The sequence below is a fragment of the Populus alba genome, chromosome 6 (genome assembly GCF_005239225.2).
Source record: "Populus alba chromosome 6, ASM523922v2, whole genome shotgun sequence".
Taxonomy (NCBI): domain Eukaryota; kingdom Viridiplantae; phylum Streptophyta; class Magnoliopsida; order Malpighiales; family Salicaceae; genus Populus; species Populus alba.
In genome coordinates this window covers 12,863,304-12,928,501 of record NC_133289.1, presented here as the reverse complement: position 1 = coordinate 12,928,501, position 65,198 = coordinate 12,863,304, and the positions used below count along the sequence as shown (strand labels likewise).

The 65,198-nt window shown below is 30.9% G+C and overlaps 3 protein-coding genes across 6 annotated transcripts; all 3 read left to right on the top strand.

Moving 5' to 3' along the window:
- The first annotated feature begins 5,012 nt into the window (after positions 1-5,012).
- On the top strand, positions 5,013-9,110 carry LOC118047970 (U-box domain-containing protein 34). Of its 3 annotated transcripts, XM_073410171.1 has the most exons (10): positions 5,013-5,265; positions 5,362-5,495; positions 5,564-5,679; positions 6,001-6,122; positions 6,281-6,411; positions 6,526-6,615; positions 6,966-7,216; positions 7,295-7,394; positions 7,847-8,596; positions 8,690-9,110. In XM_073410171.1, the coding sequence occupies exons 1-10, from the start codon at positions 5,109-5,111 to the stop codon at positions 8,882-8,884; spliced, it is 2,046 nt and encodes a 681-aa protein (XP_073266272.1). In that variant the 5' UTR covers positions 5,013-5,108; the 3' UTR covers positions 8,885-9,110. The 3 variants fall into 3 exon arrangements, with proteins under 3 accessions (XP_073266272.1, XP_034913339.1, XP_034913340.1); XM_035057448.2 differs by having other exon boundaries at positions 6,966-7,394; XM_035057449.2 differs by lacking the exon at positions 5,362-5,495 and having other exon boundaries at positions 5,130-5,265; positions 6,966-7,394.
- Positions 9,111-15,297: 6,187 nt separating this feature from the next.
- LOC118047971 (uncharacterized) lies at positions 15,298-26,358 on the top strand. Of its 2 annotated transcripts, none has more exons than XM_073410113.1 (13): positions 15,298-15,794; positions 16,473-16,647; positions 17,421-17,504; positions 18,687-18,928; positions 19,042-19,303; positions 19,865-19,944; positions 21,024-21,108; positions 22,117-22,248; positions 22,362-22,475; positions 23,252-23,296; positions 24,865-24,949; positions 25,605-25,658; positions 25,749-26,358. In XM_073410113.1, exons 1-13 carry the CDS (start codon positions 15,619-15,621, stop codon positions 25,877-25,879), a joined length of 1,665 nt encoding a protein of 554 aa, XP_073266214.1. In that variant the 5' UTR covers positions 15,298-15,618; the 3' UTR covers positions 25,880-26,358. The 2 variants fall into 2 exon arrangements, with proteins under 2 accessions (XP_073266214.1, XP_034913341.1); XM_035057450.2 differs by having other exon boundaries at positions 15,301-15,794; positions 19,063-19,303.
- A 7,869-nt stretch (positions 26,359-34,227) lies between these two features.
- On the top strand, positions 34,228-35,485 carry LOC118047972 (uncharacterized). Its single transcript, XM_035057451.2, has 4 exons — positions 34,228-34,375; positions 34,491-34,597; positions 35,082-35,160; positions 35,258-35,485. The coding sequence occupies exons 1-4, from the start codon at positions 34,373-34,375 to the stop codon at positions 35,303-35,305; spliced, it is 237 nt and encodes a 78-aa protein (XP_034913342.1). The 5' UTR covers positions 34,228-34,372; the 3' UTR covers positions 35,306-35,485.
- The last annotated feature ends 29,713 nt before the right edge of the window (positions 35,486-65,198 follow it).

The following is a 65,198-nucleotide window of genomic DNA, read 5'->3' as shown; positions in this document are numbered from 1 at the left end:
AAAACCAAATTTTGTCAAGGGATCATTGGACGCAAATATGAGAAGGGGACGAAAGTATTAATAAAAAGGAAAACATATACTCGTGCTGAAGATCAAATTAATAAAATAGAAATGAGAGAAATGGAAGTAAATTTATACCTGCAGATTCTTAGGAAAACTCGCCAGCTAGCAGGGAGTGGTGATGGGCTGTCTTTTGTGGAGACAGATGACTCTGGTTTTTCAGTCAAATGAAGGTGAGAGGAAGCTGATCCTTCTTCGTAGACTGTTAGTTGATGAAGCTGCTGTTGTTGCTTGTTGAAGATGCTGCTACCGGTGGACCGATTGAAGCCTTACTAGTACCGGTTGACTGAGTGAAACTTTATTGGTGTGGATGAAGATAATCTTCTACTTCTGCTCACGGTGGAATCAGCTGCTGGTTGCTGCTGATAAAGCATATCCTCTGCTGCTGTTCACGGTGTAGAGGAGATTGATGAGAGGTAGCTGGTTGTTTCTGGCGGTTGCTAAGGAGCTACTGATTTGCATCTACTCACAGTGGCTGATGATGGCTGGTGAGTGAGGGTTACACAGCTGCTGCAAAGTGATGGGAGAGAAGAGTGGATTTTTTTTTTGCTTTGCCTTTTTTTTTCCACCCTCGCTTCACGGCTGCCATAGGGCTGGTATTTATTAGAAGGTGAGGGACCTTTTGAACCACCCTCCCCACGTCCAAACAAAGTAGCAACATCTGAGGTTTAACCATGGTTAAATTTAAGGTTTGTAAAACTAGCTAAGATACATATAAATTAATATTTATATTAATAAATAAAAAAAATAACAAAGAGCTGACATGACAGTTTTTATAGGTTATTTTACAGCGGGTTTAAGAGAGTGTTTGAGAGTGTGGTAGCTGTGGCTTTTCAAATAACTTTTCGTGCCGAAAAGTATGCCAATAATGTTTTTTTATTTTTTAAAAATCATTTTTGATATCAGCACATCAAAACGATTCAGAAAGTACAAACCGAACTCAATTTTAACAAAAAAAAAAAAATTTGAAATTGGGCAAAAAACCGTTTGGACTGCAGTACCAAACGGCCCCTAAGGTTGTCAAAGGACAAATTCCCCCTCTCAGATTGAGGTACAATGGCAGGCTACAAAAGGGGCGTGTTTAATGTCGTGTTCATGGGCCTGAGGGGCTGCATAGCATGTTTTTGTTTTGTTTAACAAGAGCGGTCTGTGAAAGGATGCCGTTTTTGCTTCTTTTGGGTGGAGGTTGAAGACAGTGAAGAATGGTTTTAAAATGACATCATTTCTTTTCTTTTCTTTTTTCATTAATAAAACGACGTGTCAGTTATTTTCTGTGCAAGGCCCTACATTCCAATTTTAAAATCTTGAAGTAATAAACGATTTGAAATCTTGTTTTGTTCTTTGTTATTTGTAGAAGTGTTTTTGTTTCTAATGAATTGGTCTTGCTTGTGATTATTTATTGTTGGACTTAAGAGTATAAAGTGTTAATTCTTTGAATTTCTGCTTCGGTCAATGAAGAGAACTTTCAAGTAATCCAAAACCTAATGTTATTGTTTGTTCAATTTGCTCTAGTAAACCATGTTATTTGTAATTTTTGTTTTCTTGTTACCATCTTCTCCCCCTCTCCATCTATTCATTGGACCCAGTTATTTTCTTTGTTTACTTGTTAGTTATTGGTTTTTTTAACTTTTAAAAAGCAAAAAAACCAACTCAAACTAAATCAAACTGGTTTGATTTGAATTGATTTTTAATTTAGTTTGAGTTAATTTTTTTAGAAATTATAACTTTTAGTTTAGTTGGATTTTTTAGCTTAAATCAAATGCATTTCTACTCATGTACTTTTTTTCCTATGTTGATAAAGTACTATTTTTTAAACCAATTGTAATATTACTTGAGGTGTTGGCATGTCTTCTATGCCTACTCTATAGTTTGGTAGCAAATGTCAATGGAAAGCATAACACATACCTTATATTTATTGACTTAAATATTATAAAGTCCTTTATTCTTTAATATTCTTTGTTTTTCAAGCAAAACTCTAACCACCTGGCATCCATTAACCAATGACATAGTTGTATAAAGTTTAATTTATATCTTAAGTATTTTTCAATGACTTCATCAAATGTTATTAATGTTTTGATTAACCTTTTCAACCATTATAATAGACTTTTAGTATTTTAAAGCTTTTTTAAGGAAAATAAATAATATTAAAAAAAAACCTTTAATACCATATAAAGAAAAGTAGTGATTATTATCTATCTTCTTACACATATAATATAACAAATAGTATTTGTACCCTTATATACAAATAATGAAGTAACAATTGATGAAGCTTCAAAAACTTCATAGAAGATTAGGCTTCTCACGACTGACGATGAATTGATGAAAAGAAGTCTAAATCAGAAAGTTAAAAAATACATACACATCAAGATATTTGATCTCGTAACATGAGTTATAAAGCTGGTTATGTTTAATAACTTTGTTTTTATATATAAAAAAAATTGATGTATAATTTTAGTTATATACTAGATAATTGTATCGTGCTATGTTACGAGTCAAATCAATTTTTTTAATATTAAAAAATTCCAAGCGTTGCTAATATTTCTCTAATAAAAATTATTTTAATTATGAAATCAAAATATGATGTATATTGGCCGATATCTTTTTAAATATTGATATGGTAACATATTAGATGATATTGTTTTTTAAATATTGATACGACATAATATTGAATTGACTATAGTTTTCTTATCAAATCTATGATTGAGGTCATGAGACTATGATAAACCTATAGAAAACAAATAAAAATAAATTATGAAGACTAATTCCTAAACAATCAAATGTTAAAGGATGAAATTGAAAAAAAAAATGATCAAAAAACCATCCAAGTAAACTCAGGTTAAGATGCCAAACTTGCGATTTGGATAATGAGATCGAGATAACCCTATAGAAAGAAAATAAAATAAATAAATTAAGAAGACTAATTTTCAACTAACCTAATGTTAAATGAAAAAATAAAAAAATAAATCAATTAAAAAAAATCAAAAAAGAAAAATAACTCAAGTCAACTCTATCTAACCTATTAAGCTTGCAACTAGGGTTATAAGACCGAGATAAATTTATATAAAAAAAAAATTATAAATATTAATTTCCAACAAATCTAATATTGAAGGTTGAAATTAAAAAAAAATAAAAAATTAAAATTCATGAGACCAAGATAACTTCACAAAAAAAATTGAAAAAAATTATAAAGCTTAATTCCTAAATTACTAATCTTGAGTGCTAAATTTTTTTTTAAAAAAACTAAATAAAAAAGAAAAAGATTATGTTATTTGAGGGTGAAATTGAGAAAAAAATAAATTAAAAAAGGATCTAATTATAAAAAGATCAATTTGCAAAACTTGAGACTTGAATCATGAGATCTAATTAACCCCATAAAAAGAAAATGAAAAAAAAAAATAAATCCAAATTAAAAAAAAAAAATCAGTTATAAAAGAATATAAAAAATGAGTAGAGTCAACATGCAAATTCTGCAACTCGAGTCATGTAATTAAGATAACTTTATAGAAAGCAAATAAAAAAAAATTATAAAATTTAATTTTCAACCAAACTCAATATGAAATGATGAAATAAAAAAATCAATTAAAAATAACAAAAAAAAAAAAACTAGAGTCAATTCAGGTTAACCAAATAAACATGTGATCTAAATTTATAGAAAGCAAATCAAGAAAGATTACAAAGCCCCACTTTTAACAAATATAATGTTGAAAGTTAAAATTGAGGAAAAAACAATTTAATCTATAAAACTGATATATAACCCAACAAAAAAAAAAATTAGAAGGCGTAATTTTCAAAACAATCTAATATTGAAGAATAAAACTATAAAATAAATAGTTTATTGCAAAAACTATAAGAATAAATAAAAAAACTTGATACTTTTAATGTTAATATATTAAAATTTATAAGAATAAATTTGATGAAAAACTATATAAAAATATATAATAAAATAGATATTTTATTTGCATTGAATATTTTGGAAAAATTATATATGTTAGGTTTATATATAATTATTCAGAAAGAAATTGTCAGTATTACCATAAGAAATGCTAATATTTATTTGAAAATAATATCATAATCTATAATTATTTAAATATCATTTTATAAATTTATATAAAAAAATTATTTGTAAAATAAAATGAAATAAAATAAAAAATTAAAGGAACATTAAAAGAAAGTCCAACAATCGTTGAATATTTTTTTTGTTTACAAGGTGAATAGACAACGTATTGTTCCCTAGGTGGACAATGTTTCATCCCTTTACAACTCTTTCTAGTTACTAGAAAATAAGAGTTTAAGTTTTTGAATTTAAGAACTTAATTTTTAATATTTTTGAACACAAAAACTTGAAAAAAATTAATAATGTGTACCTTTAAAAACCCATTTATAACCTAAAAACACATTATAATCAACTTAAAAGCTTATAATAAATCAAATAATTTTTTTTACAAGTTTTGATCTATGCATTTTTAATATAATTAAAGATAGAAACCATTTTCATAGAATTCTCTTCTTAAAAATAAACAAATAAACACCAAAATTATTATTTTTTTATATATAAAATATGAATAAATGAATAAAACTTGAGAGATCAAATGGAATTTCTATATGCTCTTATGGAAAAAAGGATTCTCTCTTTTTTTATATGGGAATTTTAATCTTTTATCTCTCAATTTCAGTTAAACCTATATATTATAAAATTTTTATTTATTAAACATCAAAACATTCAAATACACCTCAGGTAAAACATGAAAATATAAAAACAAACATACGATTTATATATGTTCAAAACAACGTTTTTAAATTTTTTTTTTTCAATTTCAATTTTTTTATATATAATTTTTTTATATTTTAATATTAAAAATAAATTTTAAAAAATAAAAATTTTCAAACAAAAATTTTAAAAATAATAATGAATAAAGTGGTATATATTTATTTCAGTTCTGTCGTTTCACGAAAGGAAAAGGAAAGATAAATAAAGACTCTGATTAAAGCCCGGCGTTGTCTAGTCAACTCTCCAGTCTTTGAATGCAAAAGGCACAAAATATTTCTCCATGACGGTCGTGGCGGTCGCCGTGACGGGAAGCGATGGCGTTGGAGGAAGAGGAAGCAGACGGGCTGTTCGATGGGCGGCGGAGAATTTATCGGCGAAGGCGAAGCGTTTGACTTTAGTCCACATCATGCCTCGGATCACTTGTATACCCAGTCCATGTAAGAATGAATCTCTTATGATTTCCTTTGCTTGTTGCAGAAAAATCAAAGCTTGAGGTTCTGTATTGTGCTGTACTGAATTGGATGTTATCACAGGTGGAGGAGATGGTATAGTAATTGAGGAACTTGACGAGAATGTGGTGGCACTGTACTTAGATGAAATGAAAATGAAATTAGAAGATGATATCTTTTTACCATTTAAGAAGTTATGCAAAAGTAGAGTGGAGAAGGTGAAATGGGTTTTGATTTTTTCTCTGTTTTTGATTTTTTTTGGGTATTAAATAGTAATGCTTTCCAGGTGGAAACTATGGTGATAGAAGACGACAATCCTGCAACTGGGCTTTTAAGATACGTGCTTGAGTCTGGGATTGATAGTTTAGTATTGGGGTCTTGTTCTTCAAATTGCCTTTTGAGGTATGTTTATTTTCTTGTTTTTGTATTGCATCTATTCAAATTGCTTTTTGAGGTATGTTTATTTTCTTGTCTATTCATATTGCTTTTTGAGGTATGTTTATTTTCTTGTTTTTGTATTGCATCTAGCTGCTGCATATTTATTTTTTTAAATGTTGTTAGTTATTTCATGAACCTTATTATATATCTTGACCTTGTGTTTTGTATATGATAACTGTTTGTGTCAACTTTCAATTTCTTTTCCAGACTTTACTGTTTGATTTGAATTATATCATAAACAAATCTGTCACCTCTGCTTCCGTTAATCCCATCACCTTCTCTTAGGAAGCTAAAGGGACCAGGGGTACCCACAACCGTGCTAAAGTGTGCTCCTGAAACGTGTGATGTTCATGTTGTATCTAGACGGAAAATCATCTCAAAATCAGCTACTAGCTCAGCCTCTATCGGTAAGTCACAGCTGTGCTTGTAGTCATTAGGTACTTTTGCTGAGCCCCCCCCTCCCCCCCAGAGACTACCTCCAGGCACTGGCATTTACTCGCTGATTATAAGAAAAGTTCTGGCTACGTAAATAGACAAATTTCTGAGCCTTATTCTTCTTCGGTAGATTCCAAAGTTGAAGGAACCTTTGAATCATCGTCAGTGACAAACCTCAGTCACCTAGATCCGCACATGGGTCTGTCTACGACTATGGATGTGGGAAGCTGCAATTCCCTAGCTTCTAGAGAATCTGACCAGGTGACTTGCTTTCTTTATTAATGTCACATGTTCCTTTGCAGAAATATATCCAAGTGAAAAGGTTCATGTTCGAGCATTTTTTTTGAAATTTTTTTCTTTTGCAATCATGTGCAGGCTGAAGTAGAACAGCTACAGCTAGAATTACAAAACACCATTATGATGTACAAAAGAGCTTGTGAAGAGCTTGTTCATACTCAGAACAAGGTTATTCTGATCATTGCATGCAACTTTATATTTCTTCCTACATAACTGACTTTTTAATGTGCGGTGGATTTTCTTGTTCTTTGTTTCCCCTTCATGATACTTGAATGAAAAAGCATTAAAGGAAAAGGAAAGTTAATCTTTCACTGTAATTTTTTTTTTCTTTGATGATATTCAAGAATAAACTCTATGTAAATATACATATGGCATCAATTTTAGAATTCTGAATTTTATGCTCACAAATTCTTCTAATTAAATAAAAATGTGGTGGCGGAGGAAAAATGCGAGGAATGGCTTCTGAAAGGAAGTTATAGCTTTATCTCCAGGACCTCTGTTAATGTTTCTTTTTGTAGGTCCAATTACTTTCTTTGGAGTGCCTTGAGGAGGAAAATAAAGTGAATGCTGCCTTAGAAAGAGAAGAAACTTTGAAGAGAATTGCTGCTGAAGAGAAAGCAAGGTATTTGCAAGCCATAGAGGAGGTTGAGGAAGCAAAAGATTTGCTTGCTAAAGAAGCTAATGGAAGACAGATAGCAGAGCGTAATGCTCTCAATGAGTCCTTAGAGAAACAGAAAATTGTAGATGCAGTCTTCTCGAATGACAAAAGGTATAAAAGGTACACTAAGGATGAGATAGAGCTAGCAACAGGTTTCTTCTCTGACAGCAATGTTATTGGTGAAGGAAGTTATGGAAAAGTTTACAAATGCATTCTTGATCATACCCCGGTAGCTGTTAAGGTTTTCTGTCCTGATGCAGTTAACAAAAAACAGGAGTTCTTGAGAGAGGTAACATTATAGTTTTTATGACTTCAATTTCAATGGGTTTTCCCCATTGGTTTCTGGCTTCTTCCATTACAGTTTTTGTAGCTAGCTTTTGCTGCAGAAATGGAAAATATTCATTTTGAAGAATAACTGCTTTTATAGATTTGTTCTGGAACTTGCACAGGAATTCAAAATTTTCACTTTGCTCACAATCCCAAATTTTTGTATAATTTTGGTCCTATACAAAGACTTCGTTTATGAATTTATCATGAATACCATATTAGATGAACTTTCAAAGATTTTCCCCTTTCAATTTTGGAGGGGAAGACATCCTTAGGTGTCTTTGCTTTCATTGGGCATGGCACTTCCAATCAAATGCCAAAATGTGAATTATTGATGGTGGTGAATATTTCACCAGGTCTCAAATTGTTGCTGCAATCATGGCATAAACATTGTTTTCCACTGGCTCTTTGTAGGTTGAAATTCTAACGCAGTTGCACCACCCACACCTAGTTCTGCTAGTTGGAGCCTGCCCTGATAATGGTTGCCTGGTCTATGAATACTTGGAAAATGGAAGCCTGGAGGAGAGTATTTTCCGCCGAAATGGAAAACAATCTCTTCCATGGTTTGTTCGGTTCCGTATAGTTTTTGAAGTAGCTTGTGGGCTTGCATTCTTGCACAGCTCAAAGCCAGATCCTATTGTCCATAGGGATCTTAAACCGGGTAATATCTTGTTAGACAGAAATTATGTGAGCAAAATTGGAGATGTTGGGCTGGCTAAACTCATTTCAGATGTTGTGCCAGACAACATGACGGAGTACCGAGATTCTATTCTTGCCGGTACTCTCAACTACATGGATCCTGAGTATCAGAGAACTGGGACTGTCCGACCCAAATCGGATTTATATGCATTTGGAGTTACAGTTCTCCAAGTGTTAACAGCTCGCCCTCCCAGTGGACTTATATTAACTGTTGAAAATGCTATCATGAATGGCTCATTTACTGACATTTTAGATAAGTCAGTTAAAGATTGGCCACTTGGTGAGACAGAGGAACTGGCAAAAATTGCGCTGAAGTGCTCTAGCCTCATGTGCCGGGACAGACCAGATCTTGATGCAGAAGTTCTGCCGGTTCTCAGAAGACTTGTTGATGTTGCAGCTGCTAGTGTTGAGGTGGGAAGAGGCAATATTTATGCACCAAGCCACTACTTCTGTCCAATTCTTCAGGTAAGAGGTCATACACATTCAATTATGAAAAGTGTTCTATAATAGTATGGGTCTCATTTGTTTCTCTTCGTGAACGGATCTTGCTTAATGCAGGACTTAATGGATGATCCATACATTGCTGCTGATGGTTTCACGTATGAGCACAGAGCAATCAAGGCTTGGCTTGATAGACACAATATATCACCTGTGACAAAGCTGACGTTCCAGCATTCTATCTTAACTCCAAACCACACATTACGTTCAGCCATACAGGAGTGGAGATCACGTGCGATTATGAAAGTGCCCTAAAGATAGTTGAATTATATGTTTACACAACAAAAACTACAAGATGTCAAAGCTTCCCCTGTTGCTTTGCTTTCCATCATGTTGAAATAACAACAAAATTGTGCAGCTGAATTAGATGTAGTTATTGTCGATAGCAGGTTGAAGGAAAAATTACTTGTGCTTCGATGGATCAGAAAATTCGACCAAAATTCTTATAGACGAAAAATTTCAGGATTCTTTTTTATTTTTATTTTTTTTGCGCGCTGAAGGGTCTATATTATTAAAATAGCTAGTTATTTGACTCGTTATTCATCATAGGTTGGATCAAAAGTTATTTTGAGCAAAAAGATAAATGTGCAGTCATTTTAATATATATAAAAAATATAATTATAAATTAAAAAGTTGATCCATATGTTTAATTAAATAAAGCATGAATCATATATTTAATTAAATAATTTAGGAATCATATATTTAACTAAATTAAACTAGTAGTTTATCTATAGTGCATTTAATAAAAATATAAAACAAAAAACATAGAAAAAGTCTAGGTGCTTAGACCTAAAAGACTGGACTTGCGTGCCTATTCCAATAAAAAAAAGGCTTTGCATGTGTGGGCCTGCAAGGCTGAGCGTAAACGACATATCTTTTTTAATTATTATTTTTTGATGTTAAATGACAAACAACAAGTCTTTCTTTTATTTATTTATTTTTAAATAAAATAGATAACACATTACTTACTAGTTCTATTTTTGTCCATAAGATAAGTGACTAGAATGTCAAGCCAGAGTTTTAAGACCTAAAAAACTATTTTTAATATATTTTCATATAAAAAACACTAAATAAACACCATAAGAGGCTTAATAAACTAATTTTCAATTCTAAAACACCTTTAAATTAGTTCAAAAACATAAAATTAAGCCCAATTGTTTTTTCTTAACCCCAACCTGACTTTTTTGGTGAGATGGAAGCTCAAAAACACCTCAACGACTCTTTTCTCATTAAAGAGGAAAACCATCGATATTAAAATCAACTTTTTTTTTATCGTTGGAATGTTGCAACTGATCACTTCCTCTCTCATATCTCGTTTTTTGATGACTTTCTTTCTGCTTTTAAATTCCAGGGACTAAAATGTAAAAAAATTAAAATTTATGATTTAAAAGTTCAACCCCCAAAATAAATGGGTAAAAAATGAAAAATAGTTAAACAATTAAAAGTGTACTTTTCCATGCATCATGAATAATTAAAAATAAAAAAGGACCAATTAAGCGTATTAGCCCAGAATACATCTGGGTCTACATGAAGAGTGAAAGAAATAATAAAACTCCATCTTATTTTAGTTCATAGTGTAATTAAACAACTAGGTAATGTCACTATGTGAAGCTGTTCCCCAATTTATTTTTCCATTAGGTATTTTTTTTGTGCTTATTTTTTTTTAATTGAATCATATTATGACCTAATTCTATGAGATAAAGCTTAAGATTGTGATAAAAATATAAATTTAAAGGAGAGAGGATCATGATGTAAAATATGAAGACAACTTTTGTTGAAATTTTTTAGTCCATCTATTTTCACTTATCTTCCAATTTATTCACTTTATTTTTTAGATTTTGTTTTTTGTTAAAAAAGCCTATTTTTAGTCTCTAGATTTATGAGAGAATATAAAAACACGCTAAAAAATGATGCAGGAAAGAAAAAGGTTTTAGTTAGCCCCATTTTGACAATAAAAAATAATCATCTTAGAGTCAACAAGTTCTATTTGAATAGATGAGTTCTATTTTTGTGTTTTTTAAACCTTCATATTGCTAAAAAAAATAGATTGGGTTGAGATAATTTTTTCATATTTTAATTTTGTATTTTTGAAATGATTCAAGGATTTTTAAGTTGAAAAAATTAGTTTATTGACATGATAAAGATATTTATTAAGTGTTTTTAAATGAAAATATATTAAAACAAAGAATTTCTGGGTAAAACAAAATTCTAATCTAATTTTTGAACCACCTCTTTGATGGTAGAAAATTAGTAAGCAAACAATGTTCATCTCCTTTGTCTATTTATTTGAAAGAAAAAAATGTCATGTCAATTTATTTATTTTTTCAAAGAAAAAAGCAATGTGTCCGAGTCTGGTCTCCATGCATTGGTTTTTTGGTAATCAGCCAGACACTAGATTGGTGATTAAGAAGATATGGATTTTTTTAGATTTAAATTTTGAGTTCAGTACCCCTAGCAAATTTATTAAAAATTTCCGGATGCTCTAGATTAATCCGCAGAGTATATCATTAAAACCATATTAATTGACAAACAAATTGTTTCAAGAATACCGTATAAAAGAAACATGCATGATGTTGAATCCGTTGACAAGTACATTCTCATGCATCTAAATTAGTCATCGAAATTCATAAATTCCTCTCGTTTACTTGATAAATGATAATGATAGCACAAGACTGAAATAATAATAATAATAATTGTCATATTTGAGTTATTCTCTAAAATTCACTTTTTTTTTCTTTTAAAATAAATAAAAATAATGCTAATAGAAAGAAGACTCACAATGAGAAAAAAATTGGCTGATTTCATAAATGTATAAAATCAAGCTGTAATTTTAGACAAAATTGAAAGCCTAATTATACCTCATTATATAAAAAAAATGAAAAAACAATGCAGATTCAAGGTCATATTTAATTCATTTTTGAACGAATCTGCATAAAAATTAAGTCTAAGGACATAATTAGATTTTTAATAGGCCAATTTAATTTAATTATGGACCAAATTAAAGTTTAATTATGTTTAAAAATTAATTTGAACCCAATTAAAGGATTTAATTAGGTGCATTATACTATAAAATGGATCAAATTAATTTTATAAGGGGCTTAATTGGTGAAAAATTAAGTTTAGTAGCCTAATTTGGGCTTAATTGAGAAGATTAAAATTTTAGGAGACTAAACTTATTTTTTACAAAATCAATTGGTTTAAATCAAGGGTAAAAGTGCAAGAAAATCAAAGTTTTAGAGTCAATTAAGAGTTAAATTGAAGAAATTCGTAGCCAAGAATCATTTTTAAAAAAGCGTCAAACTTTGAGGACCCAATTATCGAAATCGAGGTGAAATTGAAGAAAATTGAAAGTTTAATGGTCAATTGAGGGTCAATTTGCATAAATCTAAGACTAAGGGCTAATATGAAAAAGGCACTGAGATTCGAGGCTGATATTGAAATTCGACAGGGATAAAATTGCATTAAATCAAAAGTTTGGAACCAATTAGGGGTGATATTGAAAGAAATCAAAAACTGAATGATCAAATTGAACTTTAGCCAAAATCTCTAATTTAAGATCTAACACGACACTGTTTTTTAACAGTAAAAAAAAAGGACCAGATACACGTTGTCTGGTTACTGTTCATCTTCCCTTACCTTTTTACCCAAAAAGGCTGCTCAATTACTACTTTTCAGGTGCATTTAATGCTTAATCTCTTAATCAAATCGAACAAACCATACATCACCATGATGACCTAACATTGTACTACTCCAGAGTTAGTCTCGTCAGCTAATTGTCCCTACAGTCGCGGCACCTCAAAATAGCTAACTCGACTAGCCTTTAACAATCAATTTTTTAAAGTCATGATAGCAACTTTGAATCAATTATTGAGATCCTTCCAGTTCAAATCAAAGGTTTGAAACTAATAAAGAAAACACGTCTCTCTTCCATCCCTTGTAAATAAGGGTGGATTTCATGATTGAGCATTAAGAAATCTGAGGTCAAAGATAGAAAAAAATCAACATTTTCCCCCTAGTTTTTTTCTCCTTCCTCGACCAGTCTTTTTCCTCTTTTTTTGTCACGCCTTCACCATCAGCGCAACCGCCAACAACATATCAACCTCCCCATCATTTCAAGCTAGCCACCCCTCACGCTAGGTACTTTTCCTCCTTATTTTGCAGAACCATCATTTTGCATGCAAAATAAAAATCAAATAATTAACATGGCTGCTAGGCTGGGCCAACAACCATGTGGGCTATGAAATGAACCCGTTTCAGCCCAGCTCATATAGTTAAGCTAAGTCCCAAAAAAAAATAAGGATATGTTGGGCTGCCAGTTAGCTCAATCTGGATGAGTTGGGTCAGACCCCCTTTGTGGTCCAGCCATCAAGGTCTAGCCCAATTTATATTTAATAATAATAAATTTTTTTTTTTAAAAAACAAGAAAAAAAATTCAAAAGTCCTTTAAAAAAATGTGATTTTTTTGCATGTTTTTCTACTAATTTTACATAATATTTACATGATAAAATACAGATCATATATTAAAATACCCAATTTTCTCCGAAACTTTTCTTTAAAAAATTAAAAATGAAAAAAATTCAAGAAAATTAATTTTCTCTTTAAAAAAAAATGTTCTTTTTTCGTGCATATGATCGAATCCTAAAAGTTTTTCAAGCATATTTTTATAAGAAAACAAAAATGACATCTTTTTCATGTTTTAAAATGCAAAATAAATATCATAACCAATTTATGATTATCCATTACAGTTTGGTCAAAATATAAAAGAAAACCATAACAATATTTTGTTCGGAATGTTAGAAATTAGTTATACTTAGAAAATAAACGCGATGCTAAAATTTTAACCTTATGACAGTTAGGATTTAACCCGATAAGATAAAGATTTTCTCATGAAAGAAGATCTACCTTAAACTTTAGACGAGACTAATGAATAAGAACTTGACATAGAAAAACATTCAAACAACAATGCAACTTATCTCAGGTAAGATACACTAGGGATAATAAGTCTTTCCTTTACACAATTAGTCAATTACTCAGATCCTTGTGGACTATAAGTTTCATAATAATCTTAATACTAGGTGACGACACCTGAATTTTACAATCATAATTTTATAATTATACCCAAAAATAATTTCAATACCATTCAAGAGGCAAACAAATATATAGGCACTCAACATCTTATGCACGCCTCTCACCAATAACAACAAGAACAACAAGAAGAAGAAGATTACGAGCGGGTTTCTTAATTGTACAATTCATATTTGCATTATTGAAGTCCAGGCTAGTGTATGCGAGGAAAAGAGTTGAGAGAGAGAGAGTTTTATTCCATTGAACATGTTTCCACTTGCAATATTTACCCCAACGCCTCGTCAAACAAATTCCCTCGTTTATTTATCTTGACATTATTCTGAAACAAATTCTTTTCTTCGGATGAAGTCATTTTCTTTTGATAATCTTTTCTTCCATATAGTCAGCATAAAGAAAAGAAAGGTTTTTATTTATTACTAGTGTGTGTATATATATATATTCAATTATTTAAATGATTGCGTATGCTAATTTTCTTTATATATAAAAATATTCTTATAAACTATTATCGTAAGTGAAAACGTATTCATAATCATCAAGCTCTTAAGGAATTATTTTTCATCTAAGAATTTAAATAGCTTACTATTTTGATATATAATTTTAGTTAGGTAAACCACAAATAAAAAATTATTTATAATTATTAATTGTAATGGCCATTAAATTTATGCTTTCTTTATCAATTTATTTTTTCTTCGGGAAAGCATAAGATAGCAGATTTGAGAATTAAAGAAATGTAAATAAGAGATATTTAAATTTCCTTAACAAAATCTTCAATAACTTTTTGTTCTTAAAATATCATATATCTATCATGAAAATCTTTTTTCCTTATCTTATTTTATTCTTTAATTTTCATCTTGATTTTTTAAGTTTATAACTAGGAAAATTAATGAGAAAAAGAAAGGGAATAAAAAGAAGATTTTGAAAATAGAGATATAGTATTACAGGAAACAAAAAAGTTATTTTTAAAATGGATATACCTGTTTAAAACCATTTAACCCACATCCTGCTCATTAAGTCGCGTGCAGGGATTTCATTGAAAATAAATTACTTTAGGGTCTAAATTGTTTTAACCGTAGTATACGAGGACCTAAAAAGTCTAGGAGAAGGACTTACTTGCATAAAAATAAAACTTAGGGATAAATTAGAATTTTCAAAAGTATTGGGGAGTAAAATGAATATTAGAAAAAAATTTCATTTTAGGAAATAGTAGTACTAGAGGTGGACAAATTCGGTTCGGTTCGGTTTTTATCAAAAAAAATAACCAAACTAATTTTTTTTTAAAAAAACCAAAACTGAACCAAAACCGGTTCGAACCGGTCGGTTTCGGTTCAGTTCGGTTCAGTTTTATAAGCCTAAAACTGATATTGAACCGAACTGGTTAATTTTTTCAAAATTTTAATCAGCTCTTTTTCTCAGTTCGATTTTTTTAATTATTTTTTTCTCAATTTTCATGATTTTTTTAGTTTTTTTCCTCACCCTAGAAAATACTCGTGTTATGGCCGAAAATACATAGCATTGGACCATAAAAGAAACGAAGAAGAAGAAATTGTTTTGCCAAGTTTTCATTCAGAGAGAGGCAAGGGCACTGAGATCACCTATAAAACAAAGGCATAGTACAATTTTCCTTAAAAACAAAGAAAAACAAGCGCAGCATGGCGTCAGTTAGGGTGGGTCCAGAACCATTCCCGTAAGTCGGATCCTCCACGTGTTGCAGTTCTTGTCTTTGTTTGAGGTGGTCTGATGAGTTAGTTCCCTGGTGGCAAACATGTAAGAAAACTGAGTCAGCTTTGCTTCGTTGTCACAATCATCAAAATTCACAAAAACCAAACAAAAGGCATAAATTTTGGAGAGAAAAGAGCATATCTAAGAGAGACAGAGAAGGGGCCATCCTCATCATCATTACACAAATGGAGGAGGATGATCGTCTTAACAAAGCGAAGAAAGAAGAGGAGGAGGAGGAGGAAGAGGAAGGTGGGGGTCAGGTGGGGTCGAGCTTGACCTTGGAGAGGGTAGCTGCTGCAAAGATCTTTATTGAGAATCATTACAAGGCTCAGATGAAACACATCCAGCAACGCAAAGAAAGGTTTCATTTTAGTTTAAATAATTTCCTTGGAGGATCCATCCCGTTTAGGATTTTCTTTTCCTTTTTCATGCTAATGATGTTTTAATTTAGAAGTTGCTAGTTTTATTATTATATTGCTAATTTTTCTCTGCGTGAAAAAGCAATAACAACTTTAAAATTGATAAATTGGGCAGCAAATTCGAAGGATGGAAAAGGAGAATTTATTTCAATTTATCCTCTATAAATCTATGGGATTAACTTTCACTATTTCCTCCATTTCTGAATGCTTAGGTTCTGGTATTTGGATTGCCATTTAAATGAGGTAGATATGTGAATTTCCATTGCCTTTTCATGAGCACAATCCTCTCAGGAGATGTACATGGGTCATATATATTGTGTTTTCCATCAACATTGATCAGTCTTCCATGGATACTTGGCATTTGGCTCCTTGTTTAATAATCATTCTAGCACATTCAGACGCAGACAAGTCCGTGCACTAACTGTATCATTTTGTATGCATTGTTGTTTTTCTTCAACTTCTGTATGCTTTTTTTTTTTTTTCCTTATTTTTTTTTTTTCTTGTAAAGAGTTATTTTCTTCGTCCAGGTGAATTTAATTTCTTAAAGAAGAGGTAATAATTGTAGGTTTGGGTTATTGATCTGGATACATTCGTTTCTAACATGATATTATTGATTGCAGGCGCTTAGAGCTGAAAAAGCAGTTGGCATCTTCCCAAGTTTCTGAAGAGGAACAAATTAACATACTGAAGGATTTAGAGCACAAGGAAACACAGTATATGCGACTTAAAAGGCACAAGATTTGTGTTGATGATTTTGACCTTTTGACAATAATAGGCAGAGGGGCATTTGGAGAGGTTAGATGTATGCGCTTACTGTATAAGTTTGGATGGAGGCTTCCTTTCGATGATCGTCAATGTTATTTATTATACTTTCATTGTTTGGAAACTGTAAACTTTGATCTGCATATCCCACCAAGTAGCCCAACAGTAAGGTCTTGGCTTTTACATTTTGAAGTGGAGGGCTGAGCAGCACTCAGCTTTTTAGTACCTACATGAGAAGTATTGTTGTACCTGGCAACAAACAGATGACAATCTCTCAACATTATAAACTTAAAATCTTGTCCTAGTTATGTAAAATGATTATATTCTCTAAAAACATGGGGCACATATTTTCCTTATATTGAAATTTGATTTCTCCCAAAGACTGGTCTACTTGTAGATAAGGTCTCAGAGATCACTAAAAAAAACTGAGATGAAAAGGCAACATTAAAAGTGTTGTGGTGGTAATAGTGGCAAAGCCATTAATTGGTGTTGATGGCTCTAGTCAGGCTTTTTTAAAATGAGATGATATAATTTTTTTATTAAATCCCATGCAGTTTCATGTATTCATTCTTCTTTGATATTTTTTTCTCATCTTCAATAATTTGTTCTCTACATCCACCCCTTTAATATTTTTTTCTAGACATTCAAAATAATGTTGTTGGCTGATACTGAGTATAACATGCTTTTCCAGGGTACATTTAGTTATAAAATCACACTTCCTGGATTTATTTTATTTCTTGTACATTCTGAGGCTTCTATATTTAAGTGGTAGACTATTAAAGTGCTTATATTTTATTGTTTTACAGGTTAGGTTATGCAGGGAGAAGAAGTCAGGCGACATCTATGCTATGAAAAAGTTGAAGAAGTCAGAAATGCTTAGTAGGGGGCAGGTGAGATTGAAACTATAGAATGTTTAATTCTTTCTAAAAGATGCACTTAAATTTTATGATTTTACTCTTTAATTTATTTGTTCTGTATTTACTGGATACCTGGGTTATGGTATTGGTGATGATATTGGTGATGCCTCCCTGCTTCAGTCTGTCAGTTGTTCTGTAACATCACGCTTCATAATTTACCAAGTTAATAATAACGAGAGACAGGTAATGGTCAAAAGAATTTTTCAGATAAGGTGGACTGCTAGTACATAATAGGTCCATAGGATTTGAATGTGGAAACTAGAATCATACACATTTTAAGCAGATTCATAGGACCCATTTGGCATCATGGTTATGGTGCCAAACTAAATTTTCTGTTCCATAGGCTTCATATTTCATATTGAATTATATGCTTATATTCAAAACATCACCCTTTCCTGAATATAATCTTACTCAAAAACTGTGATTTGCCGAACCATATGAAATCCCACTTTCTCCAATCACACTACAATCTATGCTCCCATTGCAAGGTCAAGTTCTCCCCATTAACTTTCATTATATCCAATTTCATCCTTGTAAACCATGAATCCAATAACATTAACTGTTGCTCTCTAGTTATTGAATTTACATCTATTCATCATTTTTTAATATGATTACAAATTTTCTAAAAAACTAAAAAATTGACGCATATGTTATTGAAATATAAGTTGGATATCGTATTCTTTGCCATGAGGGATGCTGAACCAGAGCTGCAAAGGAAATGGATAGTGTAGGATGCCAATTCAGCTACTGGTCATTGGAAAAGTAATATATTCTACTAAAAAGTAACTATAGGTATATGGACATCTAACAAAATACTAAAAATAAAACTAATTATTTTTTTTTCATTAAAATTAAGTTAGAAAGGACTTATTCTGTATTTTTCATTACACTTCGATGGTTGGTTTAATTGCAGTTTTAGCTGAACAGAGATAAACTGGAATTTTTAGCTTAACACAGTTTTTGTAGAAAACAAATTCCTCCACATACTTTTGCAAACAATAACTGCAACAACCAATAGTGGGGCCTTACTGTAGCGAGTACAGTCTGCCTTTAAATTGTAATTCCATCTAAAGAAACACATTTTAACTTGTATTTAGTTCCTATCAATTTTCTTGTATGTCTCATATGCTTGCTAACTGTGTTTATATGCCACAGGTCGAGCATGTCAAAGCTGAAAGGAATTTGCTTGCAGAAGTTGCAAGTCACTGTATTGTGAAACTATACTATTCTTTTCAAGATGCTGAATACTTATACCTGATCATGGAATATCTGCCTGGAGGTGACATCATGACTTTGTTGATAAGAGAAGAGACTTTGACTGAAACCATGGCTAGATTTTACATTTCCCAAAGTGTTCTTGCTATAGAATCTATTCATAAACACAACTACATTCACAGGTCGGTATTCACCTGAAATAACATTTTCAGAAACATAAGAGGAACTGAAGCATCTTAAATTGCTTTATCTTTATTTCTAAGATAATCTTTTGCCCTGGCTTTCTCAATGACAGCCATATGTATATTTTTTTCAGAGATATCAAACCTGACAATCTATTGTTAGACAAAAATGGTCATATGAAGCTCTCTGATTTTGGTCTTTGCAAGCCTCTTGACTGCACAAATTTATCAGCTATAAATGAAAATGAAGCACTCGATGATGAAAATTTGAAGGAATCCATGGATGCTGATGGACACTTTCCAGAAGCTGGTGGAAGGCGCTGGAAAAGTCCCCTTGAACAACTACAACACTGGCAGATAAACAGGAGAAAATTGGTATTCAATTAAATCATCGTTTTCAGATATTACAACTACATCATTCTGTCTTCAATTTGATTCCAGGGTATCTCTGATGAACACATTCACAAATTTTTGCAGACGGAATTATAGTGACATTACATAATTTAGCAACAAAATCTGCCTCATCTAACATCCTTTTCTTCGTTCTAGTTTGGATTTTTTAGATGCTTTAAGCTTTAGGATTAGGATTTTATGCTCTAAATGTGTGTGCATATGTGCAGTAAGCAATTTTATTTGTATTTATATGTGTGTGGGTTGCATCTTTTTCTTCCTTTGAAAATGAATTCTTGCTTAGGACCAATGTTAAGAACAAAAATACGGGTCAAAGGTGTAAATGCACCTTTCAAAATTAAAAAGGATGTAATCCTATCCAGCCATATTACAGGGGTGATTTATCAGTTTATCTTTTTGAGGCTACACGACAATAATGTTATTTACTTTTCATCTTCTCATCATCATTAGTTTATCCATCCTATAATTTCTATCATATAGAGGTCTTATTTCTGAGGTTCTTTCTTCACTTTGTTTGAATTGCAGGCCTATTCCACAGTCGGCACACCAGATTACATTGCTCCAGAAGTGCTGTTGAAGAAAGGATATGGCATGGAGTGTGACTGGTGAGTAAATAAGGATGAATTTTACCTTCTCTTGGAACTTGCAAAATATTTGATTGCATTTTTGTTTATGTTTACAGTTGTAGCTAAGCATTGGAATAACTCATCTAAAGCATTTTTCTGTTCATGTTTTTTCAACAAATTTCGTTCAGAAAAGGAAAAAAATGAAAAAACATGGAAACATGACTAATTACTCTATAACCATGGATGACATGTCTTGATTACTGCTGTGGTTGTTGCCTATGACCAACATGATGCCATTATCACCACAACCACTGAGCCATCATTAACATCATCCACCATCACCACTGCCATCACTGTGCCTTCAACATTACCATTGCAATTTTAACATCACATCATCACTCTGATATCAACACCACCAATAACACCAACACCATGAGTTTTCCTGGCCTCTCATGCTACCCTTACATCAGCGACAACTTTGGCGTTATTGTTGTCAAAACCATGAATGCCACTGCCTACTGCTAGTCTGAGACCATCCACTGCCATCAATACCATACTATTGTTTCTTCATCATAATTTCTCTCCATTTCTAACAATGCAATATCTATTATCTGACTTTCTTTTCTTTTTTGATAAATCAGTTCTTCCACTTGCCTAACTTTAAGAACATAGGATCCTAGTTCATAGAAAAAGATAACTAAATTATTTATCCTTTCATACTAGAAGAACTGGATCATCTAACAATTCTTATTTTATTTAGGGCTCCTGAGATATTTTATAGGGAATTAGCTTTTGTTAATTTGATTGATGTAAGCTCTTCAAATTAGGAGTGGACTCAATATTTGATGATTGAATATTTGTCTGAAATTCTAGTGCTCTTTTTCCTCTGAATTGCATAAGCTTTTTGCTATTGGTGAAATTTTTTGCATCATTCAGAAATTCGGATCATTGTAGCCCCGTTTAAGAACCATTCTTTCTTTAACTACAATTGGTATGTTTTTTTTTTCTTCCACAACATGTCCATAAGGGCTTTATGATGCAAAACCTGTACCATTATGCCATCATCGAAATACATGATTATTTAAGTGAAAATGAAAACCTATTTTTCTTTCTTATAGGTGGTCTCTTGGTGCAATAATGTACGAGATGCTAGTTGGTTATCCCCCATTTTATTCTGATGATCCAGTAACAACTTGCAGAAAGGTCTGGTTGTTATTTTCATTTGTTTGATTTCTTCTCTTTCAGTTGAACCGTGACACCTGGTTAGCTTTAATGTTATGCTGATCTATTTTGATATTATGAGAGATACTCTTCATTATCATTTTATTTTCATTTTGGTGTCAATGTGTGTGATGCTGTGTTATAACATGCACTTACATTTTGCTTATATATGCAATGTTTTTTTAATTTAACATCAACTTGTTGATTTCAAGAAAAAAAATGAAACCTTGTGTCAGCAATGCTTCATGATATGCACTCCATTATCATATCATCGTTCAGTTTGGTGTCTCTGTGATGTTGTGTTATAATATATACTTGGATTTTGCATATGCACAACTTTTTTTTTTTTTAAATTCATCATCCAAAGAATGAAATCTTGTGTTTCCTATTGAAGTATTGTGAACTCAACTTGAATTAACTAAGATTAAATCTCCCTTTTTTTCAGGCAATTTTTAGAAATCAACTTCTTTCTTATGACTTAACCTAAGCTATTTTTGTTCTACCTTTTCCATTTCTATCCCATATACCTAAATGTTGTCCCTCTTTCTCATTGTGAGATGTGCAACATTCTTTGCTGTTTTGCTATTCTTTCAAGAGACTCTACTAAAGAAGCTTTTGATTTTTCACTGGAAATTGATAAACCACTATGTATTTATGATATCATTTGGTTGGCCTGGCTGTACATGATAGCATTTCATTGTGATCTGTAGTTCATAGGGACTGCTTTAATTACATCACATTGGGACCTGGACATCTTTGGATAATGTCCCTTCTGTTGTTACTGCTGGGGAAGAAGCAACATGTTCTTGATATAGTACTAATATGAAGAACTGTTATAGTACTCAAGCCTCTTGTTTGTTGTTTATGTACCATGTAGTTACTTAATAATACTGCTGTATAGATATCTATTGTTTCCCTCTAGTTTTCGTGTTTATCTAGTATCATCACGAGTCACTTTAACTCGCTGAGATGATAACTAATGTATTCCAGATTGTGCATTGGAGAAATCACTTAATATTCCCAGAGGAGGCAAGGCTGACACCTGAAGCAAAGGATCTGATCTGTAGATTGCTTTGTGACGTTGATCATAGGCTTGGGACTTTGGGGGCAGACCAAATTAAAGTATACTTTTGTATTTATTCCGACATGAATACTTATATTCTCTCTGTTTTTTTTTTAGTTTGACTGTAACATCATTGTTCTTCCTTGCATCTACTAACACTGATTATTATCAGGCTCATCCTTGGTTCAAAGATATTGTATGGGACAAACTTTATGAAATGGAGGCAGCATTTAAACCAGAGGTCAATGGGGAGCTTGATACACAAAATTTTATGAAATTTGATGAGGTGAGTTGTTGCATATGGCTCTTTCCCACTTTTAGCGAGGACTATCGATGTTGCTACATTAAACTCTTATCTGAATTATCTCATTTTCTTTATTTTATGAACTTCATATGATAAAGGTGGTGTGCTGAGCTAGCTTTCTTAGTAAAGTTGTGGAATTAGAGTCTATCTTCTTTGAGATTCTGGTGAGGAAGCGGGTTGGTAGTGGCAGGGAGGACTCAAAAAATAAAAAATAAAAACCAATAAGCTAGTTTGCCCCTGTAATCTAACACTTGGTTCCATTTTAGTCACTGAAGAAGGATTCAATATTACCCTCTTCATCTCTTATTTATAGCAACTGGGTCTTGAGCTTCCAAATTGATAACTGACAGCAGGATATGCTTGTTCTTACATGAAAATTAATATGGAGTTCTAACTTTGTGTGAGCTCCATGAATTTTGATGTGAATTCATATTTTAAGGCTCCATAACACATGAATTTAATTCTATATAGATGTCAACTGTGGATTTGATGGATGATCTAACCGGAGAGGATAAAATGAAACTTCACTTTGTGTTCTCACTGCTTGTGCTTGGTACTCGAGAATTTTCTATTTGTGCACCTCAACTAAGCTCTTTTGCTCATGAATGTCAGGCCTTCTTTGTTTACCCCTGTTGTAAAATTTAATGCTTATTTCATTTTCATTTCAAGAGATTTTCCTTGACATTTTCATTTGGTTATCTGTGTTTGTAATACCTTTGTAGAAGTGTATTTTTGACAGAAATTCTTTTTTGAGATAGGTCGAACCCCCATCAACAAGAAGAGGATCTGGATCCATGAGGAAGGTACTTACCAATCGTAAATCTCTGCTGCTTAAGTCATAGTAGTTCATCATAGATAAGCCTAATGAAACATCGCAAACATGTCTGTCTTAACCGATAGTGAATGGTCATTGGGTTTTATGTCTGGAGAATTCTTAGGGACGAGGTGCAAGTATGAATAAAGTGAGGGCTAAAATGATTATATTAATCTGTATAATGGAAAGGATGGAAACAAGCCATAGTGTGATGAAAAGTTTAGAGGTAAGGTAAAGTTGTTTTGTGGGGTTTCTAATGCAATTTGGGGTTTGATTTTTTTTTTTTATATATATATAAAATTTGGACTTTAAACATGGATTTGCATAGCGAGCCACTTTGATGCTTATGAATTTACTGTTTTAGAGGAGTCTAAGCTTGCTTGTTTTCAGAGACTGGAATATTGGGATATGGATTGATGTTTTGCGCTTTCTTATGGTTTTTTTCTACTTTTAAGGCCTACCCTTTACATTTTTAAAGTTTGTGTAGATTTTTTGTTCCTTCAATCATGTATATTACTCTTGCATGCAATTAATACGAGTGAAAATTATTCTCTGAGGAATATAATGCAATTGACTATACATAGATGACATTATATTATGGACTTATGGTGTAAAACACAATTACATTGAGATTATTGAGTGAAGTTTCAATCCACCTGCTCCAATTTGGTAGGCATGTTTCAAACTCATTGAAATTTGGTACATCCCTCAAGAATTTGGTACCTCATGCTAGTCTTGATGTGGATGAAGAACAACTAAATTGGAAATTATGATGAATTAATACACGGACCTAGTCCATCACCTAAGATCATGGACCAAACCAATAGAACTATTACAAATAATTAAATTTGTTCAAATCATCTAGTTAGTAAATCATATTTGGAATGCAAATTTTTTCACATTTAATAGCACATTTATAATTATGGAATGAAATAATTAATAATGCATCCATCACAAAATGACTAGGACAAATTTAGTGATATGTAAAAATTCTGTTAGTTTGGCTCATGATGTTGGGAGGTGGATCATGTAATATTGTTTTGGAAAGTAGAATATGATTTTTTTTTAGAAAACTATGATTTTTCTGGATTCTTGGTAGTTGGCGCTATTTAGGAATGTTAGCATTTAGTTTTTAGTTGTTAAAATAGGAAGCTAATTTATTTCATTTCGTAGGTTTTCCTATTCTTATTGGGAGCAAGTCTTTAATTTTTTTTCAATTTTCTTTCTACGATTAGAATTTAATTTTCTTGTTTCAATTTGGTTTGGTTACTATAAAATGTGCACCCTAGTTAGACATTCTAGTTATGTTATGATGCTTTGAATATTGAATGATCAAATATATTGAGTTTTTAGATAAATATTTTTTCTATTGGGTATGTGTTATTTCTGTGTTCCTCAATTGGTTCTACACCAAGTCCTTATTGTCACCAACTTGCATCTGGTCATCTTCAAATCACAAAGCTAACCTAATTTGATTACGCTCTAACTAGTGATATGCTTCTTAGTGTTTGTGGTTTATCAAGGCATGTTATTCATTTCCTACAACCTTTTTGGCAGACAATGATGAATCCTCAAGATCTTAGTTTTGTTGGTTACACGTACAAGAACTTTGATGCTGTGAAAGGGCTACATCATTCTTTTGGTATGAGAATTTTGCATAATCCTTGTTCAGTTGTTAGATGTAATATGCTATCATCAAAAGATTCTTAAGACATTGTATGTTTGTTTGTGACGTCAGGAGGATTCTCATGTTCATGTAGATAGTCATGCTTATAAACGTCATGCAAATACAATCATTGTTTGTATCCACACTAAGCTACTTCCGAATGTAAATAGAAAGAATTTGTATCCATCTTTACTCAATTTATAGATGCACATGATTTTGCTAATTGGGTAGCCCCAAGCACACCTAGGTCTTTGAGGTTGCGTTTGGTTAGTGTCTGATGATGACAGGAGAGACATATAGAAGAGACAAAAACATTGAAGATATAGAGACGGAGATATAAAATAAATATGTCTTTGAGTGGTTTTGAAGTGAATTTCTGTACTTCAAAAAACAAGAAGTGAAGTATAGGGAGAAATGTCCTTGCTATCTTTGTCTCTCCTGTCTCAAGATAATAACCCAACTCTACCTAAGTGCTTTCCTTTCTTGTGGCTTCAACTGCAAGTGGGATTCGAAGGGAAAAAATGATTGCAGCCTGCATTATTTTGTTTGTAGTTTTGATGGACCTGCTTTTGCAATTGTTTCTTATGTGACGGTCAATTAAGAAGTGTTCTTTATTGTTAAACTCTTGCAGATGTGAAGAGAAGAAGCTCATTACCGAGGCAGGCATCCACCGATTCTTGTCACAGTAATAAATCCAATTCAAATATTAAGCAATTGTTTATACTTTTCTAAAGAACAGTGCTTCATACTTTTCTAAATGTTGATTTTCCGTCAGGTGATTCTGCAGTGGACTACTCATCTAAGGACTCAATTGGTGACTTACACGCACTTACTCTTTCCTCATCAGTAGATGCCTGTCACGGTGAAGAGCTGTCCAATTCCTTACGCGGAAACCATCTGGCATAATGGATGCAATGTCCCTGCTGTGAAGGCGGTGGGTCTGCCTCCTTATTTTTTAGTCAGGCGCGGCCCAAACATGCATCGTTTGCGAAGCTTTCCATAACATAGTGCAAAACGTTTATAAATTTGCAGGAAATATTGCAAGGACTTGTGCAAAACCAATTGTGGGGAAGTTGGTAAGATAGTTGTAATCAATTTTAAAGGTTTTGGATCTATGTAAAAGATGACAGATTATACTGTGGTTTTGACTGCCCAGGTTGGCAGACTAGTAGCATATGCCTTCTCTTGTGGCAGTTTAAGCCTCCATTCTCTGGTTTTGTGTTTATTTTTTTATAGTCTAGGAAGCGGGAATGACCCTCAGTTGTGCCGTGGACTCCAGCTTAGAGGTTGTACGGAGAGCCATTGGCCTTTTTGCGACTGAAATATACTGAAGTTTAATTCTCACTTTTATAAAGGATGTGATCCCTTTTTGGGATTTTTTTATTAGACAAGATTTTAGTAGATCGATTCTTGTTGATTCTCTTTCAATGAGAAGAAATTATAATTATAATCAGGAACTTTATTTCGAGTACAATCTTGCAAATCAAAGACTGTAAAGACTGTAGAGTTTTTAACTTGATTTTAAGAAGTTAGAAGGAAAAAAGGGTGATGCCAAAATCATAACTTGAGAAAAAGTGATAAAGATAAAGAAAGTTGCAAGGAAAAGTGATAAAATTGCAGAAAGCTTGTGAATAAATTATGCATAGAGAGCTCATCATTTCCTGTTGTTGGCGGATGAATTATAATATTATAATGATAAAATTTACATAAATATAAAATTTTAATTCTATACAAATTGTCTAGTGCAAGGAAGGACTCCATAATCTAATCCAGTATACTTTAGACTTCTTGTTTGCACACATTTTTCCTATAGTTCTTATAATACTATAACTTCCAACAATTTAATCGCTAAAAAATCATGTCCTACATAAACATAATCATTGATCACTACAATGGTTGATCTTATCTTCCTTCACCAATTGATGATTAATTTCAACTTTCATTGGCTTGCTTGAAAAGTAATAGTAAACATCTGATGCTTTTAATCAACCGACACATGAATAAATTATTTTTGGTATAAACAATGTGTTTATATATCTTTATTTATAATAAATGAAGAAATATTGATCTTTATCTTTGCTTAAATCATTTAACAATTTGATCATGAATGATATGGAAAATTAAGCATTGATTTTTTTAAATATCAATCATGTTTTACTTCTCACAAGTCATCCAATTAAATATTTTTAAAACAATAAATGGGGAATGTTTCGGTCAATATCAAGAGAAATTTGTGTTTAAAAAAATAACAATCTTTTTTCCTTGGATTATGAGAGAGAAGGATTTTCCCTTTAAAATAACCATGTAAATTTGAATATATAAAAGACAACGTGGCCTATTATTGTCATTATAGACTACATCAATTGGTAGAACATGATGTAACAATATTTTGATGAGGAATAAAGATTCTAGAAAATCTACAATGCAATCTAACTATCTTGAATTTCCACTAAACCAAATAAGGAATTATTGGCAGCTTTTTTCCTTTTTTGGTTGAAATAAAAAAAAACATCTTAATCCTTACATATAAGATACAAATTATTATATTATTTGATTTAGAGGCTTATACCTAGGAGGTGAGGGACTATGAAGTGAATGATTTCACCCTAGTTATAAGGAGCCAATCTTCCTTTACACAACTAGGCTGCTAACATTGTCGTCACATATTACTAGAAGAGAAGGTAGAGAAGTTCATATTTAAAGAAGAGATTTTTACATAGGGCAACATTTAAACCCCTAACCTAAAATAAAAATATTATAAATAAGAGAAATAAATAAAATAATGCAATAAAATAAAATAAAATGGAAAGATGTTTCTAATGATAATTATTTAAATGGATATTTAAAAGTGGATTAAATAATAAGAAAGTTGGGTGTACATTAAATTGTTAAAAATAAACAAAGAACATTAAAATCTTTTGGGGCTAGTTTGTACATAGGTAAAATAAAGAGTATAAATACCTTCTCTCCTTATGGTCCACAATTTGGCTTAAAAAGGGGAGTTAGGGTTTTTTAAAGTTTTTTCTTCAAATTTCTTGATAAATCCCTTAAAAAGAAGTAGTTTAAGAAATAAAAAAGGCTAGAGAGTGGCCACAAAAGGAAAGTGGGTGATTTTAAGGAATTTAAAAGCTTGAAAGAGAAAATTTGATTCTATAGAGAGAGAAAAGCAAAAATGGATAAAAACTTGAATTCCTTCCACATTGCTCTTTGATTCTTTGTTGTTTCAAGGTAAGAACAACCTTTATTGTATTTGGTTTTGAAAACTTAGCATATTAAGGTTTAAATTGATGTTCAAGTATTATGAAAAAAATGAATTTTTATGGTTGTGATAATTGTAAAGATATTTTTGTTAGAATCAAGTTTAGAGGCATGAATAAAGATTGGGTAAATAGAAAAATTATACAAATTTAAAAGAAAATCCATTCCTTTCCAAGGATGCATGTTCGGCTAGAGAGAAAGTATGAGGGAATTTTGTATGATTTTTTTTTTTATAAAATTGATGAGTTTTATGGGTTTAAGTGAGCTAATGATGATTGAATTAGGTTAAAATTAAAGACTTTATTATGAAAAAAATACGGGAAAGCCTTTAAGGTCAACCTAGTGTAGGATTTGGGAGAAAATTTTGCAAATTATAAATTGGTAAATGAACTCTATAAATTGCAAATTATTATGGTAATATAAGAGAGGGATGATGATTCTTAAGAAAAAAAATTGTTGATTTTATAATTAGAAATTTAGAATTAGTGTGTTTACTAATTAGAACTTATATACACATGTACAAAAGTTTTAAATGTGATGTTGGAAAATTATTGGTTTGTGGGATCTTAGGAAGATGAGATTGTTAGATTATATAATATAATGGTGTGTTTAGTAATTTTTTAAAAACAAATAAACTATGCAAACCTTGGTGATGGGTTCAACCAAATAAGGCATAGAAGGGTAATAATATAATTTAAAATTGTGCATGAATTGGCCATGAAAGATATGTTATGAGAAAGCTTTAGAAATAGTGAAGTGTGTGTGTGTGTGTGTGTGTGTATAGAAAATATGAATATGCATGAAGCTACTTATTGGAAATTGTTGAAGATTTATTGGATAAAGGGAGGGGGCAAATAGGGTCCTTAATTGTGTTTATGAGAATATTGATAATATTGATTATGATATTGCAAGGGACATTATTGCATGAAGGCTACAGATGAGGGGGTGTGTGTGCAGGACTTTCGCATACAGCAAATAGGTACGTTGGTGTCTAAAACAAGCAATGAATTTTATATTTTCAATTATTTATTTTTTTTGCTTTGAATAAATGTCATGCGAATAGATTATTTAGAAAATTGAATAAAGGAAATGAATGTGGTAGAAGAACATTTGATTAGTCATCTAAGAAACTTGGAGACTAATGATACTAACTAAACTAATATATAAAATAATAATTAGTTAGTTAAATATAAGAATGTTAGAATTTAAAATTTGTTAATCTTTAGGTGTGTGTGTTTTTTTATGCTAGTATATTTCAATGTATTTTAGTTTGTTCCTTTCATTTGGCCTATTTAATATAAAGGATTGTGTTATAGTAATTGTCATATGCAACTTTAAAAACTTTATCTTCTTATGAACTTATTATGTATTTTTTTTTTATGAAGAAAACATGGACTTGCATCATACTATAAATGATATCTATATCAATTGTGAATATATATGCTTAGCAGAAAGTGCAACAATGCATACCATTCTCAAGCATAAGAAATATTTTTTAAAAAATTTAAAGTGATGAAAGAAAAAGTGAATACAATATCAGGTTTAATAGACTTGATTAAAGGCTCCAAAAGAGCTAATATAATGCTTCAGTGAACTAATATGGACACCTCTCAATATGTTAAAATCATATTTGAATGATTTGCAACTTGACCTAATAAAAACCTGCCTTGAAAAATCAAAGTTATACACAATGATTACCTCTACTCTGCACCTATAAAGAGACACAAATGAGCGGCATAAAATCACAACAAAATTGATCGATCTTTCATAGTTTTTGTATGAACTTAGTATGAGAATTACTTAACCACATAAAAAAAAGCAGAAATATCAATTTCTTTATTAAAAATAGTCTTATCATTAAACCACCTAAAACCTCTAATAAATTTCTTGGTATTGCTTGGATTGCATTAGGAACAAGATTTATAATTAATAATGTTTTGTTCTCTACCAAATCAAGTAGAAATTTGCTAAGTTTTAAAGATATATGTTGTAATGAGTATCATATTAACACTGCTAATGACAATGGTATAAAATATCTTTATGTTATAATATCAAATGTCTCTACTATAAAATAAATATTAAAAAAAAAACACTCATTTTATCTTCAAGTTTATACTATACAAGTATTAATACAATTAAATTCAATGCAATAATGAACCAAAAGTTTAATAAAATAGATAATTTTATTATTTGGCATGGCTAGTTGGGTCATCATGGATCAATAATGATGTGATTAACTATTGAGAATCCTTGTGGCACCCATTGAAGAACCAAAAGATTTTTTAATTTAAATAATTCTCATGTGTTTTTTGTTCTAAAGACAACTTGGTTATTAGACCATCTATGGCTAAAGTTGGGATTAAATCCCTAAGATTTCTAGAATGTATTTAAAGTGATATTTGTAGGCCTATTCTCTTACCATGTGGACCATTTAGATATTTTATGGTTTTAATGTATACATCTAAAATATGGTCATATATGTTTTTATCACTAACTTGCAACCTAACATTTATGAGATTACTTACTTAAATGATTAGATTACGAGCATAATATCCATATCATATAATCAAGACAAATCATCTTAACAATGCTAGTGATTTCATATCCTAAACATTTAATAATTTCTATATGTCACTTAGAATAAACATTGAACATGTTGTCCATATTCATATTTAGAATAGTCTTGTCGAATCATTTATTAAACACCTCCAATTAATTTCAAAGTCATTACTCATGAGAACAAAACTTATTGTCTTTATTTAAGGACATGTTATTTTACATATAGCAACACTTGTACATATTTGACCAACATCTTATTATAAATTTTCCCTATTATAATTGGTTTTTGGTCATGAGCTAAACATTTCGCATATAAGAATATTTGGTTATGCAATATATGTTCCAATTTATCTGTTATAACATAGAAAGATGGGTCCTCAAAGAAGGCTGAGAATATATATATTAGGTTTAAGTCCCTGTTGATAATTAAATATCTTAAATTCTTAACAAGTAATTCATTTATGACATGATTTGCCAACTGTCATTTTAATGAGACTACATTTCCAACATTAAAAGGAGGAATTAAATAATTGGATAAAGATATTACATGAAATGCATTATCATTATTGAATTTTGATCCTCCTACAATGTGAACAAAAAGTTTAGAAGATATTTCTTTTTGTCAAAACATAGCAAATCAGCTACAAGATGCATTCACTAACTTAAAAAAAATAACCAAATCTCATATACTAGTTGTAAATGCTTTAGCCTGGATTGAAGTCTCAATAGGACAATCCAATAAAATTGTAGCAAATGAATCTAAAGCACACTAAAAGCATGGTAGACCAATCGGTTCAAAAGAAAAAAGATCTTTGAAAAAGAAAAGGAGCAAACAATCAAGTTGGTATTATTAAGGAGACAAATGTTCATATGGATATAAACATAACTAATCATAAAACTTCAGAATACATCCAGATACCTGAAAATAGTAAAAATAAGGGGATCTCGACAATTTTTGTCTCTACAAAAAAGAAAAAGAAGAAGATGGAACCAAAATGAGATAGTTATGAATAAAATTTCTTTTATATAATATATCATTTGATATCATTAGTGAAAACGATGGCATTAAGCCTAAATCAATTGAAGAATGTCGACATAGAGATGATTAACCAAAATAGATAGAAGTAATCCAAACAGAATTAAAGTCACTTGCAAAATGTGAAGTTTTTGGACTTGTAGTCCAAACACCTAAAAGTGTAAAGCCAATTGGATACAGATAGGTATTTGTATGGAAACAAAACGAGAAAAATAAAATCATAAGGTATAAGGCATAATTAGTGGTATAAGGGTTTTAGCAAGGACTTGGCATTGATTACGATAAAACATATAGGATATGCAATTACATCGGTATTTCATTAGCTTAACAACTCATGAAAGACTATATATGTGTTTGATGGATGTATTTACAACCTATTTATATGGGTCAATTGATAAAGATGTTTATATGAAAATCCCTGAAGGATTAAAAATGCTCGAAGCTTATAATTCAAATAGCCAAAAAGTTTATTCATTCAAGTTGAAAAGGTCCTTATATGGATTAAAGTAATCAGGACGCATGTGGTATAATCATCTTAATGAATTTGTTTTTTGAAAAAAAAAGTATAATAAAGAACCTATACACCTGTGTTTTTATATAAAAAAAAGTCAGAATATGATTTCATTATTATTACTGTGTATGTTAATGATTTAAATATTATTTGAAAACCTAAAAAGATAACAAAGACAGTAAATTATTTAAAGAAAAATTTTGAGATGAAAATAAAATTTTATCTTGGCTTATAGATCGAGCATTTAGTAAATAAAATTCCCATTCACTAGTCAAGTTATAAAGAGAAGGTCCTTTAAAGATTTTATGTGGATAAAGCATATACATTGAGTACCCCCAATGATTGTTTAATCACTTGATGTGAGAAAAAAATTTTTAGACCTCAAGAGGATAATGAAGAATTACTTGGTCCCGAAGTACCATACTTTAGTGCAATTGGTGTGCTAACGTATCTTGCTAATAATACACGCCCAAATATAGCATTCTCTGTGAATTTGCTAGCAAGATATAGTTCTTCTTCGACCCGGAGACATTGAAATAAAGTTAAACATGTTTGCATCACCTATGAGGAACTATGGATATAGGCTTATTTTGCTCAAATAATGTTAATAATGAATTTGTTAGGTATGATGATGTAGGATATTTATCTGATCCCCATAAAGTTTGATTTCAAATAGATTATCTCTTTACATGTGACACTAATTATATATCATAGAGATTTACAAATCAAACATTAGTTGTCACTTCATCTAATCATGCTAAAATACTTGAAATCTATTATACAAGTTGAGAATACATGTGGCTGAGATTAATGACTCAATATATTCATGGAACATGTGGTTTATCCCCTAACAAATAAACTCCAGCTATATTGTATAAAGACAATGTTACATGCATAACTCAATGAAAGGGAGGATACAAAGGAGATGGAACAAAACACATCTCATAAAGAAAAATATTTCACGCATGATCTTGATAAGTATGGTGATATTGATATTTAGCAAATTCGCTCGAAAGATAATTTAATACATTTGTTTACTAAAGCATTACTAACTATAATGTTTGAAAGATTGTGACATGATATTGAAATGTAATAACTTAAAGACTTAAGGTAATACATTCATGATGGATGAGTTAATACACACTGTACTTTTTTTTTTTCTTAACGAAGTATTTTTTTTTCCATTAGGGTTTTATCTTGGTAAGGTTTTTAATAAGATATAATAATGCGTAAGGCTATATAAAAGACATCCAAATAGGAGTATTATGGAATCATACATTATACGTGGACATCTATTTATTTTCTTGCACTTCTTCATCTTCATGTTCATTCATCATCTTTAAGTTCATTTGAACTCTACATCTTCCAATGAATATAAATAAAAGCATTGTTGAGATGATGGTGATGTATTGTTATATTTACAAGATTATATGAAATAAAAATATTTTTTTCCTTGTTCCTCTAATCTATATTGTTACTATTTATTTTATTTAGTCTTTATTAAATATATTATCGCTTCTAAATATATAGTTTTACAAAATACCCTAATTCATAATTATAATCTTTTCTCCATATTAAAATGAGTTTGATTAAAAGGGTATTTGAGGGTGTAATAATGGTTTTTTTTAAAATGTTTTTCACTCTTAAATATATTATTTTTTTTTAAAATTATTTTTTTATATTATCATATTAATAAAATCTAAAAATATAAGAAATAATTATTTTAAAATAAAATTTTTAATTATTTTTATAAAAAAAACTGTTTGGAACTACGCTTAACCAAGCAAGTCCAACTGTCCAAGGCCATCGCATCTAAAAGAAAAGGTTAAGCCCAACTAAATATTGGCCCAAAAGCGAAGTCCGCAGTCCCATCCTCTATTACTACTTTAGTTTTATACGTTTATCACCCCTAGAACATGTAAAATTATAGCAGAACAGAACAGATCAGAGCAGATCTGTCTGGGTTTGTCGTCAAGTCAAGTCAGCAACGAGATAAAAAAGATCTCACAAAACAAACATTAGCTGATAAAAATCAATGGTAAAAGATCAATTGCTATTAATTTTTTATTTTAATAGTCGAGAATTGAATTGATTTACATGGTTCTTCTTTTTCATCATCATCTTCTTCTTTTTTTATGCTTATTGAATTGAAGGGTTCGAAGGGAGCAGCAATAACGAGTCCAGTCCCGGTGACATGGTACCCAACCCTAGCAATCTTCATGCTGGCCATCGGCCTTATGGTCTCTGCTTCCTTCTTCATGTAAGCTAAGCTATGCTGAAATGAATTATTGTTGTTCCTTTCCTCCACTATATCAGATCTACATGTAATGTAATTTGCTAAGCAAAAAATCAATTACCAGTCAAAATGATTTGTGATTTTAATTTAATTTGATTTGCTCCTCAAGTTTTAATCTTTTATCTAGGTCTTCCATGAGATATTGTCACTCCACCAGAATTTGCTGCAGATTAATTATTACAAACATCCTCGGTCGGTCCTCGTAAATACTTAATATACTGTTATAATGAAGATTAACATGCTATGTAGCAGGCATTCTGTTTTCTTGTTTTCTTTTTTAGAACAAAGAGTATTTTATTTGAAAATGTTGTTGTTGATGAATTTATGACAAGATCTGCTGTTTTGTTTGAACATGTTGTTGTTGTTGTTGATGAACTATGAAAAGATCTGTTTGTGTGCAAATATGTGCCATCTCGTTTCTGATGTTATACAAGCGTGGTTTATGCAGCTACGAAGCGACCTCTTCTAGGAGAAATCGCAGTTTGGCCAAGGAGCTTACTACAGGAGCATTGGCCTCATTCTTTCTGGTATGATATGTTGTGTTTGTTACTCCCTCCACCTTCTGATTTGTTATTGTTAATTTTGGTTCGTTGCTCTATCTGAACGCCGATGTCGCTGGTGCAGGGTTTTGGGTCCTTGTTCATGCTACTTGCTTCTGGTGTTTATGTCTGAGTTCGTCATTTTGAACCAGTTATACTTATGCTAAGCAGGATTGGCTGCATATGATGAGATGTTTAACTGTTAATTTAGTTGAGAGTTTTGGTGATCAATGAGTTACGGACTCTGATGTTTACATCATTAATCATTTTGAGTGATTTATGGATTCAATAGGCTATCTATCCTTTTTCTTCATTTTCGCGGTGCTAGTTTTCAAGGTTTCTACTTCTCATCGGCTAGGATGAGCTAAGCTTCCTTTTTCTCTTACCCTTTCCATGTTCCTAGGCAGAGCCTTGATCAATTCGTGGAGACTATAAGCTTTCCAGTTGATAATCAGCCGTTCAATTAAGCATATTAAGGCTGTGTTTGTTTACTTGCAGCTTTTGTGATTGCGGTGCAAAATATGCCGTAAGGTGTTTGGTAATGCACCAAAGTGTGTTTTTTATTGTGGGGTCTACTAAAAAATTAAATTTGAAACGCAGTTTTTACATGTTTTTATAACTGAGTTTCGTAAAACTTTGTTTTTGCGTTTCAAAAGCACTTTTAAAAAAAATATAATTTTTATTTACTTGAAATTAATATTTTGTGTGTGTTTTAAATGATTTTAATGCGCTGATATTAAAATAATTTTTTAAAAATAAAAAAATATTTTGATGTATTTTCAAATAAAAAACACTTTGAAAAGCAACCGCAATCAAACAATTACTAAATATTTTATACATGTTTTTTGCTGTATATAAACCTCAATTATATTTTTTATTAAACATGTATCTAAATCCAATTAACTACATCTAATCATATTTTTTTAATTTTTTTTTCAAACTATAACTACAAAAGTTATCTGAAAAACAAATGCTCTCTAAAAGGACTTATTTGGTGTGGGAATAATATTATACTCTTAGCTTTTTTATTTACTGAAATTGTCTTTTTTGGAATTGTCCTTTAAAAAAAGTAACGCAATACTTTTTTTAAGGATAAAATAGTTTTTTTAGTATGTTTGTTTGTCATTTAGAATAATGGTTCGGGACATCTTAATCTTAACTAAAGGTTTTTTTAAAATTTTCTTGACATTCACATTATAACTATTTTATCTACATAGGAATTAAAAAATCTTATGCTTGGCCTTAAAGGCATATAGGTTTTTTTTTTTTTTTTTTTTTGTAATTATTAAGGGGTTACAAGGGTGATTTGATGGTTTGATTAATTAAAAAAAAAAAGTTGTGTGTTCACATGTTTTTAAAAAGTGTCGTCAAGTGATCCACATCGCCAAGTGATCCACTCCATTGTCTTTGAATGGAGCTTATGGTGGCTTATGATGGGTAAAAATCATCTTTCTTCATGTGTTTTTTTTAAAGGTGATAAAAAAAAATCGATAAACCGAAATAAACCAAGAAAATAAAAAAACATAACCGAGAAAAAAATTGATTAAACTGATTATAATATTTAGAAAAAAATCTTGGTTCGGTTTGGTTTTCAGTTTTGTAATGCAAAAACCGGTTAACCCAAATCGAACCAAACCGGTTCAATAAAAGGTACTATAATATAAATAGAAACTTTTGCCCCCTCTCGCCTCTTTGTTAACCCTAACCAGAGCATATGCCCCAGTATTAGAGCACTCGCCCCCTCTCTCCCCTCCACCTCTCTCTCTCCAGTCTTCTTAGACTTAGAAAAATAGAAACACACAAAATAGAAACACAAAGATCAAAACAGTTTGTGTTTTCATCATCACTTAAAAACACAGAGATCCTTCACTTGATTCGCCCAATAACCCTAGCTACTAGCACCCAGCCCCTCTTGCCTCTTGGCCTTTCCCTCTCCTTAAACTTAGAAATAGAGAGATCCAAAACAACCAGACAAACCAATCAATTGAAATTTGAAACCAATCAAGCCTCTCAAAAACATATTGATGTTTTTCATAACATATCCACTATCCAGTTAGCCTTTCCTGTTCATCTACACAAGATCACATGGCACTCCACAATCTCCACTACTCTTCTATTGAATCAGTTTCTATAGCAGTTAGTTTTAATTTTTTCCTTTTATAATTAATTAACTAATGGCTTCTCGTATTTTGCCTAGCTTTATCATCTATTTAATTTATTGTATTTGCTTCTTTTTTTTTTCAATGTAGAGGTCAAAGATACAATTGTTGTTTTGAATGCTCAAAAATCCATTTATAAGGTAACCATTTGTATTTTTTAATGCTCAGATAGTATAAAAGGTCAAAGATATGGTTGTTGTATTTTTAATTTATTGTATTTTTTTCGCGCACACTATACAGTTGTTGTTTGTGCTTGTTTTAATTGGATTTTTATTCTTGAGCACTAAAAAGAATGTATATATTTTGATTTAGTGCTTACGTCTTTGTTTGAGTTGCAGCTTGAACTGATAAGAAACAATGTTGTACTAGGTATGTTGTGGTTTGCATCTTTCTTTCTGAAAAACAGTAAACTATTCATGTTTGATCCCGCTCTCAATTCAAATTCTTAGGATTATTTAGGTTCGCAAAAGTTGGGTTACAAATTTGTTTTACTGGTATGTTGTGGTTCATGGCCTCTTTTATTTTTGTCACAATTGACTGTTTTCTTAGGATTATTTAGTTTTGCATTGCTCTTAACTTGCCTGTTGTTATGGTTTGGCATCACAGCATAATTTTTATGAAGCAATAATAAAGCGTTTTCTTTTTATGTAATTTTATCAGTAATTTCAGTTTCCACTTAAAACTTAAAAGCAATAATCAAAACTAACCCCTAATTAATAAATAGATAGCAGACAATTGACTCCACACTTCACTCACTCACTCATCACCCTTATCGGTTTTTTAACCAGTAGACTATAGTGTGTTTGTTTTTAAGTTTAAAAACATGTTTTTTAAATCTTTTTTTTTCAAGTCTAGTGATTGTTTATTACTTCTTTCTGGTTTGTGCAGTTTAATTTTCAGTTTTTGGTATAATGTTAGCTTAGCTAACTCTATTACTTCTTTTTGCTATTTTTAGGTTCTTTTACCCATAGTTGTTGGTTGTTGCATCATTGCTATTTACTACATATTCCAACATGCATAAATATTAACATGTTTGCATTTGGTAATTACAAATGGAAAACCTTTAAAATCAAAATGATTCATCCATTGGCACTACCCCCAACATCGACCAATGCCGCAACTTTAAACACTAACCCAATATCAACTACAGTAGGATTCGCCACGGATAATAAAGGTAAACAACTTCAAGTCCTTACATCAATGAAAAGAAATGTTGATGATAAGAAGAAAAGTCATAAATTTAAGATCATTTTACAAAACTTGATGTTGATCCTACAACCCTAAGAGCTGAATATAATTATTGTAAAGGATTATGCATGTCATTACTATTATTAATGGACAAAGTAATATGTGGAGTTCATTTAAAAGTATGCAAAAAGTTTCCTTTTATGGTTGATAAGAAGCAAAACATTTTGGTATTAGAATCTACTAAAGTAGGGGTGAATCAGTGAGATCGAAGTGTTGGAAACTTTTAAGGCAATTAGGTTATGATTATGATAAATGTATACAAGCACTAGTAAAAATAGTTATAATTGATGAGTTGCCTTTTAATTTTATGGAGAGTAAGGGATTTAGATTATTTTCTAGGACTTTGCAGCCTAGATTTGACATTCCTTCTTGTTTCACTGTTATGAGAGATTGTTTGAAACTTTATGTTAAATAGAATGAAAGATTAAAGAGAGCTTTTAAGGTTCAATGATTATGCTTAACAACAGATACATGGACATCTATCCAAAACATTAACTATATGTCTTTAACGGCTTATTGGATTGATAATTAGTGGAATTTGCATAAAAGAATTCTGAATTTTTGTCAAGTTTCCAATTATATGGGTGACACAATTAGTCAAGTTATTGAGAATTGTTGTTGTTTAGATTAAGGGATTGATTAAACTTTTTAACTGTTACAAGTAGACAATGCTAGCTCTAATAGTGTTACTATTTTATATTTAAAGAATGTGATGAAAGATTGGCCAACTAATATATTGTCAAATGAAGATTTGCATGTTAGATGTTATGCATATATTGTAAACCTCATTGTGTGTGATGGTTTGAAAGAGATTAATGTTTAAGTTGTTAAGATTCAAAATGCAATTAGGTTTGTGAGATCTTCAAAGCTATTTGCATTTAAGAAGTGTGCAAAAAAGTTGCATATTAGAGTGTAAGAAATCATTGTGTTTTAGGATGTTGCAACTCGATGGAATTCAGCTTATCTTATGTTAGAAGTTGCTGAAAAGTTTGAAAAGGTGTTTATGAGGTTAGGTCATAGTGAACTTAGGTATATGAGTTACTTTTAGGAGGTCAATTCAAAAGGGAATAAAAACATAGGGCCTGGAGGATTGGGAAAATGCTAGAACTTTGCTGAAGTTTTTAAAGATCTTTTACATTGTTACATTGAAATTTTCTAGTTCATTGCATGCCACATCAAATTCTTTCTTCAATGAATTGATTTATATGCATACAAACTTGTTGCAATTGTGTAAAAGTAGAGATAATCTTTTGAGTAGAATATCGATGAATATGATGAGTAAGTTTGAGAAGTATTGGGGTTGTGAAGCAAATCATAATTTTTTGATTGTAACGTGGTTAATGTTTGGATCCGGGTCTTAAGTTGAAATATTTGAAATTTTGTTTTGGTGAGTTATATGATTATGACAAAGCATAATTACTACAAAAAAAAAAAGATAATTTGGTGAACTTGTATGAGTTTTATTTGAAAGCCGATGAAGTGGTGGATGATAATAGTCTATAAACAAGATTGTTAATGATGCTATTAATGACATGGAGTAGATGTTTAGCACTTATCTCGATTTCAAAAGGCACTTACAGGAGAAAGGTAATGTGGAGAATAGAAATAAGGTTGAGAAGTATTTGGTTTATGGGTTGTGAAAAGGAAAAATCGAGGATCTAATGATGATAAATTAAATATTTTAGGTTTGGTAGAAGATTAATGCTTCAAAATATAAGATATTTTCAAAAGTTTGCATAACATGTTCAGCTATTCCATATATCTATAGTGGCTTTTCGAATCAGCCTTTAGCATAGGTGTCGTATGCTCGACAATTTCGAAGTTCTTTTATCTCTAGCAATAGTTAAGCACTTATTTGTTGTCAAAATTGGTTGCATCATGGTCCAATTCCAACTAATAATAAAACCATGATGAATGATTTTGAAACCTACAAAAACCTTGAATCAGGTAATGTTTCTTGAAAACTTACACCTTTTATTTTATGATTTATTAATTAACACATTTTTATTCTAACATGTTTAATTTTTTATTTTGTAGAATTTTGTGGAAAGTTGCATCTAGCAACGAATGATAATTAGTTCACAAATTGTGATGCATTTATTGAAAACATTTGGTAAAAATACATTTTTTTTTATTTTTATATCTTCTAATTTAATTTATCATGTTATAATTGTAGATTATGAATTTTAGGAATCAAAGTGCAATGTTCTTGAAGTGTTTTTTTTTTTTATTGTGACGATGTGCAAATGAAGATTTGTTTTTTTTAGCTTAGAGTGTTTTTATGATAATGTTATTTGTTGTTTTTTCTTTAAGCCCTTTGAAGGCAAATGATTTGTAATTTGGATTTTAAACTTATTGGTGTGTGGACTGGTGTCATTTAAATTTTTATGAAGTAGAAAAATATATTGAACATAAGATTGACATTAATAATTTAATATAGATGAATATTCAGTTGCAAAAACTTAATAAACACATAGATTGACAATAACAATTTAATGAAAAATGAATATTTAGTGGTAAAAAAATTAAATATACTTTGGAATCTTCAAAGAAAATTAGACAATATCAACATTAATTGCAAGCCCATCAGAAATCCATCAAGAGCCCATCATAAAGCCCATTACAAAGGCAAAAAAGCCCAAAAAGCATATAGGTTTTTTCGGTTTTGGGCATAAAAAACCGAACAGAAACCGGTTGGTTTGGACCGGTTTTGGTTTTGTTTTTTTTTTTCCGGTTTGGTTGTTTTTTAATGGTTAAAAAAAACCAAATTGAAAATGATCGCCTTAGTTTTTTTTTTTTTTTTTTTTTTTTATTCAAATGTTAAGAATATATTAAGATCAAAGGTAACATGCCACAAAAGCAACAAACAAATTATATACAAATAAGAGGGTAACAGATACCCAAAACCAAAATAAAAACAGGAACAAGTTCCCAAGTAAATGCCATAATTAGACATGCTACAAGGCGAACAATAGCCATATTGAGTGCTAACAAGAAGACCCATGAAGAAGACTAGTATATATAGCCAGAAACTAAGCCGAGCCATGCAGAGATCCATGCAGATCCATAAGCCAACATCCCCCAAATTTCAAAGCAGCTTCAGCCTATCTTAGCCAAAATAGTCAAAGACTGCCACAGGGACAGGGGGACCACACTACCTCAACTTAACTATGCCGAGACAAAATCGCCATAAAACAGCTAGAATAAATAAATACACTAGCAGCCAAGAACAATGGCTAGCAGAGTATCCATGCAGATACTACAAAACCCATGCATGCCTAAACAACAATTACATCATAAGAGCCAAACCATCCCATCATCTCACCATGCGACCCCCAGCCAAAGAGAAGCCGACAACATCCCATGAGCCTTTCTATGTAAGGACGTGAATGGCATTGGCCAATAGCACTCTCCCAGGAAACAACCAAGACAAATTAAATACCCAAAACAGAGGCTCATCAATGCAAGGACAAGAAACCATGCAAAAACCCATGCACGTCCAAGATGCTAACCAGTCAAGACAAAACAACATATAAGAGACAACCATTCATCCATGCAGACACTACACAACCATGCAAAGGAAAAACCAGCCAACCATGTGAAGCCACAAACTGCTTTCAACCCCATGCAGAACCGAGGAAACAAAGGCTAAATAGTGAAGGGACAAGAAACCCATGCAGGACTTTGCACGTTAATTTACCCCAACCGATCCATTCAAAATGCAACACTGTAGGCCAGATGATTTTTTTCATGGAAATACAATATAGTATAAAACAATATCTGGAATTTTTTGAAAATAGCCTCAACTGATTTTCCAGTATTGTTAAATATTCTCCTGTTTCTTTCCTCCCAAATCAAATACACAAGAACAGTAAGAGATACTCTTCTCATTCTCGGCTGCAGCCATTTTTTGTTGTTTTGTAAAACCCGAATGGCTCTACTTAAGGAAGGCATATTGTTATGAAGCTTAAGCTAGAGTTTGGCCTTTCTCCAAAAAGAAGACGACTAGTCACAATTGAAGAAGAGATGAGCATGAGACTCACCAGCATTCTGACAAAGAGGGTATATAGGATCAGAGGAGAGAAACTGAAGACGATCTCTCATTCACAGCTTGCCCAACATTGCCAGCCATAAGGAGAAGCTATGTATTGGAAGAGACCATTGCTCCCAAACTACATTAGCCCAATGGACAGGATCAACTTTATGTCTGAAAAAATCATATGCATTGGTTGTAAAAGGACATAGGCTAGAGGGCCAGCTTGAGAGCAGTTGTTGCACTGGAGCAACCCCTCCACAAAGGTTAATCATTCTGTTACGAAGGGAGAAGATTGACTTCCACAGAGGAGAGTCGATTTTCTTAGCATCCAAAGACCAGATGGAGGCATGTGAAATGTAGTAATGGCTTACCCATCGAATCCAGAGGGAATCTGCCTTCAAGTGAATATTCTAGAGATGTTTGGCAAAGAAATTGTCATTTCTAGCTTTGATGTCATGAACCCCCAGACCCCCTTCATCTTTTGGCAAACACACTTGCTTTTAAGCTACAAGAGCCGATTTGCTTCTAAATATATCACTAGTCCATAGAAAATTCCTACACAAACTGGTAATCTTGCTGATAACAACAACTAGGATAGGGAAGATACTAATCCAAAACTGCACCATGCCATGCATGACTGATTTTATTAATTCCAGCCGACCTGCATACAAGAGATACTTTCCCATCCAATTCTAAATAACAGATTCTAACCTATGAATGAGAGGAGAGAATTGACTAGTGAGAAGCTTGTGAGGGCTGAGAGGGACACCGAGGTACTTAAAGGGAAAGCTTCCTTCAGTGAACTAGGAAAGGCTGAGGATGACCTGTTTCATATACTCCGATACACCAGCGAAGAAAATAGAGGATTTGGCTGCATTAATTACAAGGCCAGATGACTCGCCAAAAACTCGAAGCTGCTGAAGGAGAATGTTAACGGAGGCCATGTCACAATGGCAAAGTAGGAGAATGTCATCAACAAACCCAAGATGATTGATTCCCAAAGTTTGGCATTTGAGATGAAAGCTGAAACCCGAATGTTGAGTGCTACTTTTCAGTAATCTAGAGAAGTACTCCATGCAGATAATGAAGAGATAGGGAGATAATGGATCTCTTTGCCGAACACCACACTTGCTTTGGAAGAACCCGAAGAGATTACCACTAATACAAACAGAAAAAGAGGCAGTCTCAACACATTTCATAAACAGATGAACAAACCTAGCAGGGAACCCCAAAAGGTGGAGGAGATCACGAAGAAACAACCACTGTACTGTATCAAATGCTTTTCTAAAATCGATCTTAATGGTGCAGTTTGGTGATACATGCTTTCTCCATAACTTCTCAGTAGCTCTTACATGAGATTAATATTATTAGCCATGAGTCTCCCACCAAGAAAAGCATTTTGAGAAGGGCTGATGATATCATTTAGCACGTGAGCTAGCCTCCCTGCAAGTATCTTGGAAATAACTTTGTAAGTGACGTTGCAATAAGAGATAGGTCTGTAATCTGTAGTAGAGTTGGCATTAGCTAACTTTGGAACAAGGGCTATGGTAGAATGGTTAAGCTACTTGAGAATATCCCCGGAAGTAAAGAAGTCTTTAACAGCTAAACAAAAGTCTTCACCCACGATGTTCCAAGCTTTTTTAAAGAATGCAGAGGTGTATCCAACCGAGCCCGGAGATTTATTATCATCCATACTAAAGAGAACTCGTTTAATATCATCAGTTGAAATTGGGCAAGAAGGAATTCATGAGAATCATCATTAATACATGCGCCACTTTGAACCACATCAGCTCGTAGTGGAATAGTATGCTTGGAAGTCCCCAAGAGCTCTTTATAGTGAGAGAAAAACACTCTACCAACCTCTTCAACCTATGAAGTTAGTATGCCATCACTTCGAACAATAGCTGGAATGTGGTGCCTTCTATGTCATTGGCTCATCAAGGAGTTGATGAATCTGGTTCCCTTGTCATAGTCTTTAAAGAAAGTGCACTTCAACGTTTGGCCAAAAAACATCTTTTCAGCTGATTTAAGGTTAACAAGGTTCAACCTCTGCTGCTTTTCCAGTGCAAGAAGATGATCATTATCCCTATCATTCTGAAGAAGAAGTTGACTATCGTCCAGCTCTTTCCCTGCTCTTGCAACCCTCTCTGAAATGTGACTAAAATGGAGGTTGGTCAGAGTTTTCAGCCCGCCCTTCAAATGCTTGAGCTTTTTATAGAGATATACATGTGCAACCCATAGATATCCAAGGACCAATGCTGAGAGGTGGTTTCTAAGAACTAAGGATGAGCAGCCCATATGTTGAAAAATTTAAAATTCCTTTTGCCACAAAGTTCCCATGAACCCAGTTGGACAGTAGATGGGGAGTGGTTTAAGAAGGCTCCCGGGTTACCAAAGTGGACATGGGCCATTTACTGCAAAATAAACCACCGAGTGTTTGCCATTACTCTATCTATCTGTGTCTAGATAGTACCGTTTGTCCATATAAAATGAGAACCCGTCAAGTTTAGGTCTGCAATCCTAAGATCAGAACAGCACTTCCTAAAGTCTGCGATTTCATAGGTAGAAACTAGCTCCCCGTTGTGTTTTTCTTCTTGAGTGAGGATAGAATTGAAGTCACCAAGAAGTAACCATGGAGACTTCATACCCCATCTTCTAAAATCCTCCCATAGAGCTCTCCTGGCAGTAATGGTATCAAATCCATATACGAAAGTGGTTGTAAAACAAAATTGGTGCACCAAGCTTGTAACCATAATGTGGATCCCTTGGGCAAAGAAGTGGAGCTTCTCAACCTTCACTGTTTCAGGGTTCCAAAACACAACTATACGGGCATAAGCTGTAGCTTCAACATTGCTTACAAACTGCCAAGTCTTCAACCGTAGCTTATGTATGCATGCAACTTTTGCCAAAGACAACTTAGTCTCTAGGAGACCACATACATCAAGCTTTTTACTCTTCATGAGGCCAGCGACCTCATGTTGTTTGAGAGGGCTATTAAGCCGTCTCACATTCCAGCAATGAACAATCATGGGTGAGGGAGGGTGGGAGGAACCCCACCACTGCCAGAAAATCTATTAGAAATCCTTTGAACCGAGCTCCTAGTGAGCATACCTGAACCTGGATGATGGGGAGCCTTGTTGCCAGTAATATCAACTGAGAAAGCAGGAGCTTTCCTCTTAGAGGAAACATTTTGTTGAGCTGGCGGGTTACATTCAGCAGGCAAAAGTGTTGGTGTTTGTCACTTGTTCCCTGAGCTATGTCTCCTTTTACGAATAATTTGCCACTCTTCTGAACCTGCAGTTGTGGCCTGGGAACAAGGCTGTGCATCCTGAGCTACACAAGACTCTGAGGGGACAGTGGGGGCATCCACTGGAGGGGGAACAATATGGGAGATTTCAACCGAGGGAGTAGAAGCAGACGGGGCTTCTACCAAGGTATCAACAGGGCTAAGACGAGTGAAGACACTTCCTTTGCCTTTGACATTTTTTTTGGTAGCTACACTAACAGAACCTGCCTTCTCAACTATTCTGGCCTCTTCCTTACCCTTAGAGCATGCTCCAATGGAGTGGCCTAGCACTTTACAGTGCTTGCAAAATTTGGGCAGCGTCTCGTAGATAACCCTTTGAATGAGTGGGTTTCCATTAGGCAGGGTAACATTGATAGAGGATCTAAGATCAGCCAGGAGGTCAACTTCCACAAGCACCCGAGCGTATGAAACTCTTTCCTTGGTGGCAGTTAATTTGTAACACTATGGCTTGCCCAGGACACTTACTAGTTTTGATAAACACCTAGGCATCCACATTTCAATGGCAGATTTGGGAACTTAATCCAGACCGGGACTTGAGTCATTTCAGAGCTTGAAAAATCAAAATACTTAGACATGGAACGCAAGATGAGAGGCCTACCATATACTAGGTATGGCCCTCCACATAACACAGGGCACTTATCTTCTTCATTTTGAAATTTATAGACCAACCAACCTGATTTATGCATGGTAAGGGTGGCTTCACATTTCCATACATTCTCAATAATGCTATTCAAAGCTCTATAACCGAGAAATTTGCCAAAAACATAACCAATGACACACAATTTCCAGTCATCACAAGAGTGGTCTAGGTCTTCAGTTAAAAATGGACAGGATGAAATATCATGTAAGGCTAAAAAATGCCTGAGCTTCGGGCAAAATAAGATGTTTATGTTTGAAGAGAATAAATCTCTCCATTTACCATTAACAAGTAGGGGAACATGAGGGTTACCTGCTTTAACAGAGCTGGATGGGGTAAAGGTGGCACCTTTGGGACTAGCTGGTGATTCTAGAACAACCAGAGTAGGAGAAGATGGTGGTTCTGGAGTGACCAGGTCTGAGAAGATGGTGGGGGAGACATTGCATATTCTTCCTCAGAACAAGAGAAATCAAGTTGTTCTTCTTTAAGTTCTTATCTTTAGAACGATCATCTTCAAGGAACCCATCAAGAGATGCATTTGAGTGATCCACCGAAGACCCATCTGTCTCTTTGGCAGTGCTTATACCTGTGTTGTTGGGTTGGTTGACAACAGGGAAAGGGGGTAGATCTGCTCTTGGTATATGGAAAATAGAACCGTCAAGCTTACCAAGAGCTGACTTGATTCCAAGAACTAGCGAACCACCTTGGTTTGTGTGAGATGGAACAATAGCATGCAATGGGACCTGTGGGCGCTTAACAGCTGCTGCAGGTTTTCGTTTGCTTTTTTCCATTTGTGAAACAATGGGAAAGAGAGGAAAACGGGTTAGAAGAAACGGAGTGCAGGTTACAGGAAAACTCGCCCTAGTTTTTTTATTCACCAAGTTGGGGGCTACCTTTCAATGCGATGCCTGACCTAATTCTTGTTGGTTTGGTGGTAATTGGTTTATTTTTGCCATATTTCTTTTCTTTTCTTTTTTATTGGTTTTGGGGCTTACTTTTTCAACATTTGACAACCTTGCAAATACTTTTCTCATGGATTTGATTTTTACTATTTTAATTGCTATTTTTTATTTGAATAAGTTTAATGAATTAAATTTTCCTTTTGATTTCATCCTTTATTTTTTTTTTTCAGATTTGATCTTCATTCTTTTTATTGTTATTTATTTTATTTTTAGAATTGATTTTATTTTTTTTACAATTTCATCATCCTTCGATATATTTACATATTATATTTTATTCTTATTTTTTAATTACTATTTTTTAACCTTGAAAATTTTTTTAATTGATTTTTTTATTTCATGCTTTAATATTAGATTGAGCTTCTTGATTGATCTCGTGTTTAGGATTTAATAGGTTGTGAATTTAAAGGAAGAACCTAAGTTTGAGAGATTTGTCCATGTTCATCTATTGTTTTTTCCCCATCATTTTGGCATTTTGGGGTCTTTTTATATTTTTTATTTGTTGGATTTAGCTTCTTTTTAATGATTTTTTAAATTAAATTAAATCAATTATTCGGTATTTATATCATCTAATATATCATCATCTCTATTTATTTTAATATTTCTTAAAGGTTAGAAAAAGAAATGATGTGACCCATATTATCCCTTTAACTTTTGAGTAACTGGACCTGTTTAAGAATCATATTATCCTTGAATTGATTCCTAGAAATCAATATACATACAATCATATAGAAAAACTATATAAAAAACCATTTTTATTATTTGAAAAACAAATATCAACATATGAATGATATATATGACCCATTTAATGATCATACCACCACTTGATTATTTTTTTGTTAAAAATTGAGCTTTTTATATACATGACCTACCATATATTTTTAAAAAAAAAAATTTATTGAAATCCACATGTAAATTAAAAACATCCATACAAAAAAAAAAAAAAAAACTCACTTGCAACACCAAACCATTTACCTTTTTGCAACCTGTCTTCCCAACCTTATTATGTAGTTTTGATTTCGTCTTATCACATCTTAAAATATAGTTTCTTGACAATATTATACCATTGCAATGACACTAATCCTAACACTTAAAATAAGAAAATTTTGTTTGAGGTTTGAAATTGATCTTCAAGGGCTATTGTAATCAACTAGAAAATTGGGCAATGTTGTCACATTGGAACCACGTGTTAGAGCATTAATTGGGCAATGTCATCACGTAGAAACCATGTGCTAAAATGTTGATACTCCTAGGTTCGATCGTATATGTGATTTTGTGTGGCGTTAAACATGTAAAAAGCATGGCTGAGAGACATAAAAAGATCAAATTTTTAGGATTTTGTGATGACTATTTTTTTTGAGTTATTTTGGGGTTGGTTTAGGTTGGTTTCTTAGTGTGATTTGTTAGGTTTTTTGGAAAATTTGATTTTGATTTTAAGGTTATTGAGGGTTGTGATTTCATAGTTGCAGCTAGAAACCAATAAAAAAATATGGCTAAGAGATGTGAAGGAAGGGTTAGTAGGTTTGTGATAGTGGTTCGATAGCTATTAGAAATAGGGAGAAAATGGCATTATGTTTATGATAACATTGACTAGCAAAGATGGAGAAAATAACAATGAATTTTTATAATAATTATTTTCATGAAAGAGGAGGGACAATGTGGGGGGGGGGCATATACATGTTATTTAGAATTGTGAGGTTATGGTTAAGTTGATTGATTCCGATAGTGTGAGGGGGGAAAGAGTGACAACTGGTTTAGGTTTTTGTCGAACTATTTTTTATATATATATATGTTTAACTATTTTTCTACTCTTTTTTTTAATCTCTTAATGATTTTTATTTTTTTTGCCTTTGGGTTTCTGCTATCTAGTTTTAAAGTAATTTTCCTTGACTATATGGTTTATTTGTAGCCTATTATTTGCCTTTCTGTTCATTTCTCTTTATCCTTCTAACTCATTATCTTATTATCTCTCTATCTCTTTATCCTACAGTTGATTGACGAGGGGACTAAACTTTCATTTTTATTTTGATTCTTTTTTCCTTCATTGCTTATTCTTTCACTCCCTTTTTTTTTTTAAAATGAGTGGTCAAAATAGATTATGATAGTTGTCCCTTTTTTACAATGTTTAAGTGTAAAGATATTGTAAAATATATTTTTCTTTGACTTTGTATTTTAAAGTTTGTGAACAACTATGATAAAATGCTTGAGAAGGAAAGAAATGTTAAGAAAATATTGAGAAAATGATGTTAAATACATGATATTTAAATGGGTTAACTCGAGAGGCGATCAACATCGACATGCAATTTAAAAATGAGTTAACTTGAGAGGTGATCAACCTTAACATAAAACTTAAATGGGTGCATTCAGAAGGTAACCAACCTCAACATCAAATCTAAATGAGTTAACTCAAGAGGCAACTAACTTTAATATAAAACTTAAATAGGTCAACTCAAGAGTTGACCATCTTCAATATGAAATCTAAATAAATCAACTTGAAAGGTGACTAACTTCATTATAAATTCTAAATGAGTCTTCGATAAAAATTTGTGAACTTCCCCATGTCATCTTAAACCTTTTTTTCAGTTCACACAATTGATTACAATGTTAGGCTCACCTATTTGCTTAAATTCAATTTATGAGCAAGCAATCTAGTTCTAAGCCCCTAATGTTTTAATGTTTTGACTTTGACATGTGTTGGTGATTTTTATGTTGAAGCTTCATTTTCCTTTAGATTCCCCCTGAGATTACCTTTCACGATTCAATTTTCTTTGATCAACCCATCTAACTCTCATTTCCTGATTATATCTCATTTCATATTTTAGTCTTTTAAAACCTTTCCACAATTCCTTTTTATACCTTTCCTTGTTAGGCATTTATCATATCTTTATTTTCCCCTATATATCTCGTTGCCTATTAAGTCTATAAATAAAGCCCATCATTCTTTCTGCATTTTCTCTTTAAGTTCATGCAATTAATATCAATATTAGTCATACAATAGACCAAGGAACATGATTTATTTTATAAAAATACAATTGCAAAGTAAGGAGTTAATGTAATAGTTGTGTCAAACAAAAAAAAGACAAACAATGATAAAATAAACACTTTGAATAAAATTTGCCCAAATTTAAACTTTTTAATTATAGTGGTTGGTTGAAGAAAGTATAAATTCATGCATAATATTTCTTTATAGCATTTGAATTAACATGCTTCGATAATTCTCTTCCATTTATATTTGATAAAATAAAGTCTCATTCTTAAAATGGTTAAATAAGGGCTCATTCTTAAAATGTTTTCCTGATTACATAAGGACCTTCATAGTTAGGCATTAATTTACTTTGATCCTCCCTGGGAATTGACTAATTTTTTTTAGTAACAAATATCCATCATAAAACTCTCACATGTATACTTCCTTGTCACAAGTCTTGACCATTCTTTTCAAATACAATTGTCATTACATATTGCAGGTAACCTTTTCTCTCTAACAAGTTTAACTACTCATACCAGAGCCTAGCCCATTCCGACTATACTTCTTTTAATTCTTTTAAATGCGGTATTTTCACTTTAAGAGGCATCACCATCTCCATTTCATACACTTGAGAGTAAATAGTTAATCTTATAGATGTTCTTACACTAGTTTGATAACCATATAATGCATATGAAATCATTTCATGTAATGAAAATCATTTTCTACACAATCTTCTTTATATTTTTATTTGTTATCTTTATTTCTTCTTTCACTTTTTATCGGTAAGGTGAGGAATTAAGATGTTTGATCTTTCATTGTTGGCATAAATATTGAATCACTTTCCATTAAAATTCTAGGCATTGTCAGTCATTATTACCTCTAACAAACTGTATTGACAGATGATGTTATTCTCAATAAATATTTGAACCACTTTTTAAGTAATATAGGCATAAACAGAAACTTCAATCCATTTTGTAAAACAATCAATTGCTACCAATATTAATCAATGTCAGTCACTTATTTTGGGATTAATTAAGCATATCATATTCATTCCCTGTATTGCAAATGGCCAAGATGTTATTATATTATGGAGAGAAACAGACAATGCATTTATCTTATTAGTAAAAATATAACATTTTTGACATTTCATCATGTAATCATTGTTATAATTTTATATTATGGTCTATAAGTATTCACTTGTTTGTATTTTTCATGTTATCATAAGCCTATTAACATGTGTAGCAAAAACCCCTTCATACACTTATATAGTTTTCTTATTCCCTTTTATCTAAACATGTTAGCAGAGTTTTGTCTAATTATTTCTTGTATAATGGCTCTCCATCTAAAAAGTAGTTCATTGTTAATCTCCTTAAAGACTTTTGTCCATCTTATTTGCATTAGGTGGATATTCATGACTTGTAATAAACGACTTGATATTATGGTACCATGGCTTCCTATTTGTCTCTTTTTTTACCAAACAATAGTAAACATGGTCATTCTTATTCTTAATATATATAGGATTCGTATCTTTACTTGGTTGATTGAATTTGATTTTTCCAAACAAGTATGTTAGCTTGACAAAGTACTTTTAGTATGCCTTAATTTCTCATCTTTTATTTATCACTCTTCTTTCATTTGGTAAATTATCAATAAGGAATCTTCATATACATCAAGCTTTTCAACTTTCCTTTCTAAAACGACCTCGAGCCCATAGATACATGTTCTATATTCTGCTATATTAATAGTGCATTCAAACTATTATCTAATTGCAACAAGATTGTACTCCTCAATTGGTGAAATAAGCACAACACCCACACTTTTACCAGATACATTTACTACTCTATTAAAATATAGAGTCCATATATTCTTACCTAACTTCTATATTTTTAACCATCATAATGTCTTCACCTAGGAATTCAAATAGCAAGTGCTTATAATCCCTAACCACATTGTGTGCCAAATGATGGTTATGATGATACATTTAACTAACTTTCTAGTCATGTAAATTATGTGAGCATAACTTGCCATCATACAATTTTGTTGGACACATAGGGATTATAAAAGACATATTTAACTGGATCTATTTTAGATATCAACCTAGTTGTATAATAGTTATTTTCAAGAAAATATATCGAGATTTGAAATTATTAAACTTCTTAATTTAATAGTAAATTGCTTGCTCTTTCCTTTTTAAATCATCATTCTAATTGAGGACATAGCCCATAACAATGTATGTTATAGTCAAATACATGATTAATGGTCTTTATGACAAATTGATATTAAAAGAGGTGGACTCTATATATATTTCTTTATTTTATCAAAAGCCCTTTGACATCTTTCATCCCATATCCTAAATTTTTGTTATAAAACAGGCAAAAAAAGGTTTACAAATTAATATCAATTAGGAAATAAATTGGACTATGTAATTCATTCACTTTAAAAAGCTCCACTTTTTTTTTTCTACAAAACCAATAGGCAACATAAATATTCAGAATTGAGCCTCCAACTCAAGTAAATAAAGTTATAAAATTAATATATTGAATATTTTCCAATTTAGACTATTTTTAAGCATCAGAAAATAAATGAGCCCATCTTTATTCCTTTTCTGTCAAGACATATTTGAATGCCCTCGTAATCTAGTCACACCTTCCTTTCAGTCTTGCTTCCTAGATAATTGAACCTATAATGGGCTTGCTTCAGCATAACCATCATGGTTCTAATCAAAATTATTTATATTTACATATTTTTTTCTCTAACATTCAATTAGTAAATGAAAAATGACTAATAAATATTTGAGAAATAATTAAAATGAGCCAACATGTCATGGCACCAACCTTTGGGACATGACTAAAGGTGGTCTGCGTTAGGTGAATGATGCAATATAAACGGACCAATATCACACAATAGATTGGCATGACAAATATGGATATGTTTGGCACAAGCCATACTTTTCACACCTCTACACTTCTACTTATAGATGAAGTAGACTCAATTTTACTTAACAACTAAGAGCTTTAGAAGAGTCATATTCATAATACAACTTTTTAATAATATAAATATGGTTTTTTTTTTTTGTTTATTATATACATTCATATGGTAAAATGTCATTTAGAAAGGTCAATTGTATGTTAATATACAACTATTTTAACAACCCGATACAGTCTGGTTGACTTGATGGATATAAAAACAACTTCAATAATAAAAAAGAGACCTGAGTCAACTCAGGTGAACTCGCCAAACCCATGACACAAGTCATGAAACCATGATAATCTTATAAAAAAATAAAAAATAAATTTAAGAAAAAATCAAAGGAAAAAAAAACTTATAAAAGACTATTACAATGAATAATGTTTTAACATTTTTGCAAGATATGTAAGAACAACTTTTTTGCAAGAGAAATGATAAAATAACAATTTGTTTAACAATTCTCTTGGAACATATAAAATCAAAAATAAAAATTGAAAAGATAAAATGAAGACGATAAAATCTCCTTTTATATATATAACAAGGAGATTCATTATATTGAATAGTTTAGAGCTTAAAATTTGTTTCTATTCCATTTCACCTAAAAAGTTAATGCAGATCTTGGAGAGGCGGAGCTCCATATGTCTTGGAGAGAGAGTTAAACTTAGAAAAGAGATACTGATTGAATTCAAATTGGAACACCATTCAATTATTTGATCATAATTGGAGTTGTAGAACTTGGATTTAGGTATGGTTTATATGGATAGAAAGCTAAGACATATGCCTAAAACTTTCATGAATCAAAGATTCAAAATGATCGTTTTCAAGTTCAAATTGTAGTAACAATAGAGAAGTCGGAATCTATCCTACAACCTAGACATTGTTTAGTATTCAGCCCATATCTCAAGTTCTAGAAGTCCAAATGACCTCATTCTTGTTTTGTTGGAAAGATGAGACAATTTTTCAGAACTTTCATGAAGACTATATGTTCAAATTATAATGTTAGCAATGACATTTTCTGTAGACAAGAATATAAGGATTGTTACAAAGTCAAGAGTTTTCAAATCAATAGTTTTAAATTTTGGCCTATAAAAGAAGGAATTTGCCATGCATTTAGGCATCTTGGTTTTCAGATCAAGATCATATTCCTGCTTTTTTTCTTTATATTTTTGTAATGTTTAAGTTTTGCTTTCATTAATCTATTGTTTATGCTTTTTAGCATAACTATGTTCTTATATTGTTTATCTATGTTTCTCTTTTTCATCATGTTTAGCTAAGTTTATTATGTTAAAGTGAAAATGTTTCACTAATGGTGTTAGGATAAGTATAATATAAACTCAATATGGACTTCAATGCTTATATCCTAAACAACTTGCTATTAACATGTCTTATCATTTTTATCTTATTAATTCTTAATACCTTGCTTGTTAAATGGTTAATCTAAATTTGTGTTGTATAACATTTGGTACAACAAATGCTTGGCACTTTCATAGCTCAACCGCATGGTATAACCTACACATGTGCTATGAAAGGAACTTAAGTTGTTATTAACATAAGTTAGAATCATGAATTCCTGATAATATTTAAAATTTTGTTGTTACTTAAATAAGATAATTAATATAATCATGTTAACAATTTATACTGAGCTATTAATAACAAATCATCCGATTGGAACCTCTTTTGTTTGTGGTTTCCAGTTGAGTAATAAAAAGAGTTTATATTACATTTATTTTTAATACCATTAGTGGATCCTCTAACCTTGACATTTGTTTTATCATTGTTTAATCCTCATATTAATCTTACATCTCAAAGTCTTCTTTAACTTATTATTATTATTTGTAATTTATATAATTAACCTCCATGTGGTTCGACCCCGGTCTTGCCGGGTTATTTATTACTTCGACACTCCTACACTTAGGAAAAGATATCAACTCTTTGATCGTGTCAAGTTTTTGGCGCTGTTGCCGGGGGAGGTAAGTTATTGTATAAATTATAAATTTTATTTTATTTTCTTTTGTTTTCACTTTTATTTGTTTTTTAATTTTTTTTCCTTTCCTTTCCTTTCCTTTCCTTTCCTTTTCCTTTTCTTTTCTTTTCTTTCCTTTTACACTTGCATGAGAGTTTGGACACGTATATTAAGTGGTAGACTTTGTAGGGTATTTTCATTTTCTTTAGAAAGCATGGCTAAAGAAGATAACCAATCACTTTATAATGAAAATAATTGTATTAGAATACTTATAGACCACATGAATCCTACAAGAACAAGTGCATCCTCATGTATAGTTTTCTCTCCTGATGCATCTCACTTTAATTTTAAGCTAGGTATTATTCAACTTTTACATTCTTTTCATGGCTTAGATCTAGAAAATTCATACTTGCATTTGAGAGAATTTGAAGAAGTTTGTAACACCTATAATGACTTAAATTGTAGCATCACCATATTAAAGTTTTTTTCTTTTTCATTAAAAGATAAAGCTAAAACATGGCTATAAAATCTTAGGTCAGGATCCATTTGTGCTTGGGTTGAAATGCAACAACAGTTTTTGAAAAAGTTTTTTCCATCTCATATAACAAACTCTTTCAAAAGACAAATCACCACTTTCACTCAAAAACCAGAAGGTACAAGTTCGATATGTATGTGGCATCAAAATGTTTCAATAATAAATGTATTCTTTATCTTTGATATTTATTTAAGTGTGATTAATGAGCCTAAAGTAAAGATAAAGTCCTTCATAAAAAAATATTTTGCAAGAGAAATTTAAAGTGATTATAATTATAATTATTGGATGTGTCTATATTTAGACTTATTTAACCTAGACCGAATTTTAAGAGAATTGTTTGCTAAATATCTGTTTTATACAACTACAGTTCATGGATAACGATCAGTGAAGGTTCATTGATTATAAGGTGTGTTATTATTAACAATCACATTGTTTGTTTAGCTTTAAAATGTTGCCCCTAATTAATATTTATGCACACCATTCGGTGAAGACTCATGTTTGCATAACCATTGTCAATGGACAATTGTTCAAGGCTAAGATATTTACATCATGCATGAATGTGTCACCTTGATACCCCAATTGACACCTAAGAGTAATTATTGATGGGCAAATGACTTATGCATTTTAAAAGAAGGTTTAGGCTTGAAAAAAAACAAGTATAGGATGAAAGTGTTACTCTTAATCAATGACTTATTACTATTCATTTACTTTAAATATTGTCGGTGAATAACATATTAACATTAAAACTTTTCTCAGAAAAGTAAACAAACAAGAATTATAACAAAGAGAGGATTTGTTAAAATATTTGAGTGTCGGCCCTTTGAAGGCATTTTAATATGGGTTAAACCCTTAAGGAGTTTTATAAATAAGTTATAAAAACTAATACAAATACATGTATGAGTGTGAACATTATAAGAATACAAACTTATGTATGAATAGTATAAAAGAATGATAAATAACATAAATATAAACAAGATTCAAGCTTAAAGGATTTGGCCTAGATGCTCTAAAATCAAAAGACTTGAAAACATATTGAATACATTTACAATGCACTTTCATCCACAAGCACATCATGTAAAAAAACACATAAACAAATTCAAATGTCCACATATATACGCAGTCAGTCTTAAAGCTTGTTCAATCTAAAAAATCCCATCACAATATACATCCAAGTCAACCACATATATACGCACCATTTCTTCCTTTTCTCAATAATGGTGGTGGTGTTGATCATTGCTAATAATAAACGGAGATCTGACCATCCAAAGTTTAGTCTTTCTTTCCCTTGAATTTTTTTTCCTAAACATCTTGGATTGTAAACACACAATTAAGCTTCGGTAGTAGGGGGAGGAGGCATATGCTTTGTTTACTAGAATCACCATTTTCCCAATAGCAATGATGGTGTCATCACCATCAGTTGATGAGAGAGATTCAAACATTTGAGAGTTTTTTTCTGAACTACTATTTCTTTCTCTAAAAGCTTTTTTTTTTTTTGGTTTTTTACAAGAAAAAGGTAGGAAAGTTGTTCGGACAACGAGGAAAGATGAGTGACAGGTTAGGGTTATTGTTGTGGTGGATGAAATGGTTGTGGTTGGCCGAAATCCAATGAGTATAGGTTAAGAAGATGTTAGGGATTTTGTGTGGTGCTTTCTTAAATTTTCAGCTTCTTGGTGCTAGGTTTGTCAAGTAGAGAGGATTATGGTGTTTTTTATTTTTCTTTTACTTCTCTCTTTCTCTTTGTTTTTCTCTCCCTATATTGGCTAAGGTTTCCAACACATTTCCCCTCTATTTATACTACTCTTCTTAAAGATATTTTTATTTTCGATCTCTTATTCTAAGAATATCCTTACTGTATTCTTTTAGTCCTTTAATCATCTTGTTTTTCATTTTCAACCACTTATCAATTTGCCCCCGTTTTGATTTTTAAAATTTTTAAATTTTGATTTTTTTTTCAATAACAAATTTATTAATTTTTTAATGGATGCATTAATAACTAATTACATCTAAAGTGTATTTTTAAATTTTGATTTTTGAAAAAACATTGAAAATTACAAAATAGGCACAAATGTCTCGAAAACATATTTAAATTTTTATTTTGTTTTTTGAGAAGAAATCAGCAAGAGAAAAACTAGGTGGAAATTACAACATGAGCATATTGACAAGACCAAAAGATTGATGTCTTATCCCAAGTGTAAGAGTGTCAAAGTAATAAATAATTCGACATGACCGGGGTAGAACCACAGGGAGGTTAACTATATAAATTACAAATATATAATAATATTGATAAATAATAATAAGTTAAAGAGGACTTTGAGATGTAAGATTAATGTGAGGATAATCAAATATAAAAGCAATTGTCAAGGTTAGAGGATCCACTAATATTAGAAATAAGTATAATATAAACTCTTTTTATTAATCAACTGGAAACCATACACAAAGGAGGTTCTAATCGAATGATTTTCTTAATAATTCATTATAAATTTTTAAACATGATCATATTAATTATCTTATTTTTAGTAACACCAATACTTTTAAATATTGTTAGAATTCATAATGTTAACTTATGTTAACAACAAATTAAGTTTCTTTCATAGCACATGTGTAGGTTATATACCATACGATTGGCTATGCAAGTGCCAAGCATTTGTTGTACCAAGTGGTATACAACACAAATCTAGATTAACCATTTAACAAGCAACATATTAAGAATTAATAAGATAAAAAGATATGACATGTTAATAACAAACTTTCTTGGATATAAACATTGAAATCCATGTTGAGTTTATATTATACCTATTCCAACATCATTAGTGAAACGTTTTCATCTTCACATAATAAACTTAGCTAAACATAATAAAGAAGAGAAACATAAATAAACAACATAAGAACATAAGTATAGTAAAGAAAATGAAAAGCATAAACAAGAGATTAAGGAAAATATAACATGAAATAAAACTTAAACATTACAAAAATATAAAGAAAGAAATAAAGAGCATGATCTTGATCTGAACAACCAAGATGCCTAAATGCTCGGCAAATACCTCCTTTATAGGCCAAAATTTGGAACTATTGATTTGATGAATAATTGTTGAGTGGGTGGCCACATCTTGACTTGGTGACAATCATTATTTTCTTGTATGAACAAAATGTCATTGCTAACGTCAGAATTTAAACCAACTTTACTCATAAAAGTTCTAGGAAATTGTCTCTGATTTCCAGGAAAAAAAAATTAAGGTCATTTGGACTTCTAAAACTTGAGATATGGGCTGAACACTAAATAGTGTCTGGGCTGCAGTACAGATTCAAACTTCTTTGTTGTTGCTATAATTTGGACTTGAAAACAACCTTTTTAAATCTTGGACTTTACATGAAAGTTTTAGGCCCATGTCTTAGCTTTCCATCCATATAAAGTAGAACTAAATCCGAGATCTACAGCTCCAGATATGACCCAATTACCGAATAGTGTTCTAGTTTGGACTAAACCAGCATATCTTTTCTAAGTTTGGCCCTCTTTTTGTCTGTTAAATTTCAGTAGTTAAACTCATCAATCAATCCTTTCATTTATATGATAAGCCTGCATTTAAAATGAAAATTTATCATAAATTAAAGGTATCTTATAGTATTAGACTTGTTATTATAAAACATGTTTTTGTTAAGGAGTTATTGATACTTCAAGTGCAAAATAAATGAATATAAAACCTTGATAAAAATGCACTTTTAAGTATTAATCACACATTAATGACCAAAATGCATTGAAAACACAGTGTTTTAGATTATTTTTTCTTTTATATTTTTTTTGTAAATATTTTGAAATTGAGGGTCCAAATTAGGTTGACATATACATATATCAAATCAAATATTTGCAAGGACACAATTATGAAAACATCCAACCTTTGTAAGTATTGTTTTAAAAAATTAATTAATATAAATTTTAAAGTATGGTTTACCTTTCTACAATTGTAACACTGTTACATTGATAAATAATAATCACAATGGCTATAATAGCATAATGTTAATAAAATAAAATAAACCTATTACAAAATATAATGTATCATAATGGAAAGCAAATTTCTATGAAGTAAGTGTCACGTTATGTAATGCCTATTTTAAAAACCTTGATATTTGTTTGATTGCTTGGTCTAAGTGTGTTAGCTCTATTAGGTCAAAACGCAATAAAATGCACAAAATTTGTTACCAATAATACAATGATGCATGGCTAATATTTTTCATAACTAGAACCTTTGTGTGACTATTTATTGATCAATTACATGTTTATTTTATTATTGATTTACTCTCTTGTTAGTTTTGATATTCTTTTTTTATTTGTTTTTAATTTTTTTAAATTCCAAAGATATCACAAGGCCACAATTATCCAAGATAGGGATTTTAAGTTTTTTTTATAGCTTTGAAATGCATGTTATGTGTTTTAAAAACTCTTTTGCATATGCTTAACATATTTTATTTTAAGTTGTATATTATCCATATTTTTATTTGTTTATCATGTCATTATATGAGTCTACTTGTTCATTTTAAACCACAATACATTCATTATTTTAAGATTAGCTAATTTTTAAGGTCATATCAAGAGCATTCATATAGTCTTAATATCAAAGCATGGCCATGATCCCTTTTTTTTGCACATTTTTCAATGTTGAAATGATGAAAGTGTATTATTATGAGGGGGAAAAAAAAGAAGTTGAATTTTTCTTCAGGTTGTGGGAGGTCACTAAACTATATTTTTCATACTAAAATTGCATTAATATAGAAAGAGCTAAAGAAATAATCATATATTTGATCATTTTCATAACTTTTAGATCATTAATGTGCATATTTCAATATTGGTTTTCATGGTCAAAATTGCATGAAAACAAGTCTTTTAAGTAATAAAATCATAGCTATAACCTTTGTACACATTTTAATTCATTACAATGTCTAATTTTCGAGAATAAAATACATCATCTCATGTAACCTCATAAGTGTTCTAGTTGATGTATTTTTATTAACATTCATTTTGTTTGATTAAACAACGTATATGATTAGGTGCATTAAAGACCCTTTTATAGATTTATATGGTTTGGGCTTGTTCCATTGTTTTACACTTGTTAATGTTTTAGTTTTATTTTGTGTACACGAGGGTTTGATCTGAACTAATGCATATGAAATCTTTACTTTCATTCAAAGCTTGCTTTCTACTTTAAGGAATTTGATGGGAAAACCTAATCCTCAATTGTAATTATACAACTTGGTTAAGTTTAATATAGCTTCCACTAAAATTATAAGGCATTGTCATGTTATATAAGTAAATCTCTTATCAAAATTCAAATTCTAATATTCATTATGGTATTTTTTTTCACCAATGAGTGACAAGCATAGTCAATAGATCACTTGGAATTTATAATTATACTAAGATAATTTAAAATGGGTATAAATAAAAAGATATTTCATAGTTAGTGGGTTCTAAGGAATTTTATTAAACTCAAACGTGTGCAATTTATAGTTGATAGCACTAGATAATGGCTCAATTATTGAATTAAGCTAAGTTCTAATGTCAATGTTACATTTGGTGAAAAGTACGACAATAGGTTTTGAAAGTGCTAATTCAAAATGAAGCTATCAAGATCTTATTGGAGTTTTGGGACCTTGTTTGTAGATGTTTTGCTAGGTTTTTTTTTGAAAATATATACATTCAACAAAAATGATAAATTTAAAATTTTCCAAATGTCCAAGAATCCTGATAGACAATATAGGATAGTTTAGGGTTTATGTGAAAATTATCTAAAGATCAAATCTTCTTTTAAGGTTTGATCAACTTCTTTAATGGTGAGTTATTACAAACCACAAGTCGTCTAAGTATCTGACTTCTAATAATAATCCACACGAACCACCTATAAAAAATCTTTTAAAATCTTTTTTTTTTAAAGAGAGAGATTGTTATGCTAATGAGTACTAGCTCTTTTTATTCTATAACTTATCTAATTTCTCTCTATTAAGAAAATATAAGACATAACATTTTATTTATAGAAAACTCAATAACCATATAAATGACAAAATATCAATTTCTCATTGAATAATATCAAATATATTATTTCAAGATAATTTTTATAAATTTATTTAGTTAGGTCCTACTTGATTTTTCTAGGTCTAGAACTTTAATTCATTGTTATTTTAGTCCTTAATTTCTAAAACTTATATACAATCAACACACTGTTACGCGAGCCTTTTCATAAATACATGTGAACTCTCCATATGAAATCCTATGTGAGTCAATTTAGTGTACACTAGTTATATGCCCGCGCGCGATGCCGCGGGTCAATTATTTTTTGCATTTAAAAAATAGTCAAGATCTAAAAATGTTAGGTTTTTTTGCAAAGTTATATCCAAGAGTCTTAGGTTTGGTTGCAACGCCTGATCCAAGAGTAATATTTATAATATTAATAATAACATTAAACTTAGGTTAACCCTTAGCATAAAAGTGTCTGGACTGCAATACCAGACCCAATAGCATTGGACGTTGGTCTGAATGCAAGGTCGTGTCATAAAAGTGTGATAATTAAATAGATTAGTTAAAAAAAAATAAAGAAAAAAAACTAACATGAAGAAAAAAACTAATGAAGAAAAAGAAAAAAAATATGAATTAATTGGGTTAGCCCTTCAAACCAGGTTAACCCGTCATATCTTGAATTCATATCGTGAAAAGTTTGATAATTAAAAATGATAAAAGAAATTAATGGGTTAACCCAGAATTAACTGGGATAACTCGTTAAACCAAGTTAACCTGTCAAACCCGGAATCCGTGTCATGAAAGTTTGATAACTAAATAGAAAAAAAATTAACATCAACAATTTAAATTAAACGAAAAAAATTAATTTAAAGAAAAAAAAATTTCAGGTTAACTCGTCAAACCAAGTTAACTCGTTAAACCCCAGATCCGTGTTATGAATGTCTAGTAACTAAAAAAAAAAAATGAACATTAACAAACTGAACTAAACGAAAAAAATTAATTAAAAAGAAAAAATCAAAAAACAAATTCGGGTTAACTCGTCAAACCATGTTAACCCGTTAAACCCAGGATCTATGTCATGAAAGTCTGATAATTAAATAAAAAAAATTTAACATTAACAAACTAAATTAAACAAAAAAATTCATGAAAATAAAAATAAATAAAAAAATCGACGGGTCAACCCAGAATTAATTGGGTTCTCCCGTGAAACCAGGTTAACCCTTGAAACTCAGGATATATGTCATGAAAGTCTAATAACTAAATAAAAAGAAATTTAACATTAACAACTAAACTAAACTAAAAAAATTAATTAAAAAGAATAAAACGCAAAAAAAAAAAATTCTAGGTTAACTTGTCAAACCAGGTTAACCCGTTAAATCCGGAAAACGTGTAATGAAAGTCTGATAACTAAATAAAAAAATTTAACATTAATAAAACATTAATAAACTAAATTTTTTTAAAATAAAAAAAAATAAAGAAAAGCAAAAAATAATTTTCCAAAAGGCATAAAAAAACAACTAAAAAAACAACCTTAAAAAAAAAAAAAACAAACAAAAACGTAAATCAACAGGATAAGTGTTTTATTGTGGACTGCACAGTGCAGTCCACAGTAAAACACACACAACTTAAAAAAAAAAAAACCGGTAAAGCAGCAGGGATCGGTGTTTTACTGTGGACTGTACATTGCAGTCCACAGTAAAACACTGACCTCTTTTAGCTATATATAATAACATGTGACAAAAAACCTATATATTAGTTTCAAGTATTCCTTATACCTTAACTTATAAAAACAACTGTTTCTTTTCATTAAAAAAAAAAAATGATATGTAGCAGTTTCAACAACTCTAATTAATGTCAAATTTTAATAAAGCATCCATTAACATTTATGAATAATATTGTGATGCAATTGGAATCTCATAATTATAATAACTTTATAATTTTATATGTAAAATATTTTTGTCCCAAAATTTCATCTTTACTCTAAATTTATTAATCAAATATTAATTTCAATATTCAAACACAAACGAATATTAAAGATAAAAAAAACATTTATTAATAATAAATATATTTTTACATAAACAAAGTCAAAATATTAAACATATTACAATATATTAAACACAAAAAGAATTTTGAATATTTTTTTTAGTATGAATGCAATTAAAAAGAGATTCAAATATTAAACATACAAAATAGCTATATAAGAAACATATTACAATAATAACAATGGTTCATAAGTAAACATATAAAAAAAATTCTAAGTTGTTTTAGAAAATAATATCTATTTACGTAAAAAAACTTGACTGATATTATATAATATCATGAAATATTTTAGGATTTAGTTTTTCTATTTGCTTAAATATGTTAGATATTGATTTTTGTCGAATCAATATCATAAAATTTTCATTTTAAAAATAAATAAGATAAGAATAATAATTTAAGAGGTTTCAATGTACTGTCCTATATAAATATTTTGTTAAAAAAAAAAAAGAACCATATTATATTTATATGAAAAGTGCACTTACATAACCTACCACATCAAATTATAAAACATTTTATAAGAATTCTACAATTTCTTATTTAAGTCATCTAGTCTGAAGTTTTAAAACCTTCAATTTTTTATATGGATTTGTACCCCCACAAACACTTGAAAAAAATTAAGAATTTTAAATCTTAAAAGAGCCAAACCCTTCTTATCCAAAACAAGAATAATCAAAATCTTTATTTTTTATTTAAAATCTTATATAGTAACTGATACTTGGTTAAAGTTTTTTCTTAATTGATACAAGATTAAATATTACTTAGTCATAAGATGGTTAAATAAATATTCAGTAATGCTCTTTTCATGAAAAAAAAAAAAAAACAACAACAAGAATAAATGATGAGAAAATCACGAGCCATTAGATTTAGGAACCTAACACCAACTTTCATGTTGATTGCATTATCCAGTAACTCTTGACTTCTTTTCTAATCTATTTTTGCATATTTTTTTTATGAAATAGAATTGTTCATATATCTTTTGACCTCATTGTTTTTTTCCTTATCAAAATAATTTTCAAACTCTTGACTAAAAAATTTTCTTTATATCATATAATAAAACTGGTATTAATAACTATTCCTAATTCATCTTTTATAGAGTTATGGAGCATAAGAACGACTTGTAGTCAGTTACAACTAAACTCAATATTTTCAATTTATAAAAAAAAACTTGATGTTTTGATGGTTATATTGGTGTTTTGATGTCTTTAGCAA

Coding starts and splice junctions, on each gene's coding strand:
- LOC118047970 (XM_035057448.2), top strand. CDS start 5,109: ATGACGGTCGTGGCGGTCGCCGTGACGGGAAGCGATGGCGTTGGAGGA. Junction 5,496..5,563: donor GCAAAAGTAGAGTGGAGAAG/GTGAAATGGGTT, acceptor AATGCTTTCCAG/GTGGAAACTATGGTGATAGA. Junction 7,395..7,846: donor AACAGGAGTTCTTGAGAGAG/GTAACATTATAG, acceptor GGCTCTTTGTAG/GTTGAAATTCTAACGCAGTT.
- LOC118047971 (XM_073410113.1), top strand. CDS start 15,619: ATGGAGGAGGATGATCGTCTTAACAAAGCGAAGAAAGAAGAGGAGGAG. Junction 19,945..21,023: donor TATGGCATGGAGTGTGACTG/GTGAGTAAATAA, acceptor TCTTTCTTATAG/GTGGTCTCTTGGTGCAATAA. Junction 22,249..22,361: donor TGGGGGCAGACCAAATTAAA/GTATACTTTTGT, acceptor GATTATTATCAG/GCTCATCCTTGGTTCAAAGA.
- LOC118047972 (XM_035057451.2), top strand. Junction 34,598..35,081: donor GTCTCTGCTTCCTTCTTCAT/GTAAGCTAAGCT, acceptor TGGTTTATGCAG/CTACGAAGCGACCTCTTCTA. Junction 35,161..35,257: donor CATTGGCCTCATTCTTTCTG/GTATGATATGTT, acceptor TCGCTGGTGCAG/GGTTTTGGGTCCTTGTTCAT.